Genomic DNA, 72089 nt, shown 5'->3' on the forward strand with positions numbered 1-72089 from the left:
TTTTTTGATCTTTATAAACTTAATTTATAACATTGATTTTCTGCGAAAAAATTAATTGAAATTAAAACGATTGTAAAATTTTTTAATGTCAGCCATACCATTGAAATTAATCAAAAACGTATTGTTGGTCGCATATATTCAGAAATCTCGTTGGCGAAAATCATCGTCCGCGACAACGATTACATTTGTACCGAGCAACCTGTCAGTTTTCGCGTTGGTTGAAAAGTTTTGGCCGAGCGCGTTCTGCGAAATCAAGCGAGACAGTAATTTGTGTGCCAAATGTTCGCGACTAACATTAGTCTTACCTCACCGGATGTGAACGCGTTAAAGCACCAATTGGGATTTCTACTTTGTCGTAAGAAGAATCGCTCGTCTACTACAAATAGGTCCGTATTAATAACTCATACTCTGCGCTAAATGTAGTCGCTTGATACAGCTCGAGATAATATTGTATACAATCTTTATGTGAGAAAATTCGAATGGACATATTTAGCAATAAATATGAGGTGTGTGTATATATATCATACTTTAACGAAACAAAAGAAAATATTAAACTTGTATTAAAGTTTATATTTTAATAAAGTACACTTTTCTTCGAAATCTATGCAACACATACTATTGAATTATTAAAATGATAAATAATACGTATCAACGTATCGATATATAATATAAACATAATAATAAATATAATGATACAATAATACATTAGATATAATATTTTCTTTAAATAATAACATCTTTAAATAGAGTGTAAGAGAATTACATTTTTCCGCTACACAGAATTCGACTTTCAATTTTCATTACAAAATTTGTAATTGAATTTGCTTGAAACCCTCCGAAGACACATTCCGTATACATATTTTTTACAACGTAAAAGAGTAATAAATATTCAATACCATTGTGTTTAAATATTTCGTAGCTTCAGTATTTAAAAATATTTTAATGCTATTCCGATAAGAGTTAAATATATTAAACACGTTCGATTTGGATAAGATCTAGAAGTATGATTTTGCTACGAATTGCGTTAAATGGGTGATGAATGAGGAAAAGGAAGATGACTATATTTTTCATCACGGCGTATCGAGAGCATTTTATGCGAACGGCGATGAAAAATGCAGCAAAGAGCAGCGCGGGATGAGTAATCGATGACAACATTGGTCGGTACAGCAACGGCTGCATGGACGAAAATAGAAACGTTCATGTGCGCGATCGATCGGTGTGTTTTTCACAGGCTACGCTTTCATCGTGAATTCAAATTTTTACGAGCAAACGTCTATCTAGTGACAACTCCTAATGTCACGAACAATTCCAACGAGAATAATTTTAGCAAATATACATATATCATTTACACGACTCACATAATAGCACCATGGGATAGCTGCAAAATGTAATGGTGGACGGTTACTATTAAGTTGAAAGAAAAGTAATATCGTTTTCTCACCAGATGGCTTTAGTTTTATTAGAAAGAAACTTTAATTTAAACGACATAAATACATGCTTTTGTGAACTGTAATCTCTAAGCATCTTTTAATGTGTAAAATATAGAAACATTTGGATTCACTTAAGAGCAATTAAGAGCAAAACAGAGTAAAACAAGTTCTTTTTTGCTGTTTGATGTTATTTTATTTCCGAAAAGGGAAAAATGCGACACAACAAAAAAAAAATGTATGCCATGTATGGACAGGATGTCATAATTGAACACATGTGCCAAGATGCTTTGCAAAATTTCATGCCGGTGATGATACTTAAAGTTGCGGATCACTCGACCGGCTGTCGCTGATGAAAATCAAATCAAATCTTTTATTGCAAATAATCAACAATACATGACATGTGGGAGATTGCAGAGATCTATACATATTACATACAAGCATCATCAAGAATTTGCATAAATTAGAATATGTGAATTGTCTTAATGTCTAAATGCCACATGATTTGTCTTACAAAAGTTAATTAATCGCATTTCCGTCTGTGATTTATTACTTGAACGCAACCCCTTTTTTTAACATGAATTGTTTACAACAACACAGTATGCAAATAATCTAATGAAAAATATTCAGAAAAGCTATGATTGACCATTCCAAAGTCTAGAGTTTATTCGGAGAAAATCATGTTATACATTTGATGGAACTGGAAGGGTATCGTCTGTGTATTATGAGTTCCTTCTAAAAAATATGCTGTTTAATTAGGACAAGAAGTGTGCCTAATTGGACAAATTGGAGAAAGTCATAAAAAAATGCTTATAACTAGTAAACAAGACATATATATGATTAATATATATAATTGATTAATATATATAATATATAATTGATTAAAGTTTTTAAATAAATATTTCGTGAATAAATTTGCTTCAATTTAAATATGAATAAATTTGTACCTATAAGCTAAAAATACAATATTACTTTCCATCCAATCCAATATTATTTACAATACTTTTTTTTGATCAGCTTTTGCTTATTATCGTTGTCAATCGGCATACCTTGCAATAAATTTTAAGACATTCTATAGAACTGCGGTACAAAAATATTTTTTTCTGCTAGTCTCTCGTGAAATATCAATTTACCTTGACCTTAACTCAATACTCTTACGAAGAAAATTCTTCCGTGAAAACAGTATATGAAAAATTCTCATGCGGTAAATAAGGAACACATTTCGATATACGCAAGACTTCCGCGCGCTATTAATGTCTGTGAAATTTTTGTTCATCAGCCAATTTATTGGAAAAATATCAAACTCGTATAGCATGTGCGTGGCTACGGATCATGTAAAAGGATCGATACTGCCGCCGAAGGATGCTGCGCAACTTTCTCGCGCGTATTTCCTTGGCAACGAGAACGAAAACGAACGGATGTATGGACGGAGGGAATCGGCGTGCAGCACCTAACGGGCGAGCACCACTACCACCACCCACACACGAGCGCAGCACGTAGTCCGTAACAAAATTAGCGCGGGCACAATGCGAACCCGCCTTCGCTCGAGAAAATAGAATTGGCAGGCTACCAAAGCCAAGTCTTGAATAGATTTGAACTATATAGATCCTCCTTCACCCTCTGTTCTCCCTCGCTTATTCGCTCGTTTGAGCATCGTCTCCTCTCTCACCCATCCCTCGTATACGCGGCTTTTGTGATGTAACGTGTCCTCATCGTGTTGCATTCGTTATGCACGCTGAATTAATATCAAAATCGAGAGAAGAGATATCCTAAACTGATATACGAAGGTAAGGTATGTCAACGGAGTACAAAGCGAGAAGCTAATTGTGTTGCATGATAGGAACTTATAGCACCGAGTAAAAAAATTCTGGGATATTAATACTCTTGTAACACTATATGGAATACATTTAACGATATATAAGAAAATTTATAATTAAAATTATAAGAAAGTGAGTACAGATCCGCTCAATTTTCAAATAATAACATATGTAAAAGCAAGACCAAATGTATTAATTATTTCAGTCTGTTATTTCTTTTTTATACAATCTATGCCTTTCCCGAATAAATTGTAATGATAAACGGACGTATTCGATGTCCGATTTAATTTAAACGGCCAATTGTTAACAATTGAAAATTTAACCGATTGTGAAACGAGTCAGTGTGAAACGCGAGAATTCAACGGAGCGGCATTTGCTGGCCGGGAACATCGGGAACATTGGTAGAGAGAACAACGATAGCTCGTGCTGCGAAACGCGAGAGAGCAAAAATAAATAGAGCCGACGAAAATAAACGTGCGATTGCTATTTTGTGTGCATCTCGACGGCCGCGTCGGTATTAATGCCAATGTGTACGGTAGATTGTGTGCATGCGCGCGTGGAATGCGGCAAATTCGCTAAACCCACCCCAAGTTTATACACCGAGAGCAAGCACGCTGCTCGTGTAATCCTGCCAATGCTCCGAATACTCGAGGCCACGCTGACGATTCCGTTGAATATCATTGATCCATATCGATGTCTTCTGTCATGTAACATCACTCATACATGAATTAATTTTATTAACTAGAATGTCTCAATGATTCTGTACTCATTACCAAACATTAGCACCAAAAATGTTAATTTATCTGCTTTGCATACCGAAAAATTCTTATTTAATATTTTATATATGTTACTAACACATATACTTATATGTGAATTATTTACAAAAAACGTAATATATGTTATATGTGATATCTGCAGAATTGAACTGTTAGAGGATTATGAATCAATCAAATGCGTGCGTCTATAAAAATATTTAATGCGTTTCAGCAAAATGATATATAATGATATATAATCATACAAAATAATATATAAAAAGAAAGAAAAGTTTTGTGATTAAAACGCGCGATACGACGCGACATGATTCTCGATCGCTCAATAATTTTCTAAATGAATTTACAAATACAAAATTCTCGAAACCGCGCACCGCATATACTTGTCGGACTTAAAATGTAGCTTTTAAGAAAGCCCAGAAATGTAATATCTGGGAAAATTATGTTTGTAAATTCACTTAGAAAATTGTTAAACGCTAAGATTTAACTGCTTTCGATTGGTCTAACCATTCTTATTATTTAAAAATGTATGATAAAATTTCAAAGGTAACAAAATAACTTTAATATTTTGTTAAGATGTTTATTAATTCTGTTCCTTTATATAAAATTTCAAGTCATTTTACTGTATCGTTTTCGAGAAAATTATTATAAAATATATATCTCTGTAACAGGTACCCTTATAACAAATAGTGCACATATTGATTGTTTATGTTTTACAATAATTTTTATAGAGAAAAGAAGATGGTTGTGAAATACCATTTTCTTTTTTTAATAATAACTCAGTAAACATTAACACATTGTTCTATCTAACGCCAATTTATTAGCCATAAAGTTCTATCAATCACTCTATTTAGAAGTTCGTCGCATATAAATATATGTGTGTGTATATGTGTGTGTGTGTGTGTGTGCGTGCGTGCGTGTGCGTGTGCGTGCGTGCGTGCGTGCGTGCGTGCGTGCGTGCGTGCGTGTGTGTGTGTGTGTGTGTGTGTGTGTACACAAACGTAATTTATAATTTATTGAAGAAAAAAAGAATGCGTTTTTGGAATATTAACAACTGATGTTATAAAAAGCACTTTATTTATAAAAAAAAAATTAAAGAGCTTTCGTAAATTTTACATAACACAAATACAAAACATAGATTTAACAGTACAAGCATATTCTAAAAATATTTCAAGAATATCATTACAATAGATTACTAATATTCCGTGTTGCGCTTAGATAACTTAAAATTTATCTAGATAAAGGTATAATTAATTATATGTAAATGTATCTTAGATAAGATACATATAATTTAATTTTAATTTTTCTAAATATAAAATATAAATATATATAGTTTTATTTAGATAATTTTCAGATAATATTATTATTGAGCAGAACAAAATATGAAATAAGTTTATATTTTTATTTCTAAATTTTGTTTTAAAAATGAAAGTTCTTTAAATAATTTAATCTAATAAAAATATTTCTTGTTGAATTTAAATCAATAAGCAAAAAAAATTAAAGTTAAAAATAAAAGAAAAATACAAACATAGTTCACATTATACATATAACGACTAACAAAATTTTTTGTAAGTTTTTCAATTTTATAGTTTTGGGACAATATTTATATTCCACTTTTGTTGATCTAAATTGTGTCCCGATATACCGTGTGAGATACCGTTCAGAACAACCTATGTGTCCCTCTAAAGACGTGTTCTTGGTAAATTTTGAGACGATTTTTCCTATATGAAAATTTTGTCCGACACTTGTTGAATTATAAAAGGATAAATTTAGCGAATCACGGACCGTGTAGACATGGTAGACAGGCGGCGCAACTCACTGTCCGACGCGGGCGCTTACGCGGGGCACCCTTGCGATCAACTGTCTGATAATGAGAGTTATTCTGTCGCACATACACACGCGCACGCACACACACGCACGCGCGCGCTTGCAAGCACGCACGCACGCACGCACGCACGCACACGCACACAACACGCACACGCGCATGCGCACGCACGCACCTCACTGTCTATCACTTATTTTATACAGATTTGACGTTTTTACTGTTGCGACTTTGATGAATTTCACGATTGTGGAGAAGTAGCATTGAGACCCTTCACGTTCCTGTGTGACGAATTAACATGAAGAAATACAAATCCGTGAAAGTATTACAAATTTTGTGATACAATTTTTAAGGAAAAAACAGACTTGGTGTATTTCTTGACGTTAATTCGTCACACAGGAACGTGCGAGGTCTTTGTGCTACTTGTTCACGATCGTGAAATTTATCCAAACTGCAACAGTAAAAATGTCAAATCTGTACAAGGTAAACGACAGACAGACAGAAAGAGAGAGAAAAAGAGAGAGAGAGAGAGACTGACTGACTGATTGACTGACTGACTAAGCTTTATTAAAAATTCTAGGAGCATGCCCTCTAAGAATTTGTACAGTCGAGATACAATGAGATGTGTAAGATAGACAGAAAAACTTTAATAAAATAAAAATATAAAACAAAATGTATAAAGTGAAAGAAAAGAAAAATAGTGCAAACTTATAACAATAATGTTAGATGAACAGAAAAACTTAAATAAGATATAAACCAAATCGTATAAAGTAAAAAAAAAAAATAGAAAAGAAAAATAATGCAAACTTATAATTATAACAAAATTAAAAGTTTAACTAAAATTAAAGATAAAACAATATTTGTAAAACAAAATTATTTGTGTAGTAGTAGACGCGTAAAGAAAAAAGAAATGGAAATATAGAAGTATAGCGCAGAATAATAACTGTACCGAACATTGAAACGGAAACAAAACAGTATATAAGTTCAAAGCGTAGTGACATTAGGAAAAGAGTGTAAATGGCGAATGCTTTACAGTCCTTGTGCGCTTGCGCTTAAATGCGTTGTGATTAAGGTTGAGGTTAGACTGCCCCTCTTCTCTGTAGATGACCGAAGAGAAGTTGCCTGAATTACTTTAGCGAATTCGTATCCTTTATGCGAGATGGAAGGAAATTCCACCACGTGCAGCTGGTGTAGATAAAAGACTGTTAAAACGTGGAAGTTTGGCAGGGTGGGATAACAAGATCAGAGAGAGAGAGGAGGTGGAGCGAAGGTAGGAAAAAGAACGGAAGGAAGGCTGAAAGTTACAGGCAAGGAAAGGAGGAGAGCCTGAGTGGATGATGAAGACTGCAGGTCAAAAATTCTCTCCAGTCATCGGCGGTCAGCCATCCGAGTTGTTCGTAGAACGGGAATATATGCTTGTCCTATCAAAAATAAAACGGATACATGCATTCATAAAGCGCTTAAGTTTAAATTTCTATTGCTCGGTTTAAGATCTGTTAGCACGGCTGCGTAATAATCAAAAATGGAGAAAACTAGTGATGTAATGAGCTTTTTAAGAGGCCGTGAGAGACAGTTCTTGTGATATTTAAGGCGCCAGAGGACCCCTGTTTGCAGTACCACGAATTTGTTCGGCCCAGTTAAAGTTGTTAATTAGGTACAGCCCTAAGTTGCGCACGCGTATCAATGAATTCAATTCTCGAGTTGTTCAGATATAATTCAATATCCGCGACTGGAATATTGTAAATATATTTAACGCTGCCAAGGAGCACTTAGTTTTCGTGGCATTTAGCGTAAGATGGTTGGCTGTTGCCCAGTGTTCTATCGCTGCGATGTTTTCCCTGACAAGTGAAATTGTGTTCCCGATGTCATAAAGGGGAAAATGAATGTATATTTGTAAATCATCGGCGTAAAGCAGATGGCTACAGTGCCAAAGTGAGCGCTTCAGATCATTGATGAAAAGTGAGAACAATAATGGGCCGAGAAACGGAAAGCATCCCTTTGGACACAGTACAATTAGACACAGCCAATCACACCGGCTGGTGCCTAGTAATTTTCTTCTGTTTAAGCGCTGTGGTTTGTGTCCAATTGTACTGTGTCCAAATGAATGCTTCTCCTCGTTGATATCTCTCTGACAAGTAAGAACTGAACCAGGCCATAGCTGATGGCGAGATATGGAAATCGCGCATTTTGTGTAGCAAGAGAGGGATCCCGATAGCACACAGGACCGATAGCCCACTTCCACTCACAATGGCTGATGCCTAGAGTTTTTTTGTTGGTTGGGTTAGATAAGTCAAGATGATTGGTAGGTGGGCTATCGCACCGTGCGCTATCGGATCCTGTCCAGCAGGAAAAGATGCGAAACCGAGTCGAAAACCTTTGTAAGGTCAAACATCACGAGAGACTGACTGACAGACTAACTAAGCTTTATTAAAATTTTAGGGACATACCTTCTAAGAATTTGTACAGTGAAGATACAGTGAGACGTAAGATAAACAAAAAAAAAACTTAAATATAAAGCGAAAAGTATAAGATAAGAAAAACGAAAATAAAAATAATGCATACTCATAACAATAAAGTAAGATGAATAGAGAAACTTGAATAAGATATAAACTAAATCGTATAAAGTAAAAGAAAAGAAAAGAAAAATAGTGCGAACTTATAACAATAACAAAATTAAGAAACTTAACAAAAAGAAACGCAAACATCCAAAAGGAATATAAGTATAGCGTAAAAATAATGATCGTACCGATAATTAGAACAAGAAACGAAACAGTATATGAAGCTCGTAGCGATGTTGATAAAAAGAGAGTAAATGCAAATGGCGAGTGCTTTGCAGCATTCGTGCGCTCGCCTTTAGGTGCGTTGTGATTGAGGTTGAAGTTGGACCGTCCCCCTTTTCCCTCCTCCGCAGATGACCAAAGAGAAGTCCCCTGAATTGTTTAACTGAGTTCGTTTCCTTAAGACGGGGAGGGAGGAAATTCCATCACGTGCAGCTGGTACAAATAAAAGAGAGTTGAAATCTGGAAAGTTGGCAGGATGGAATTACAAGGTCTGCTGAAGAGAAAGTAGAACAAAGGTGAGAAAGAGAACAAAAAGAAGACTGGAAATAACAAGCTAGAAAAGGTAAGGAGCCGGTGTGGATAATGGTGTAGATTAGACTGCAGGTCAGAAATTCTCTACGGTCATCGGCGGTCAGGCATCTGAGTCGCTCATAGAACGAGGAGATGTGTTCATCGCGACGGAGATAAAAAATAAATTGAATAAATGCAATCATAAGGTGTTTGAGTTTCAGTTTTTGTTGCTCGGTGAGGTCTGTTAGCATAGCTGCGCAGTAATCGAAAAGGGGAAAGACGAGCGATGTAATGAGCCAAACTTTTAGAAGCCATGAAAGACTGTTCTTATGATATTTTAAGCGCCAGAGGACCCTGTTAATCCTGTTCGAGGTACCGCATATTTGCTCGGCCCAGTTGAAGCTGCTAGTTAAGTGCAGCCCTAAATTGTAAATTGTCTCGGTGAATTTAATTTCGAATTGTTCAGATATAACTCAATATCCGCGATCCGAATAGTGTGAATCTTGCCCTGTCGAGGAACATAGCTTTAGTTTTCGTGGTGTTAAGTATGAGATGATTGGACTTTGCCCAGCGTTCTATTGCCGTAATATCTTCCCTGACTAGTTTAAGTGTTCTTTCGATGTCGTGAAAAGGGGAGTAAATGTAGATTTGTAGATCATCGGCATAAAGCAGATGGCTACAGTGCCGAAGTGAATGCCTCAGATCATCAATAAATATTGAGAACAATAAAGGACCAAGAATTGATCTCCGAGGTACTCCAGCTTGGATTCTCAAACAAGAAAAGAAGGTCCCGTCGGGCCTACTTACTCATTGAAGTCTCCCTGACAGGTAGGACCTAAACCAGGCTAAAGCTGATGGCGAAATGTGGAAGTCACGCATTTTGCGAAGCAGAAGAGGGTATGACACCGAGTCAAAAGCCTTTGTGAGGTCGAACATCATGAGAAGAGTGATCATGCGTCTGTGAACTCCCAGTTGTATATCGTCAACGATAGTTTGTTTAAGGCTCCCGGAGGTTGAAACACCTATCGTGGGCGTGTCTCCAGTTGGCGGATAGGGGAATGCCCAGAGGAGCCTGAGGTCCAAATTACAGGGATTCTGTAGTGAGAGGCAAAGAAAAAAAGTTGGAGAGAATTCTGCGAGTCGATGGAGGGCATGTCGGGCGGGAAAAACAAGCTATTTATCCGCTAAAGACTTCAGACCAATAAGTCTAACTTTGTTTCTCCTGAAGACTCTGGAGAAATTGGTTGATGCGTATGTGAGGGACGTTATTCTTTAACGGCATTCCTTGCATCAAGCGCAACATGCATATTGCATGGGCTATTCCAACGGCTCTTCATGCGACAGTATCGTTTATTCAGGGGCAGTTAAAGAGGGGCGATTATGCGGTAAGCACTTTTTTAGATATAGAGGGTGCTTTTAACAACACTCCGTACAAGGTGGTGTGTGAAGAAGCGTTGCGTAGAAGTGTGCCGGAAAAACTTGTTGAGTGAATCCGGGGCATGCTTGGGCGATAGGTCGTAACTTCGCTGAAAACAGGTTTGTGGATAAGTAGAGAGGAGTTGCCCCCAGGGCGGGATACTCTCTCCACTATTATGGTGCCTCGTGGTGGATGGGCTACGCGGGAGGCTGAGTGAGAGGGGCTTCGTTGTGCAGGACTACTCTGACAATATGGCTCTGCTAGTGCAAAGACCATTTCTTGGGCCGCTTTTGGAGCTCATGTAGAGTGCACTGAGAACGGTAGAACAGTGGTGCAGGGGGACCGGTTTGTCAGTGAATCCGCTGAAAACAGGGCTCGTTGTCTTCACACGCAGATACAAAGTCGGCACTATAGAGGGGCCTATTTTTGAAGGAACGAGACTAGTTTTAGCTGAGTCAATGAAGTATCTAGGAATGATCTTGGATAAAAAGCTGTCTTGGAGGGAATACCTTCTTGACATTCGCTGTAAAAGCCTGTGCTCTTACTTCTGGACGTGCAGGAGGATCTTTGGCCAAACGTGGGATTTGAAGCACAGGCTAGTCTATTGGATCTACACTGCAATACTTCGATCCAGGCTTACACACGCAGCAGTTGTGTGATGGCTTAGGGCGCGGAAAGGGACGGTCGTGGTGGCGCTGGAGTATTTCAGGGCTTTGATTTTAAGAAGGGTTTTGGGTGCAATGTGAACCACGCACGTAGTAGCCATGGGCATTTTGCTCGGGAGTGAACCGCTTCACCAGGTGGTGGTGGGGGCGGCGGCGACCGCTGCACATCGACTAACCGGTGAATTGAAGTGGAAGGAGGGGACCACACACACTAAGTTCTCCAGTGGCATTCTAACTGACTCTATCTTCAGAATAAGGCAGGACAGGATGCAAGCAGTTCGGGCCTTGGTGGCGCTGGAGTATGTATAGGCGCTTTAAAGTGCATATCATAGGCGCTTTAAAGTGCATATCATAGGGCTCGAGGACTGGAATGAGTTCGAGGTACTGGATCGGGCCTGGGACGAGGACATCTGGTTTACAGTCCAAAACGGACACGAGCTCCACGAGTGCGGGTATCGATTGTCGTTAGGGAAGTGGCGGAAAGCCTACCTCTGGATGGGTACGCCACAGTATTCCAAATGGAGATCGTGGCGAGATTCTAAGATGTGCCCAACTGGCCTTGGAGGGGAGAGGGACAAGAAGGCGCGTTAGTATATGTTTGGATAGTCAAGTTGCTATTAAGGCACTTGAGGCTCCGGTTTGTACATCACGGCTGGTCTGGGACTGTAGAGATGCATTGTAGAGGCTGGCGGAGGATAAAGAAGTTATCTTGAGTTCCTGGTCATTCGGGAATCAAGGGCAACGAAGAGGCTGATTGGCTCGTCAGGGTTGCATTGAAGATAGAGGTGGACCGGTACCGGTGCTGGGGGGAAGGTCTCCTACTGTCTACGCAGAAGGAAGATTCGGGCTTGGTTACAGGGCGTGCACCTCCAGTTTTGGAGAAATGAGCTGAGGACCAAATATCGGCAGGCTGGAGCTTCCCGGGAAAAACACCTAATGAGCCCTAGCCTAGCCAAAGATTCTTGAATAGAAGGGATGCCAAGCTAGCAGTGCAAATACTGACTGGTCATGGGGTCCTCAATTACCACATGCACAAGCTGGGTCGATCTGGTACGGCTGAGTGTAGGGCATGTGGGGAGAAGGAGGAGACAAGTCTCCATATTCTTTGCGACTGCCCGGCCTATGCTGGGCTAAGACTAAAGCTGCTAAGCTCGGCATTTCCCGAGTCACGGCAGATAATCGGATTACCGATGAGAGACCTGAGTTTCTTTTGGAGAGAATCAGAGCTCCCGTAGGTGGTGGACAACTCAAGGGAGACACAATGGACTGTAGTCTACGTGCCATAGGCGGATCTTTGGCTGTGAGGACCGCAGTTTCATTATTATTATTATTATTATTGATTAAGGCTGTTTGTGCACTGTGGTTTTTTTGAAAATCCGTTTAGAAGGGGTCGAGGAAATTATACCGGGATAAATGGTTGGATAAATGTTTGAAAACGATTCGCTCGAGGACTTTAGACAAAACGCAGAGTAAGGAAATGGGACGGAAATTAGGAGAAGTAGCGGGGTTATTTGTTGTAGAAAAGAGAAAGACATGAGACATTTTCCAGAGAGAGGAAAAGGTGGAGGAGCTGAAGGAAACGTTGAACGAATCAAGAATTATCGGAAAGATGACAGGTAGACACAAGTTAATAAGACGACGGTTTAATTTATCTGGACCGGTAAAGTTTGAGGAACTTGATTTTAGTGCTCTCAGCAGTATATCCGGCAAGGTGTACGGAAGATAAAACGGTTTGGAGGCAAGCATTGCTTCCGCGGAGCTTAGCGGGAGAGAGAGAAGGGAAGTTGTGGAGGGATCGGGGAGAGGTACTGGAAAAGCCGTGGGACTGGAAGGAGAAGAGGAGAGATAAAAAAGGCGTTTGGGTCGTCTAGGGGGATGTTAATGTGTAGATCGGAGGATCTGAGTTTGACTAGTCCAAGTAAAAACAGACCAGAGCCTTGTAGGATTAATCGCGGCACCCACTCGGTTTTGAAGATAAACATTCCTGCTGTTTTCAATAAGCGACTTTGCTTCATTTCTGAGTGAGCAAAACGCTTTTCTGCGTTCGGGAGTACGGTGTCAAAGAAACGCTCTTTTTGCAGCGTCTCTCCGACGCAGCAAGGCCTTTAATGGTGGATTAAGCTAGGGGGCAGGTGGCTTGTTGGCGACAAAGACCTTGAATAATAAATGAGACTTCATAGAATAGTTTATAAAAAGATAAAATTGCTCAACCTTCTAGTCGAGATCAACAATATGGCTCAAAGCAGGCCAGTCGTGGGAGAGTAAAGAGGAATAAAAAGCATCATGATCAAAACCAGTGAAGTCTCTGATTCGAATAGTGCGAGGAGGAATTTTATTGACAAGAAGATCAAGAGTTATTTCTATCAGATCATGATTCGAAAAAAAGGGACTGTCTGCTGATGCTAGTGTTTGACAAGGTTGGAGTCGCTAACCAAACAATGGTCGATCTTGAAATGTGACAAAAGGGTGTGAAATGTTTCAGAGAATGGCACTATATAGAGGCGGTTAGAAATGCTGAAATCTAGTGAAAAAACGGTATCGTGCGTGGAGCGATTGATGTCAATGTTGAAGTCATCTAATATGACTGTAGCCGATAAAGAAGGGTGCAACCTCTCAAATTCGGTTTTGAAGATTAAGAGGTGTCCAAGTTTGGGAGGTCGATAAACGACCGCAAAAAGAAAAGGCCTGCTTCTAGTTGGGAAGATCTTCAACAACATAAACTCTAGTTAAGCGCAATAAATTGCCGGCGACAATGCAAAGATTACGGCACCGATTCCGTGTCTCACAAACACGCAAACGCGCCCTCTCCTTCCATTTCCTGTCTCTTCTGATGAAACAGTATCAAGAAAGCTGCACCATGACATCAGGTATGTGAGGCTTAAGTCAGGTTTCGGATAAAGTGATGATATCATAGATGTTGCGTCCGAAGAAATTGACAAATTTGGAGATCTGAGAAAGGAGGGACTGGCAGTTGACGTGTTTCACGCGTAAGAAACCGAAGGCTTCGGAGGGGGCGGCGATCAAACCTCATTTGTGTTGCTTCGAAGAAACCTTGAAAATAGCCCCGCGGTTCGTCAAGCGGTTTTCAGTTGAACCTGCTGAAAAAGTTCTGCCTTCGGCAGCTCAATCCCCTCCCGCCGACGAGACGTCTGTGATGAGTTTTAAAACGTTATGCGCGTAATTGGATGCTTGCGCGAGTGGAAGTGACCCCTCGGGAGGGGGGGAGCCGTGAGAGCAAATAGATGCTTGCTTCCGCGCAGACGGACAGGTAAGGTGTCCGGGTGCCTTCTAACAAAGACATGACCGCCTCGAATCCAAGCCCGACTCAAGCGACCCTCTCTTACCGCTCCTCTTGCCGCAGCAAAAACTCTGTGAGTGGAGGACAGAAGACAATTGCTAATATCAATGGTTTCCGGTTGAAGGCCCGACAAATCATCCAGCACTCCCAGCGCACGCTTATCCTCCAGCAGGCGATTTCGAAATTCAACTGAGGAGAATTTAACGACCAAAGGGCGAGGACGGTCTCCCATGGCTGGTATGTGGAAGCATGCAACTATATGTTTATGTCCGACCTTGACGCCCAGGATGAGCGCTATTTTCATTATGATTTCTTTCAAGTTTTCAGAGGGACTCTCCCTTATCCCGAACAGTATAAATTCGGAGCTGCGCTTTTCTCGTTCCAAGGCCTTGAGGCGGGACGTAAACTTACTCAACTTGTCCTGTGCCGTTCCTACTCCAGGCCTCGTCTCAAGGGCTGTGACGTGCTTGTCGAGAGCGACGTGTTGCCCTTTTAACTCGGTCAATGATAAGGTGAGTGCTTCTGAGGTAGCTGTTAACTTGGAATTCAGTGCAGCTAGGTGCGGAACAATCAACGAGAGATCGTGAAGTTGCAGCTTGATTGTGGGAATATCTCGCAACTGTGTCTCACTGGAGGACATCTTTCCGAGAAGACTGGCCGCCATTTCTTTGATGGACTCCGTCCCCGTTGTCGCGAGAAGCGTCGCGTTTTTCGGGGAGACCGAACCACGTGATAAGAGCGCAAAACTAGATAAGCCCTTCAGAAGAGTGGTCTCCTTGCATGGCGTGCAATGAAAGGTTCCAGACGACGCATCTCTGGCAAAGCCCAGGAGACCGACTATACATTTCTTGTGAAAATAATGTTTATTGAACTTTTCGAACTGTAGCGCATCGGTCGCAAAAATAAATTTCTTACAAATCTCGCAGAAGTGCGTCATGGCCACACAGAGAACGGTGTGAATCGGAATGACCAATCAGGTGAGAGTCGGTCGCCAGTGCGTTCAAGAAGTGCGAGCCGCCGCGACAAATTAGCTGCCTAGCGGTAGTTACTAGGATCTACAAACACTCTCACTACTTCGATACGCGACACATGCGCCTGAGGGACGGAATCCGATGGCGCACGATGCGGACGGGATCCGATAGCCCACGGTGCGATAGCCCACCAACCAATCATCTTGACTTATCTAACCTAACCAACGGAAAAACTCTAGACATCGGCCGCTGTGAGTGGTGGCGTGCTATCGGTCCCGTGTGCTATCGGGATCCGTCCGTGTCCGAAATGGCAATTATCGAGCGATCCAGAGGTCAAAATCGTATTTGAATACTAAAATAGCGCACAGTACCTCGAAGGATCGATGAAGGCCTTTGCCAAAACAACGCTACGTCAAGTGACAAAGCCCTTGACAAGTATTTTAGAAAAAGACAGCCTCGAAAGGCAGTGAACGGCAGTAAATGCAGTCGAGAAACGGAGCAATAACAGAGTACGCCAACAAATACTCACGTGATCCCTGAGAGGAAGAGATCACGGAAGAGAGAGATTGATTGATTGATTAAGCGTTTATTAAAATTCTAAGACCATAGCCCTCTAAGAATTTAAGACGACAAGAATACTTCAGTGACAAAAATCAGATAATATAAATATACAGAAATCAAGAAACAGAGTTAACAAACGGTGATACTGACAATGATAGTAATAAGAATACAGATATTGATAGAGTAGAGGTAATAGTAATTACAATAAGAAAAAAATAGACCAAATGAAAATACAAAATAAAAATAAAAATAAAAACGCTAGATAGAAATTTTATAAACTACATTGGGAAAACAGACAAATAACAGAATTATAAGTAAGTAGCAAACATAATGATAGTAATAATGCTGAAACGATAGACTCTATATGGGGGATCAAGATTGAAAATAAATCTATCTGAGTTGTGCGTGTAACGCACGAGATAATGGGGGGTTAGTTGCAGGGCAGAGACAGAAAACCAGCACCACGCCCACGGCGTTTTAGGTGGTCAAAAAGCATGCGTTTGAACCCACTGATCGAGGTGGCTCCCCTGATGACAGGAGGGAGGGCGTTCCACAAGGTGCAAGCAACAGAGCGGAAGGAATTTTGGTATGTGGAAGTCTTGCAGAAGGGGATTGCAAGGTCGAAAGAGGCTGAAGTGAGGAACGTAGATGTGACAAAGGGCGGTGGAGGGGACAGAGATTTTCGAGAAGGTACGACGGGGAAGAAGTGGAGATGATATTGAAAAGAAGACAATAAATAAGGTACTCCCTCCTGTCATCAGCATTCAACCACCCCAGTTCAATATAGTAATCTAAAATGTGCTTATTTCTACGAAGGCCGTAAATGAACCTGATGCAGGAATTCATTAGACGCCTGATTTTTAGTCGTTGCCCGGAGAGATCAGTGAAGAAGGCCGCACAATAGTTAAAGACAGGAAAAAGAGCGCGGACACAAGCCGCGCGCGGAGACGCAAGGTGAGGCCATTATTGAAAAATTTTAATCGCCACAGAATGCCGTTTACGCGGCTCGAGGTGCCTCATACCTGCTCAGCCCAGTTAAGGGTGTTATTAAGGGAAATCCCGAGATTGGTAGCCTTGGTTGTGACCTCAATCAGGACTCCATAAAGATGCAGTTAAATGCAGGATGGAGGGAGGCTGTTGACGAACCTCGCGCTCCCTAAGAGCATTGATTTTGTTTTGCTGCTGTTGAATGTTAAGAGGTTGTTAGTGACCTAAGACTCTATCTCAGCAATACAATCTCTGACTAGCCTTAAGGCAGCATCGAGGTCAGAAGGTGGGAAATGGATATAGATTTGGAAGTCGTCGGCATAGAGGATGTGTTTACAGTACTTGAGCGAGTGTCTGAGGTCATCAATAAAGAGGGAGAATAAGAGAGGTCCAAGCACCGATCCCTAAGAAATTCCTACGCTGACTGGTACCCATGACGAGAAAGAGCTATCAGGGCCTTTCACTCTCTGATGGCGACCCGTGAAGTAGGATTCTACCCATTGACGGGCAGAGAAGGACAGGCGGAAGGACTCCAGCTTTTGCAGTAGGAGACGGTGGGAGACAGAGTTGAAGGCCTTTGTAAAGTCAAATAAGACCAGCAATGTGACCTTTCGCTGATCGACGGCCAGTCTAACGTCGTCTATCAGCTTGAGTAAAGCGATCTGTGTACTGCTGCCACTCCAAAAGCCGGTTTGAAGAGAATCGAGAAGATCAGAACGCTGCCGATGGGAAGAGAGTTGCTCAAATGCCACGCGATCGAGCACTTTTGATAGGAAGCAGAGCAGGGAAATTGGGCCAAATGGGAAGGTTGTTCGGAAGGATGTTTGGTTTTGGGAAGCAGGATTATGTGGGAGAGTTTCCAAGGAGAAGAAAAGGTGGAGGTAGTAAAGGAAAAGTTGTATATGTCAAGGATAGTAGAGAAAGTGACAGAAAGGCTGTGAAAGATGAGGCGTCAGCTGAGTCCGTCGGGTTCGGTAGAGTTGGAGGAGCTGTTGCGTAAAGCGCGTGACAGGGCGTCCGGTGTGATGTGGAGAAAGTAGAAGGTAGAGGGATCGGATAGAGACAAGAAAGGAGGAAGAGAGGGAGAATAAGGATTAAGCGGGTTTAGGGCAGGGAGAGAGGAATTGTGCGTGGGGCCGAAAGAGGCGCGAGACATGAGATGAGCGGAAGAAAAGAAAGTGTTGAGGTCGTCCAGAGGAAAATCGTGCTGCAGCTGTTGTGCCTTGGATTTAGCAAGACCCAGAGCGCGCAATTCGGACCAGAGGCGCGCGGTGCTTTTCACCCAGCAGAGCCGTTGTTTAAGATATCTGTTCTTAGCCGCAAGTAGCTCAGATTTAGCTGTGTTCCGCAGTGACCGAAAAACCTCTCGCCGCGCGGAAGACGGAGCGCGAAAGTAAGCTATCCTGGCAGCATCTCGCTTTTGCAGGAGTAGGCGAATAGAATTGTTGATCCAAGGGGCGATGGCCTCATCGCAGTAAATGTCTTAAACGGGTGTCACGGTAGTGATGAATAGGTGCAGCAAGAAGATCATATCATCTATGTGAGGTAGGTAGAGGATAGCGCGCCAGTCAAAAGATAGTAAGAGATTACAGAAATTTTGGGGATCAAAACCAGAGTAGTCGCGGACGCTGACGATGCGAGGTGGAAAACAATGGATGAGGAAATCGAGTGAAATTTGAATGAAGTCGTGATTGGAGAGAAAAGGGACGGGAAACTGATTGTAGGATGTGACGAGAGAAAAGTCGTTGATGATGCAATGATCAATTCGGGTGTGAGAAGATGAGGTGTGGTGAGGGTTGTCGAAAGGAATTACAAAGAGATGATTGCTGGTACAGAAATCCAGCAAGAAATCCGAGTCGTGGGAAGAACGGTTTAGATCGATATTAAAGTCGCCGATTACGACGGCTTTCTGGAAGGATGGCAGGAGTCCCTCAAAGTCGGCCCAAAACAAGAAGAGGTGGCTAAGTTTGGGAGGACGATATACGACGGCGAGAAGAAAATGTCGGCAGTTTTGCGGAGAGATACGAAGCAGAAGATACTTAGGCTGTCCGCAATAGAACCCAGGTGAAGACGCTAGGATTGTGGCACCGATACCATTGCGCACGTAGAGGCTACCCCCCCCCCCACTTCTCCCACCGCGGTTAAGTCTAACAAGTTGATAGTCGGGGAGGTGAACAAAGCTGTCGGGGACATAAGGTTTTAACCATGTCTCCGACATGGCAATTATGTCAAACGAACCGCGGTAGAAGAAGTCGGAAAATTTGAAAAGTGGGGGAAGAGCGATTGACAGTTCACGTGGCAGAAAAACAGACCCCCGGGTGGCAGGTAAGTCGTCTGACGACCACGGCGTCACTTATTACCGGGCTGAGGAACGCAAGTTGAGAAAACTTGATTTGCAACGGATTGAGCACGCAGAATAGGGAGAGGAAGCGCAGGAGCCGCAGGAGTACCTTGGCTCCCTTTGGCTCTTTTTCTCTGATTCATCGGTTGCGGGCATCACAAGTGGCCAATTTGACGATGACGAGACGAGGCCAGCTGCCAGTGGCAGGTATACGGAAACAGGAGGTAATTTGTCCGGAAACGTCCTTCACTCCGATCGCAGCAGCGATACTTGAGACCGTCTCACGCAGATTCTCCGAAAACGGCTCGCGCGCTGATGATGATCCCCGAAGATGATCAGTTCCGAGCACAGCTTAGCGCGCTCGAGAGTTTCCAGCTTATCTTTCCTATCTCCAGAGATTTATTATATACATATGCTATTTTATCACCAGTTACCTCTACTACTAATTTCATTATTTCTACATTTATCCTTTCCTCTGTGCCTGACTTATTGGTCAGCTTTCGTACAACACTTTTTAAGTTTTCTACCTCCATTTTATTAAATATTTTAAATGTATTATTTGTATATGACTGTGTGCTTAAACTTTTCTTTACTGTCTCCTCCTTTCTTAATTGCTTGACACTATCAACAAAATACTTATTAAATTTCTCTGCCATTTCCTCTGATTACTTATAATTTTATTACTATTGTTTAACTCCTTATATTTTGCATTACATTGACTTCTTCTTAACATCTTTTTTAATACTTTACACATTTGCTTCAGTTCCTTCTTATTGTTATCTAATCTCTCTATTAAATATTCTTTTTTAGTTTTTCTACAAACATTAACATATTTCGCATTTGCCGATATCGTTTCTAGTTCTCCTACAATTTATTAGTTCGAGCAGTTCTATATACCATATTTCTCTGCTTCATTAACGTATATATTTCCTCTGTAAATTATTGTTTCTCCTGCTACTTATTTTTTATTACCATCTTTATTCGGCGCAACTAAATCAAGACAGTTCACAATCGAACAACACACCTAACTATTTCATTGATATTATCCTCCTTCACTACCAAATTATCCTCAATTGCACTCAAAAAATTTGTTCTTTTCATTTATTCTCTTATAATTTCTCCTGATAATTATTCTGTCAGTTTCTTCAACCATTTTTTCTTTCCAGTATAATACTAATATGGAGTGATCTGTAATTTTCGGTTCATGCCAAACTTTCACTTTGACTTCAACATTTGAAAAAACCAGGTCTATTATTATTTCAGATGTTTTTACAATTGGGTTGTTGAAAAAAAATTATATATATATATTTTTTTATATAACGTGTATTAATAACACCAAAGCACAAAAATATAAAAAAAAATTTTTTGTGTAAACCTGTAAATTATTATTAATAATTTTATCGACGTAAAAATTCAAGTTTTGTCACGTGATTATGAAACGCTACGCGATTGGCGTACGGGCTCGTGACGTCACGATGTTACATGGTCACGCCGCGAAGACTGGATACGATGTGTATAAAATAAGCTCTCCGAAACGACTTATAATAAATTTGATCATTTAGCCGAATTTCAACGGAGAATGTGTGAACAAGGCTTCGTGAAAGCAAATAGCAATAATTTGCCGCAAATTAACATGTTTGCGGTGTTAGAATTTCTCAAAGATGATGATCGTTTCAATGCTCCAGAAATACGTTGTGCCAAAGCTTCATTGTAAGTATACGTTTTTAATAATTACGTTTCAATGTGTAACTGCTCATTCCAAATAACATTACTACGAGATTTTTATCGTAAATTATTTAAAGGAACTGTCGTGAGAGCTATGGAGATGCAGCTGTAGGTTATGTCCAAGTAAAACGTGAAGGAGACCTCTGCATTGTGAAATGTCGAGTATGTCCTGAACATAGGGTTCGGAGCAAAGCATATTCAACAACATTAATCATTAATGAAGCAACAGAGAAAATCATAGACGTTCAGTGTCATGATTGCGCAGCAGCAACAGGTATCTATGAATATATGCAATAAAAAGTGATGCGTTTTTACCTGTTCTCATTGCCATGCGTTCCTTAAAATTTGTCTTACATTACAGGTGGATGTAAACATGCTTTAGCAGTTGTCATGTGGGTACATCGAAGGAGCGAAGACCCTGCGCCTACAGAAATAGCATGCTATTGGAAAAAATCTCGTTTGTCAGGTGTAGGAACGACACTCAAATATGTCGAAGTCAAAGATTTAGGCATTCAGAAAGTACATAAACTAAAACGAACATCCATTCCCGATAATAGCACTTTCTTACACGACGTTCTAGAACTGGCAGAAAGTAAACAAATTGACTGTCAAATTTCACGACTACAGGTTGACTTGAAATGTCTGAAAACAAATAATTTATCGTTGCACAGACTCCTTTTAAAATTTCACTTAAATGGAGGTCTGATATCAGGAAATTTTCTTACTTTTGCCAGTTCTGAGATGACTCAAGTCTTATGCGATGAAGCTGAAAAATTGATACGAAACCAGAGTGATTGCCCACTGTGGTACGAACTCCGATACGGGAGAATTACAGCTTCTAAGCTGTACGAAGCAGCACATTGTACAACAGATAGTGGGTCGTTTGTTAAACAGGTAACAGGGGCGAGTAAGGTGCATGAAACAAGTGCAATGTTACGAGGAAAGGACTTGGAAAAACTGGTGCTGATAGAAGTAGAGCGCGAACTAGATACACGAATTAAGAGTGCTGGACTGTATCTATCACCAAATTATCCAGCTCTTGGTGCATCACCTGATGGTATGACCAACGAATACATTGTAGAAATAAAATGTCCTTCGAATGAAAAAGCGTTGGAAAGATTCTTGTCGAAAGATAAAATTATCAATCCTAAGTGCGTAGCACAAATGCAATTACAAATGTTAGCTACAGGAAAGAAAAAAGGATTATTTTGTGTGGCTGATTCGGCCTTTGAAAATACAAAAAAGTGCACATGCAGTGGCTTGCATACGATGTAGAAGTAGCACAGGATTTAGTCAAAAAGGCAATGCTGTTTTGGGAAAGAAATATATTTCCATTGTTATTATCTTCTGTACAGAAGTAAGGTATTAATGTATAAAACTGTATATGTAACAAAATATATAATATATTCAGAATTATTACTCACTTGTCATACTATTTTTTTATTATTGGTGAATGTAAATTTATTAACGCCGAGGCAATCACGATAATGTCATCAGTGTAAGATAACATACTATGGTTTATAACAGCATGTGGCTTTAGAAAATCGAATTCACGCAATCTCCCAATGACACGTTCTACGTGGATCCGTAAGCTAGCAATGCGCTTGGTTTCCAAAACCTCAGATTTCGTAGGTTTATGTGTAGACGATACGCTTGGTGGTTTTATTAACTTGCAATGTTTTTCTGCTAATAAAGATTTAATATTTTTAAAACCTCGATCCGCCATAACAGCACATTTTTCAGGAAGCTGATCTAGTATACCACACTTCTCAAACAATAATACATCTGATATTCTACCTCCATATCCAGTAGAAATGAAATTGATAAAGCCATCCTGTCCACAAGATATCAAATACTTTATCGTGTTACATTTTTTATATTCAGACCAAGTCAAGGCTTGATTTACGGGATCACTCGGTTTTTCGATTTGTATTTCCAGAGCATCTACTATGGACTGGACATGATTGTACGAGCTCCGAAAAGGAATAGGCAAAGTTTTTTTAACTAAGTCAGGATTTGGGAAGAAAATCAAAGTTTTTAGTAAGTGACTGAGTATTGGAACAGTTTTGTTGAAAACTATACTTGCATTACTAGGACTCATACAGAATTGTTCAGCCAGTCGTTCTAACGTATCTTGTCTTCTGATCTTCATTAAACATAACTGTATATTTTGGATACTTACATTACCTTTCGTGCTCAAAAGATGCAACAGTGATTTCCATTCGTTTGGAATCCCTAGGTACGCTTTCATGTTGGTACTTATGAAATAGTTTGTTACATTTAATATGTCACGTTTATATTTATTTGGGCTACTAGGATTATCGAGACTCGTTTGGTCGCTAAACATATAATAATCATGAGAACTACTTATATCTATCGATGTAGTTGTAGTGCTTGTCGATATGGTGTCATTTGCATAGGACATCTTAGAAATAATAGGTTTTGTCGGAGAAGTTGCAACATTCGTACAAATGGGTAATTTAATCGGAGAACAACATTCATTGACAGTCGATACTGGAATGTTGCACATTGTATAAACGCTACGATAATGTGGTCGAATCTTGACCTGTACGCCAACACTGTGCTGCATCATGGAAGTCTGTATTCCGACGTCTCTTCTTGTATCCGCTACTTCTTGTATTTCACACACAGTGAAAGTTTGTTCAGCTCGAGATTTGAGACCGAGTTCATTTATCGCAGGCTTATTTAGGGCAGCAGTTATATTGAAATCCCTTATATTCTGTTCCGATGCATCTGCAGCATTTGTCGAAGAAGACTCGAATGTTTCTGTAAAGATCTCGTTTATTTCCGCTCGTCTTTGTCGTTTTTCTGCTACTATACGTGGAGTTGAGCATGTTCTACGTTTACGGTCGGGCTGGCATTCGAATTTATGTGGAATAACGTTTTTTCTAATTTTTACTGGACCTCCCATCATCATGTGATACTGATAATTTTTCATATCCTCTCGCAGCTATAAATATAAAACATTTTTGATGCAGTTACGAAATTAGGTTAAATTATTAATAGATGAAATCCTATCAAAAAAATAATAATTTAAAAATTTAACATATACTTAGGCTGCAAAAACTTACATTGAAATGGTCTTCACAGCAAAAGAAGTTCGATTTGCTGTTTTTTAGGTTATCTCTCCGAACGGCATTAAACCATTTTTTACGAAGGTTCACGTCTTGTGGTACTGTCGCGAACACTTTATTTGGTGTACTTTTTGTTGTACTACCACAGAGAGGGACGAAACACGTTCTATACGTTTTAATTGTTGCCATTTCTATTAAAAACTCAAAATCTCAACAGATATCGTATACGGTATGTAACATTGTGACGTCACAGACGGCTCGGGTAACTTCGGGCGTGATCGGCGCGTCATCGGCTATGAGTTTAAAGTAATATTTTATAAAATCTACATCTCCGTTAATATTACGAAAAAAAAGCACTTTTTTTCTATAAAACATATGCATATAAACTTTCTAAATATTAAAAAAAAAAATTACGTTCAAAAACCCAATTCTGGTCGGCTCCTTGACCAATTGCTTCAATCCCACAGAATGCATACTTCGTATCAATTTTCCCTGCGTATAGTTACCTAGCTTTAAATCAATATTAAGAGAGCTAGAGTGAGAGAGAGAGAGAGAGAGAGGGGGGAGAAGAGGGTACGTGTTTGTGTGTATATGTGTGTATGTGTGTGCGCACATATGTGTATGTGCACATATGTTTATGCTTTTATACAATAGAATAATTCTCATTGTCAGTTGATCGCAAAAGTGCCCTGCGTAAGCGCCCGCGTCGGACGGTGAATTGCGCCGCCTGTCTACCATGTCTACACGGCCAGTGATTCACTAAATTTATTCTCTTATAATTCAACAAGTAAGCTTTGGACAAAATTTTCGTATAGGAAAAATCGTCTTAGAATTTACCCAAGAACACGTCTTTACAGGGACATATGGGTCGTTCTAAATCATCCTGTAAAACTGCCAGTACTGAAAATCTATAGTTTACATTACGTATCTATAGATTTTTACTGACTATGAATTTCAGAAAGCAATTCCTGAAAAGATCTGTTAAGATGAATGGTAATTTGGAGGCTGAGACTAAGACAGTGTAAAGACAATATATTTTATATTGTTGTTACTTGCATTATCTTAGATAATTTGAAAAAGACAATATTTTGTTGTCTAAGGTAAAGATGAAAATAATATACATTATAATAATTTTGATGAAGAAAAAATAAAGCTATTTCTTTAATTAAATGATTATCTAGGTACTTTTATAGAGATAACGGCAAACAAAGCTAATATTTTTAGAATGATATACGTATTATGATATGTTTCGCATAAATTATCGATACCTTACAATGATTCGAAGTATATGCTAAGAACGGACGGGATCCGATAGCGCACGGTGCAATTGCCCACGTCCCGATAGCACACGTCAAATTTAAAATAATTCCCGATAACTCACGTCTCTTTAGCACACATTCCGATAACTCACGAAGTAAAACGCGTATCTGCCCAATAACGCACAAAGTAAAATGCGCACGTGCTCGATAACTTACGTCTCGATAGCGCCTCTTTAACACATGTCTCGATAGTCCACGTCTCTTTAGCGCACGTCTCGATAACCAACCTCTCTTTAGCGTATGTCTCAACAGCCCACGTTTCTTTAGCACACATTTTAATAGCCCACTTTTTAGCACATGTCTTGATAGCTTATGTCTCTTTCGCGCACGTCTCGATAGCGCACGTCTTTTTAGCGCACGTCTCGATAGCCCACGTTTTTTTAGTACACGTCCCGATAACTCACGAAGTAAAATGCGCACCTGCCCGATAACGCACGTCCCAAAACAAGTTTAATTAGGCGCATTCGGCTTAATTAGCTTTATTTCATGACTATATTCATGTACACTTTAATCATAATAGTTGGAATATTTGATGCGTTGTATTCATATGTGTATAATGTATGACATTTCACTTTCAGCATTTACAAAACACGTGCGTTATTAAAGTAACTAATTATAAAACATGAAGCAAATGTTCCAGTAACTCTCACATTCATTTTACAGGGTTTCAATATTATTTTCATTAATTCAACCAAAAGACATAACCTGATAACCTCACATCTGTCAAACTACATGAGAATGAGCGAGCATAAAATATACATTTACATTAAATGAATGCAATATAAATATGCTGTGATTAACAGACAACTTATTTATACTGTTTATTTATATTGCTGCATCTAATATTTTACGCTCAATCATTCTCATGTAGTCTGACAGGTGTAAAATTATGTCCTTTAATTTTATTAATGAAATAAGTGTTAAAACTATAAAATTAATGTGAGAATTACCAGAACGTTTGCTTCATGTTTACTAATTGATTACTTTAATGATCCACGTGTATTGTGTATGTAAATGCTGAAAATGAGATATCATACATTACACACATATGAATGCTACACTTCAAATTTTCCAATTGTTCTTGAAGTGTACATGAATATGGTCATAAAATAAAGTTAATTAGGCCGAATGCGCGTGATTAAACCTGTTCATATCTTTCTTTCTTTCTCGAGTGCGTATGTCGATCACTTTTCTCATCTTATATGTATTTATGTATGTACACTTCAATCACAACAAAATTTGAAGCGCAGCATTCATATATGAGTAAAGTATGACATGTTATTTTTAGCATTTAAAATAGACGTGGATCACGAAAGCATTAAATTAGTAAACATGAAACAAACGTTCTAGTAACTGTCACATTTCTTTTATATAGTTTTTTATTTATTAACATTTATTTCATTAATTAAACCAAGGGACATCCCATACAGCACAGAGAGATTGCAGGAACATTGCAGAATGATTTTATTGAAACATTATAATATTACATATTAATTGCGAAACATTGCGGCAACGTTGCTGGAAGATTGCAGCAACATTAAGATCTCCACTTTTTGAAATATTGCATTGAAACATCTCAGCAACATTGCAATGTTATGCATTTTTCCAAAACATTTACATAAATATTATTGCACCACACAATTCCAATGAACAAAACAATATTTTTGTAACATTAAAAAAATTTTTGCAAAAAAAATCTCGGCAATTTTTTTTCGGAAATTTTCATGCGGTCACTCATCCAAGTCGCGACTCCAGTGAACGTTGCTTGATCTCCGTGACCGCTGCGAACTGATCCTTCATGATGACCTGTAAACACTTATATAACTGGTAGATCGGGTCAATATACGTTATCAAAAAAATGAAATATGTATAATTAAACCTGTTTAAACTTCCCGCGTGTGCCGCGTGTCGCGCGTGCAGTTGCACGTTGGTATGCCAATATGGGTGCGCTAGGCGCATGACGGGTGGAGGTTGGCAACACTAACTTCTTCGCCCGTTGTCGGACGAGAGGAGCGTGCATGTGCTAGCCTTACTGCGCCTTTGTACGATGATTGTTTGATTTCGAGTCATTTTTGTGTATTGGAAGTGTTCGTTTGATTTGAGGAGATCATTCGATTTGCTCTACGCATTGTATTTGGTTTTCTTGCCATTAAGGCGCAGGTTGCCGTTCGGGCGGAGAGAGAGAGAGAGAGAGAGAGAGAGAGAGAGAGAGAGAGAGAGAGAGAGAGAGAGAGAGAGAGAGAGAGAGAGTGAGAGAACGCAAGGTTCTATTCACAGATTAGAGAACACACGGTTCTCTTCGCAGATTTTACATATGCGTTCTTTTCTGGCCATTCGGGCGTAGTCTGCAGTTTAGGCAGAGAGAGAAGAGAATGCAAAACTCTCTTATCCTAGGTGCAAGCCTAACATACCGTTTGTTTTCTGTTCCTGAACTCTCTAAATAAGTGTACACTTAAAATGAAATAGATAGATGTTTCAAAGTTAGCGAAAACAAGAAGGAACGTTCCAGTGCAGTCTAGTGCAGAAACAGAAAACAAGCCTATACAGCCGCTCGGGCGTCGATTGCCTCACAACGCAATAAAAAGAGATAAGGTCTTTCTTTTCTATAGATCATTCTACTACATGTAGAGAGAGAGAGAGAGAGAGAGAGAGAGAGAGAGAGAGAGAGAGAGAGAGAGAGAGAGAGAGAGAGAGAGAGAGAGAGAGAGAGAGAGAGAGCAACATTCACCTTAGTACGTGTTATAGAGGGAACGAGATAGAGTGCAACGCTCTCATGCCAGTACGGTTGTTATTAACTTATAGTTAATTAACGCCTCCTATTAATTAATCACTTATCTATTTTTTCAGCTTATCTTCTGATGCCTTAATATTTTTATTTTTTTTTATTCTTATCGCAATCATCATGAGTCGATTGAGTCTCATCTGGCAGAGCTATACAGATCTAATGTTTTGTCGGATTGACTGTGGAATTTGGCAAATACACGAGGCTCACATTACTATATCTATTTTCTACAACATTATTATTTTGCATAATTTTACATCACTTACTTTGTAACAGTGAAGAAAAAACAGATAAACAATATATTACATTACTAAGAATAAATTTGTGAATTATACTATCTGATAATCTATGTTTGAACGTTACTTATGTTATTGTATATTTAGTAGAGTCACTTCTTCAATTTCACTGTCACTTGTTTTAACAAAACCACAGTATTTATATAAACAAATATAAAATTATAGTTTTTTTTACTAATTTCGCAAATGCAGAATAACATCTGGAACTTTTCTGTTATTTGTTTAAATAAGAATGCAATTAGAAAATATATATATCAATATAATACAATAATTAAATTAAATATAAAAAAAATTTTTTATTAAAAAAACAATTAAAAATATTGTTTGTTCATTAGGATATACAGGGTGATTCAGAACGACCCATGTGTCTCTGCAAAGACGTGTTCTTGAGTAAATTCTAAGACGAAATTTCCTCTACAAAAATTTTGTCCGAAGCTTACTTTTTGAATTGCAAGAGGATAAAGTTAGCAAATCATGGGCCGCGTACACATGGTAGACAGAGGCGGCGTAACTCACCGTCCGACGCGGGTGCTTACGCGGGGCACCCTTGCGATCACTGTTTGACAATTATTCTACCGCACGAAAACATAAAACACATAAGCATACGCGCGCATACAAATACACACACACACACACACACACACACACACACACACACACACACTTCTATCTCTGTCTTTCACTTACCTTGTAAAGATTTGACGTTTTTACTGTTGCTACTTGAATGAATTTCACGATCGTGGAGAAGTAACATAAAGACCCCTCACGTTCTTGTGTGACAAATTAACGTCGAGAAATACACCAAGTTTGTTACTCTTGTAAAAATTGAATCGCAAAACTTGTTACAATTTCACGGATTTACTCACACACTTGATGGATAGCACAAGAACAGCACAAGAAGTTTGCAAACGATTCTATTATTTTATTATTATTAATCAGTATTAATAGTTAATTTTAAGTCGAATAATTACTCGACTTGAAATCACTTGAAATAAGAACGCGCAAAATACACAACCCAACCTGACCTGACGCGAAGACTGGCGCCTGCATACCGCGGGAACGCTTGTCGCGCGGCAAAAATAACGCGGGGTCGCGGGGACGCGGAAACGTTTGCGCGGCTCTGTCTACCATGTGTACGCGGCCCATGATTTGCTAACTTTATCCTCTTGCAATTCAAAAAGTAAGCTTCGGACAAAATTTTCGTAGAGGAAAATTCGTCTCAGAATTTACTCAAGAACACGTCTTTGCAGGGACACATGGGTCGTTCTGAATCACCCTGTAGATTTCTTCATATATGGACTTATTTCATCTATTGATATCAATATTTATGTTTCTCAACAATACTATGATGCACACAGCACTACGGGACTGCATGCTTTTTCTAGACGTCTTAGAATCAACATTAGAAGGATGTCTGCAGACGTCTATGCAAAGTCGATTTGCAGTCAACTCTGAAAGTCTGACTTGGATGAGTCGACTTACAGTCAACATATGAACAGTTGTCCTGTTAGGGAATGTGTAGAGATTCAGCGGAAAATTTAATAACATCGCCCGACCTTAGTTACTAAATGTGGATGAATAATTATGGATAAGTTAAATTAATATGTTATTATACGCGAATATTCTGCTTTGGCTCTTTATTGCCATTACTTTATTAAAAAATTATGATATTGCAATGTTTCCGGAATATTACTGGCATATGCCATGAGATGTTACAGGCATATTGTTAATTTATGTTTCTGCAATGTTGCTGCGATTTTCTGTGCTGTGTGGGGTATTTCACACTCGCTCATTCTTATGCAGTTTGAAAGATGGGAGATTATGAGGTTATGTCTCTTGGTTGTGTGACGATGCATCCCGAAAAACAGCGAACACCTTCGGGAAAAGTCGCCGGGCTATAACCGGGGACACCGCGGGTATTCATTTTTAAACATACATACTAGAAATACCGCCTGGCGGCAACCACCAGGGAAGACGCGCCGAGCCGGCGCGCACGCGCACTCGGAAGACACGCGGTCTTCCCTACTCCGACGACTCCGCCGTCAAGCGCCAAAAAATAACGGGGGTGAGCGGAGTCGATAGGTATAAGTAGGGCCGTTTCTCGAAGAAACGAAGACTCCGTCACCAGCCAGCATCTCAATTTGATCCGCTGCGCCAATAACATTTCGCTCTAAAAATTGGAATAACAATCAAAGCGTGCTTGGCCGCAGCGAGTACTCCGCCTCCGACGACTATTCTCTCTAGCATACAGCCATCTGGAAAACAAAAACCCGTGAGTAGTCAAGAGTCTTGGCCGGCGACCGGAATCCCCGATTCCCGGAAGCTAACATCCTCGTAAACCTTACGACACTTACAACACCGAGATTGCCGTGTTCGGGGTCCTGGGTTAAGGTTCTTGACAGGGTGTCGCACTTCCAGACCTACCGATCCCGTTGCTTCCGCCATTGCACGCTGGAGATTGTCCTGCCTGTGAGACGTACGGAATTGGGCTAGCCTTCGGACCGCACTGTGGGCCACGCCCACCGTATCGTGCACACGAAAACTTTGCGTGCAATAGACCGCGTTCGCGACCTACCTCCGCGATCCACGTTTGTAAATACGTACTTGTAAATATTCTGTAAATATGGTTACTGTCCGTCCATGCTACTCCGTAAATCTACCGCACTTGTAAACGTCACTGGTTCCACTGTACCTACTGAATCCGTTTAAAATACATGTTTAAATATTAGATACACGCGTTCTCAGTATTTCATTGCTACTTCCCGTCTTTCCTTCTCTCGCTACGAACCATTTCCGCGGCCTTAAGCCGAGAAAACCGACGAGCAAATCCGCGCGCGAAAAATCGGTAAATTACATAGCGCCCGAACAGAGACCAGACCGGAAGAAGGGAAAGGCCACCGGCTTAAAAAGCTGAATTTACGATCTATTCAAAAATGTTCTACTTAAAGAGATGGAGACGTTAGAACTAGACATGGAGGGTAACCTCGATACCTCCCCCCCTCCCTCCCACCGGTAGCATATAAGTCAATACGTAGACGAGAACCTAGACTTGTTCCGCGCAACAGCACTTTCCCCCGCGACTAAATCGCCGACGACTAAACCGATGACTACAACTACGCGACGACCGCGACGACCGCACTCACCGTACTGCTTCTTTGACCGCCACTACTGACTCAACAACACGCGACTCCCACAGTACTTCCAGACAGATTTACCCCCGTCAAGATTATGAACTAAATGCGGAAATGGGAGGTACATTTCGATGAGAAGGTCCCGTGGGCTTTTTGGAGCGAGTCAAGGAGCTACCGATTACGATTTTACAGACCGCCAAATCCTGCTAAGGTTGCCGGAACTATTAAAAGAAAACGCGCTATTGTAGTATAGAAATTCGCGGGACGCCTGGGACGATTGGCATGATTTTGTCAGTGACTTTAAGGCCACTTATCTACTGCCACGCTACCATAGCTATCTGCTTCGAGAGATACGCAACCGCGTGCAAAAAGAGACGGTGAACCGTACTTCAAATATGCGACGGCCATTTTCTCGCTGATTCAAAGAGCGGAAAATTTCTCCACCAAAAAAAAGTCGACCAGTTGTACGACAATATACGCCCTGAATTCCAATTGCACGTACGACGGGCCGACGTTCACACTTCCGCCGAGCTGTCTACTTTGTGGAGATTGAGCGAATACAGGAACACTGTCGAATGCTCCTCTTTGGCCAAGCCCGAGAACGCAAAGCCCCGTCGCCGCCGCGACGTATAACCGGAACAAGTGCTGTTGGGCTGTAAACAGCGAGGCCATACGTGTTTTGAATGTTGCCGGCTACCGTAAAAATTCTGCTCGCAATGCGGCAAAGATGGTATGCTGATCCGCGACTGCCACCCGCCCGCGGGAAACGATGTCAGGACTGGCGACACTCCGGCCGCTCCCCGGTCCTCCGAATAAAGTTTTTGCTTGGCCGCATCTAACCGTGCGCCTACGCGACCAAACTATCACGGTGCTTCTCGGGATCGGAAGTATCGTTTGTTAACCTCGTCATCGCTCGCCACGCCAAAACACTTGGTTTTAAGATACAGCGCAAAAATAATGCCGTACAGCTGGCTGACGGACAGTCGGTGAACCTGTCCGGCCATATACACCTGACCGTGACAATCGGACGTTGACGTATTCAACACCAGTTCCACATAATGTCAAGCATGGAAACCGCCATGCTTCTCGGTATAGACGCGTGGGCTAAGATAGGCGCGCCTATACTTGCCCCACCCGCTGGATAGCAAGGTCGCAAAAAAAGCAACGCGGTAACCGATGAATCTGCGCCGCTCACGCCCACCGAATCAGTCGAGCTGAGCAGCTTACTCGCAACCAAATTACCGCTGTTGGAGGGTGTGGCCGACCCTATATCAATAACGCAGCACGTCATCCGGTTAAAATCCACAAGCCTATTAAATAACGATACCGGTCTCGAAATCCCACTATGCAAGTTTGATGCCAAAGTTACGACGATATTATCGAGCGTTTGTGTAACCCGTGGAGCTCCCCTATTGTGATAGTAAGAAAAAAAGACGGGAAATTTTAGTTCTGCATCGACTTCCGCCACGTCAACAATGCTACCGAGCCGGACACGTATCCCCCCCCCCCAGATTACTGCCACGCTCAACAAACTACGCAGCGCCCAATTTCTATCCATCCTAGATTTAAAAAAACGGTTACTGGCAAGTACCGTTATCCTCGGCAAGCCGACCAATAACTGCATTCACGGTACCCTGTAAAAGACTGTTCCAGTTCAAATAATGCCGTCCGCCTGCACTCCGCGCCCGCCACCTTTCAACGTCTGCTCGATTCCGTGCTAGGAACCGATCTCAAGCCCTGCGTACTGGTCTACCTCGACATCATTGTCGTCAGTGCCACATTCGAGGAACACCTACAGACGCTGCACGAAGTCTTTCGACGGCTCTGCAAAGCCAAGTTACGGATCAACCCGGAGAAATGCCGATTTTGCGTAGGACGGCTTAAGTACCTTAGACACATTGTCGACCGGGACAGTATCCGCACCGTTCCCAAAAAAGTCAAAGCTGTTACCGACTGGCCGCCGCCCGCCACCGTCAAGCAAGTTTGACAGTTCATCGGCGTTGCCTCGTGGTTCTGCCGATTCATACAAGTCTTTGCCATCGTAGCCGCGCCGCTAACTGCGCTGACAAGAAAGCACGCGAGATGGGAATAGGGCGTCGAGGAGGAAACAGCGTTTCAGGCGCTAAAGAACATCCTCACCTCCGCCCCGGTACTAACGTGTCACGATTTCTCCAGACAATTTTTCTTACAGACTGACGCTAGTAACACCGGTCTCGGAGTCGTATTAACACAATTTTTTCCGGAGGAAGAATGTGTGATAGCGTGCGCGAGCCAGATACTAAATTAGGCTAAACAGAATTACAGTGCCATCAAACGCGAGTGCTTGACCATAATCTGGGGGATACGCCGGATGCGCGAATATCTTGAAGGGTACCCGTTTACCGTCGTCACAGACTACCAATAGTTACGGTGGTTACAAAAATTAGACGCGCTCATTGGACGAATAGGACGGTGGGCGTTTGAACTACAGCAATATGACATCGAAATTAAATATCAAAAAGGCGCTTTGAACCGCGTCGCGGACGCCTTATTACGGCAACCAAGAAACGCCGCGGCAAATCTCGACCTGACAGATCGCTGGTACCGGGGTGTGCTACACGCCACACAAGAAAATCTCGCCACGCAACCCAATTTCATGACGCGAAGGAAAATTGTATCGTCATGTCCTGCATAGCTTGGACTAAAGAATCGCCGGTTGAAGATCAGTGGAAACGCTGCGTTCCACGCGCCGAACGACCGGAAATCCTCCGCAGAAACAACGACGACGCGATCGCGGGCCACCTTGGCGTAGCTAAGACAATCACACAAATCGCCCGGGCATACTATTGGCCGGGGATGTTCAGAAAAATTGCCACGTACGTAAAAAAATGTGAAAACTGCCTACAAAATAGAATAACGTAGACCTGCCGGTAACATGCACACAACAAACGTTACTTGACTTTGGCAACAGGTTACAGTAGATTTCGTAGGTCCCCTCCCCTCTTCTAGGCAAAGCCACACGTGGCTATTAGTCATGCAGGATAGATTTTCAAAATGGACGTAACTACGACTTCTCTGACAATCGACAACACCCGTTGTAACCCGCGGTATCGCGGATCAAGTCTTATTACGCCACAAATGTCCGGAGAGTATTATTTCCAACAACTGGACTCAACTAAAATCGAAACAATTAAGAGAACTGTTACGCGCCTGTGCACCGAATCCGACATGTGTGCACGTCAACACACGCGCCGCATTGTAACCCAGTAGAACGGACAAACTGCGTTATCAAGACAATGATCGTACAGTACGTAGATCGCAACCACTGTAACTGGGACGAGAGAAACCCCAAACTGCAACTGGCTTACAGTACGGCGCCTCACAAGGCAACCGGTTATACACCAGCCTTTCTAAATCTCGAATGAGAAATAATCACCCCCGCTCTCATCAACAAAGCAACGCCCTCTCCCACCTCGCCGCCTGACACAACACGCCGCTACCTCGAGGAGGTCTTTGAATTAGTACGCATACATCTCGCGCGCGCGTTTCAAATTGTTTAGTTACACATACTTTCTCATTGTTTTTACACTTGAGCCTATTACTACACAAATGTATGCATATACACTCGAGTGTTTTTTCGTAATTTAACTTTTTATTTAGTTGTACAGTGTGTTGCATTGATGCCTGGGGTACCAATTTTAAGAACCACGTTTCTTTCTTAGTTATTTTTACGTTCATGACCAAATGCTGTTGTCAACGATCACCGCAGCATTCAGTTATGAACATAAAAATAATCAAGAAAGAAACGTGGTCCCTAAAATCGGTACTCCAGGCATCAATGCAACGCACTGTACGCTCTTCGAGTTATGCAAAGTTAAACAATAATATGGAATTTTGTTTAATATGGTTTTATAACATTAGAACTACGACCGCGGTCAAAATGATCGTTTCAGTTTTTCTATTAACTTTATAATTAATCTATTGCTTGTAGAGTCTTGTAATTTTGTGAATGTGCATGAATTTTGCTTTTATAAAAGTTGAAAAAAAGAACTAATTAATTTATGTAACTAAATAATTTTTCTACGTGGATATATCTATAACGACGGTTGAGGTCAAATTGATCAATACTAAAAATTGAGCATTTGTCAGCCAATAGGAATTGAGTCGTTAGAGAGTGTAGTTACACCTCTTCTTTCACGATTTTCCCTCATTTGGCACATATATGCACTGGGCAGTACTCGCAATGAAATACACATTTCGAGCCAATTTCTGAGACAACGCCTATCTTCTATTGTTCGAGACTCGACGGCCGAGCCGCCAATCGCCCTTGAGTATACAAGGTGATTATTAATGAATGTTCCCACTGTTTACCATTGAAACACGCATTTGTAATTTCTAATATAATAATATGTTAGAAATACGTATCCGTCGGTAAATCATGCTCCAATGGTAAAAAGTGGGAACATTCATTAATAATCACCCTGTATAGCGTTCCACGTTTTGTAGTTACATAAACGATTAAATAAAGACAATTTATTTATTTAAATGTCCGCTTAATACCTGGGTATGTACCTGATAATTATTGTTAAAATTATAATAATTTAAACGCTAAATTTTAATGAGCGGTTAAATTGACCTTTGCCGTGGTTTTAGGTAGAGAAATTTTACCGTAGTTCTATTGTTAAGCAAGTTTTTCATATCAAAATATTTCTTCAATAAATCAATTGTTACTCTGAAAGACTGTGTTTAGAAATATTACAGATATTACTTTATGTTTGTTGTTTAAATGGGAATAAAATAATATTTTTAATGATATCCCTAAAGTTTTTGAACTCGGGAAAATTTTAAATCAAGAACACTCTATTCGATGGAAAATTAAAAATATATAATTTTGTAACAAAATGTTGTGTTGATTTTTAAAAAGTTATTTTTGGCCTAGCTATATTATCACCACTTTTTCTTCCACTGATTATGTAGTGCGTCACATTTTTACAAATCACGTCCTAAGTAAAGAATATTTTATTATTTTGAGTCTAGACTCTGTTAAACAACACTTTGACGAATATAGTCATTCAAGTTTTAATATAAAATATTGATTATAAACAAAATTAAACAATAAAATATAAATAGGTGTTATATTACCTTCTTTTCTACTGCAATTAATTCATGCACGTGACAAGAATGCTAGAAAAGAAAGTAGATTATTTTCCAATAATTAATGATAAAGCTATTTTCCTAATCAGAAATTGCTGTTTGCGCGTGCTTGGAAGTAAGTACAATTGGAAAATACATATTCGCGCGATGTGCATGTACATCATGCACTAAGGTCTCGACAGTCTCTAAATCGCGTGCGACGCGTGAACACGTTAATCCATCATCGAGGAACCTTGACCTTCCTACGCCGCCATAAGGCGTCTTTTCGTGATCTAATCGTAGCGCAAACCTAAACACGCTCACGTAAGAAATTCCATCTCACTCGCATTTCCATTTGGTCGGATAAACTTAGAACCATATTTACACGGAAGCTAATAAAATCCTAGTTGTAATTTTGTAATCGCAAAAAAAGTTATAAGGATAATTCTATTCAAAAATAATTCATTAAATAATTTAAAAAAAATAAGAGAATAAAGTTTTGTTTGATATTTGATATTTGAGGCAAAAATCTTCCCAAAAGTTTCTATTCGTTTTTAAGTCATAAGTAAAAAAATGTTGATACCTCGATTTTCCATTATTTTTTTCAAGTTACAACAAATTGCACTTTATCACTTCATGAGAATTCTGACTAAAAATAAAAATAAAATTTATTAATTAAAAAGAATCAGAATAACGCACAAATTAATTTTTTATAACATTAAATTGTTTTTTACTCTCGACTGTATCTAAAATTTTTTTAAACAATTTCTAAAATTTCTTGTATTGTTTAATAACGTTAAAAATAAAAATATATATACATAATATATTTGAAATATGTGATTGAATGTACTAAGAATGTAATAACAAAATTAATTATTTATTTATAGAAGTCGTACATATAGACTAAAAATAGACAAGTTATGCTATCGAACGAAGGTCAAACGATATATCTTGTATCCTGGAATACCCGAATAAAATCGTTCCCTTCTTTACGACGTCCAGCTATATTTGGCGAGGAACTTATCGTTTATTAAAAAATAGTACAAAGACAGTTGCATGTGTTCGCATGTTTTATTAATAGTATTCGACCAGACTTTGTCGATAATCAAGAGTTTATCCGTGGTAAAAAGGTTACCGTCGTTACGCGACTTAAAATAACTGGAGGTGTATGTCGAGTTGTAACCGATAAGTTTGCTTTTATTTTCGCTTTTATTTACATACGAGCGTAGTTACATACTTGTCATAGTTAATATGAATGACGGTTACCCTTCAGTCAACTTGAAGTTGAAATACACATGCACACACTCACGCAAGCAGATATATTATTTAAAAATATAATACGTGTTAATTATGCATGATTGTAAACTTCATCTAAATCTTCCATATTTTTTGCTTGTATTGAAAGTTTGTTGAATCTGCGATACAATAAAAGCGAGATTCTCGTAACAGTACATTTCTTCTCTGAAACACGTATTCTTAGCATTTAGACTATCGAGCCGTACTTAGCTCATTGAGTTCATTCATTATCACATCTTGCGCAAAAAATTCGACAAAACGTACTTGCTACGTTAGCGAGAATCCAAAAATAGTTCTTGATAGCTCTCTTCTGCACCTTCCCTGCCCCTCCATCCTTCTTGAGCGACTTTTCGTGTAGCTAGGTCAAATCGATGGAAATCGACAAGTGCATCACCAGTTACGCTCGAATCTAGGTAAGTCGATTTCATCGCGAATAATCCGCGCGTGGCTTTTCGCGCGTGTGTGTAAACGATATACACGCACACGTACATGTGTATATGTACCTCCATGCGGAACATGTGCAAGGGAAGGAGCGGATGGAGGAGTAGATGGAAGCGCAAAGACGATACGCGCGGGGGTGCGGTAAAGGAACGAGAGTGTTATATAAATAGAAGCGGTCAATGCTGCTATGGGAACACTACACACGGTCACGCGGTGGGGTAGATGGGTTGCGCAGGGTGAGTGAAATACCTCACTCGCAATTCATTAGTCCGCATTTAGCATGTGCTTGAGCACTCAAGATTTTGATATGTTGCGCAAATTATAACTTGAGACTGCGAATCAATTGTTGACAAAGGGACAAGGATAGATACAGAACAGGGATATATTGAATAGAAGCAAATTTTATAAATGTTATTTTGTCAGAATTATTGCTCATAAACTCAGCCTTAAGTTTCTTAAAAAATGAACTGAATACAACTATATATATTTATCTTTAGAACATAAATACTACAATTTCCATGGCTGACACTGATCCCAGTATATCTGTCCTTGTCCATTTGATGAGAGCGATGCGCATGTATCGATTATAATAGTCTAGAAATCCTTAAAAATTGAAAATTTGAAATATTGTAAAGATATGTTGTTAGGCAAATATACGCGATTATCATCTCACAAGAGCGCGTAGACATACTTCAAGTAGACAAACAGTGCCGTAAATAGGATGTTGCCGTCGATGTTCCCGCACCGGGTGCAATTGTCAGGGGAGCGCTGTCGCAATAAAAAATAATTTTTTTAAAATAAAAAATATGAAAAAGTTATTCGAAAAAATTTGGTGAAAGATATATTTGTCAACGTATTCATATCTGTTCAAAATTTTGACACCCACCAATAGAGTAAATCCAAGTTTACAATTAAAAGATGTCGCGGTAAATAGGAGAAAGGAGTAAAAATGATACAGAGATTGACCAAACAGATTTAAAACACCAGAGATGAAAATTTACAGAAAATGTTTGATAGATATAGGATTAGAGGGTGATTTTGTGAAGACAAAAGACGAAAGCAGGGTATACATGTATGATATGTAACAACCAAAAAATATTTTTGAATTAAAATTTTTGAAGTAACAGACACCTTATTATCTCATCCCCAATGGAGGTTCAAAAAGCTATATAATATTACTGTACATTTTAATTTTTTATTTATTCATAATGTGTGTTTAAAGAACATTACCGCCGAAAACCTCAAAAAACAAGCAGTAGAATTAGCACTTAAATACAAAGATGACATCAAATCAGCAGAATTTTCAAGTGAATTAGAAACTTTGATTTCAAGCTTATACATTTTTTGCTGACTCCAAATCCATATATTCTTTAAATTTTTTCAAAGCATTTCATCAATTTTCATTAGCAGAGATTTGTTCAAATGTCGATATATATAGCTTTAAGAATATTTTTAACGCTACCATAGCTTATTTAGTTTGATAAATATGTTTATAATAATCAATAAATATATTTATAACAATGAATAAATATATTTATAATATAGTAACTAAAAGATAATAATTAAAACAATATCTTTTCAAAATTTAAAAAAAAAAACTATATACGAAAAAAAAACAAAAATCAAGAAGGAGTGTAGTATAGACCGCCTCCACGTGGTACATTCTGGATAACGTATTTATTACGATAAAATAATCTACATATATATACATACATATATATATATATATATATATATATATATATATAATATTTGAAAAGATAGGGGGGGAGTGGCGCAAAATGTTGAATTCGCACCGGATGTAAAAATGATTAGTTACGACACTGTAAAAAAGGATTAAATGTTAATTACATTTTGGAATATAGAAATTGTCTTTGTGGCACTTCCATTATACAACACACAGTGTCCTTTATTTCTGCTTTTCATCACAGTGCGCCGTTTTTAGACTTTTTGTCTGTTGTTTAAATAAAATTAATCATTGGCTGCATTCAGCAGAAAAGCAGCTGTTGTAAAATTCTTAGATGCGATTGGTTCCTGCTGGATCTAAATGCACAAACCAATCATATTAAAAAATTTTACTACAGTTGCAAAGCTGCTTTTTTTGCTGAACGCGGTCATTTTCTATGTATTTTTGTGTGTTGAATACGAATCCGGCAAGCAAATTGCTTCGTCACGTCAGGTTTTTGAGAAAAGTGAAGTTAAACATGTCGAAAACAATGTTTTTTGACATATTCGTGATTTTTTTGTTAGCAAAGTGAATTTTTTTATACTTCTGCTTACACCATCTTAATAATCAACTTTTACCTTTAAAATGGATTTTTTTTTAAGTCACAGAGAAGAAGAGGCTATTGTGGCTATTACCGACAATATGGTTACCCCTATTATCTCCGTTAGGTGACGTATTTTAACAATTGCTTATGGAGTTATTCATTTAATAGCCCACCGTTTTTTAGTGATGCTAACATGACAATACATAATAAATGACAATTATTATAAGGCATTTTTACGTTTGAGCACTTTTAAACTTTTTCAAGGTACACCTTTAACCTTTAATTACTCATACTTTCTCATTATTCTTAAACTTAAGTGTATTATCACACGCATGTATATACACTTGAGTGTTTCTTTGTTATTTATCTTTTATTCGGCTATACACATTTCGAGTTATACAAAGTTAAAACAATAACATGGAATTTCATTAATATGGTTGTTTAAGCGAAATTTTTATGTCGAAATATTTCTTCGATAAATCGATTGTCATTCTAGAGAGCGGTGTCTAGAAATATTAAAGAAACATTTTATGCTTGTTGTTTCATGTTAAACAGAGATAAAATGATATTTCTAACAAAATTTCTAATAGTATTTCTAACGTTTCTGAACGCAAGAAAATTCTAAATCAGGAAAATTCTGAACAATGGAAAATTAAAACTATATAATTTTATAATAAGACGCTGTGTTTTTTTTAAACTAATTTTTTAAAATTATTTTTATAAATAGACTTATTACAACCACTTTTTTTCTGCCACCGATTATGCAGTGCATTAAATTTTTATAAATTACATTCTAAATAATAAATATCTCGTTACTTTGAGCCTAGAATCTGTTAAACAACACTTTGACAAATGTAATCGTTCAAGTTTCAATAGAAAATATTAATTACAAACAAAATTATTCAATAAAATAAAAATGGGTGCTATATTATCTTCTTCTTCTCTACGTTTATTTTATCAACTTAATCTCTGTACTTGTAATTGCGCTACGTCCAACATTTCACTAACGGATGTGGTTTCCGTTGTTTGAATAAAAGTTACCATTTTCCATGTATTTTTGCGCGTTGAACACAAATCTAGTAAAAAAATTGCTCTATCACGTCAGATTTTTGAGAAAAGTGAGGTTAAAGTAGTGAGGTAAAAATAATAATTTTTGACACTTTTAACACTTTTGACACCTCACTTCAGTCGCAACGATTCTTGGTGCCAATTTAATTTTTAAGTTTTACAATTTCCAACTCAAACCTTGGTTGAGGTGTTATCTTTTGTATGCTTCTTGAAGCTTTAATATTATTGTTCTGGCTTCATGACTGTGTTTCAAGTCTGATAAAATGCGACGCGCAGATTAAGTTGAAAATTGCAAAAATTAAAAATTATTAATTGGCACCAAGAACTGCTGCGATGGATATAGCTCTCCTATTTTTGCGTAAAAATTTTTATCGTTTAGAAAATTTTATTGATATTGAAAATAACTATAATCATATCGTACCTTTAAGTATTTGGGAGATTATAACTTTGACTATCTATGGACAGCTAGCAGTAACTTTACGAGTAGCTAACACATGCAACAGATAGAGAGGGACATGTATCCACATTTTCAATATTTAAGCCCCGCCCCATCAACCAAAGACCGCCAAATTCAAATATAGTTTTACCTATTATAGTTTTTTTTAGTTCTATCTATTATAAGTCTCCAGTTTTATCAATTATGAGAAACGTATATTTTAGATTAAACGTGTAATATGAGTTTCATTTTTACTAAATTTGTAATGTTTATTGTATACTTTTATTAAATACATTTACATAAATAAAATATTATATGAATAAATATTGAAACATTTTAAAAGACAAAGATATAAGAAAAAGTATATAAAGAAAATAACTTATTCTTATTTTAAATATATAATCAAGTGATAAAATGTGATTTGTAAAAAGATTAATAATATAATAATATAAACTTAAAAAAAGTTTGTAAATAAAATAATAAATTAACAGAAGAAAAATTTATTAAATTTAACATTTAATATTTCGAAAAAATAAATACATGAAATATTTATGCATAAAATATAACATAAAATAATATGACTTTTACATAATATTCTTACATTTTTAATATTTTTATTATCCTTAAAAAATAATATTTTTGGTAAATTAATGCCTAATGAATGTGTTATGTCAAAGTAACTTGTTTACCATAATAATATAATTTTATTTAAAAAAATAACATAATAATTAATTTAATTACCATAAATGTATAGTCTTTTTTTACACCAAATGTCTGTGAAACCTCACGACTATGCAAATCAAAACTATTAAATAACATAGTTATGTGTATATTCCTTAATGTATTCGAAGTCATTATATTAAATGCATTTAAACTAATTAATTTATTATTTATTCAAAAGAAATTAAAAATTTTTTTTGCAGCACTTATAACAGTTAATGTATCTTTTCGAGGATATCTTAAAAACCTACAATTCTTTTTTATCAATAAACTTTGATATTACTCCCTTACATTCGTTCAATAGTTGATAAGATATTTGATATTTAATAGAATTTAAAATCTTTTTCTCAACGTAGCTTGCTATGTACGAGGTGTGATCAAAAAGTAAGGTGACTTTTTGAATTTCGCGCGCTCTGTACACTCTAATTTCAAAATTTTTTTTTTTTTGTGTTGGTACACTCGTCACGATCATATGTTCACAGTTTTGACTATATAGCATGTGTTGTTTTATGTGAGAGGCATAAAGGTTAGACTCGTGTTTGCGTGCTTGGCGATTTTTTGCTGTTGAAAATAATGGAGCAGAGAGTTTGTATTAATTTTTGTGTAAAAAATGGTATTAAGTGTTCAAAAACTCTTGAAATGTTGACAGTGGCGTACGGTGAGTCTTGAGCAAAAAAAATGTTTATAAATGATATAAGTTATTCCAAGAGGGCCGAGAAAATGTTAACGATGAACCTCGCTCTAGACGCCCCAGCACGTCAAAAACCGACGAAAATGTTCAGGAAGTGAAAGAAATTGTGTTGAAAAATCGTCGAATCACGATTAGAGAAATAGCTAATGATGTTAACATATCGTTTGGCTCATGCCAATCAATTTTAACGGATGTTTTGGGTATGACACGTGTGTCAGCGAAATTCGTCGTTACTAGTGAGTACTTTTTTGGCCAAAAATAATACTATCATCATGCCTCAGCCACCGTATTCACCAGACTTGGCTCCCTGTGACTTTTTCCTCTTCCCAAAATTGAAAAGGCCTATGAAAGGACGAAGATTTGCGACGATTGAGGAGATTAAGGCTGCATCGCTGGAGGAGCTCAAGGCAATATCCAAAAATGCATTTCAGAAATGTTTTGACGACTGGAAAAAGCGCTGACACAAATGCATTGTATCAGAGGGGGATTATTTTGAAGGGGATAACATAATTTTGGATGAATAAATGAATATTTTTTTATAAAAATGAAAAGTCACCTTACTTTTTGATCACACCTCGTAGTTCATGCATTTCTCAATTAGTCGATGATGCCGCGATATCTGTTTGACATCCAGTCCGAAGTTGCTACTAGCTGTCCATATTAGATAGTCAAAAGACTATTATTATCACAAAATTTTTAATTTATATTGCAAAATCGCGAAAAGTTGAAACATTTTTCATGAATTTCAGATTATTTTATACCGTTTACAATCTTTAATGAAAAGAGCATTCTTTTTAAAACTCAGGAGTTAAACTTATAATTAGTTTAAAGACTTAGGGGCTTCAGATTACCTCTTGATCGTATTCCAGAGTTAGACCGGACAAATGGTTTTATTATTGTTACTAACAATAAGATCTGTATCTGTTCTTGACATTAATTGTTTAGCTATCGTTTTATCACACATTTCGAAAGTTCGAGAAGTTTCTGGGATTGCTAGTTCAAAAGGATGCAATCTTTTTAAAAAATAATAAAAATTCTGAATTTATCTATATACACATAGAGGGGGGGAGGGGGGAGGGTGTAGAATATCATTCGTTTTTTTATAATAACTCAATAAATTAACACGACACAATTTGAACCAAGTTTGTTATGACGCCAGTTTGTTATCCATAGAATTCTATTAATTACTCTAAAGGTAGAAGTTTGTGGGGTATATAGAACAAGCGTAAATTACAATTTACTGAAAAAAGGATGCGTTTGTGGAATAGCAGGGGGAGCGTAAAATAACCACTAGTGTCACATGAAAAGCATTTTTATTTATAAAAAAAACATAAATTAATGATCTTTTATAGATTTTATACACAAATAAGTGCCATAAAACAAAGTTGTACGAATATTTCATAAAATATATTTTATCAAAATTTTTTAAATACTTTTTTCGAATTATAAATTTTTCAAAATAAAACTTACAACTTTTTAAAATAACTTCTTCGCTTCTAATAAACATTATACAACGATTACAACAAGACTGTGAAATCGCAAAAGATGTATATGTCGGACAACCACATATTTTTTTATGTGCATGACTTTATCAGTCATGCACATATTACAGCATACATTGAATTCAATAATATTATTTGTAATTGATATTCAAGACCTTCAAGTTAGACTAAAGTTAAAAAATTAATATATAACGTATTTTTTAAAATTACGTAAAGAGTACACACCTGTAATTTTTGCTACATATAAAACTGAAATTCAGCTTTCATAAATATTTAGCGAACCTTAATGACCAGTAACCATTCTACAATGTCTAAATAGATTGTGACAAAGTAATTTTAATCGTTGCTCTTAGAATTTAACGCAAATTATAAAAGATATCATGATATTTCACCACTAGATATATTTCACGATCACTGTCCTTCTTCTACATTTATAATATTTTACGTAAGCCACAAATTCTTCCACACTCACGATAAGTTAGTATTTTAAATGCAAATAAAATACACTTTTATTTTTATCCATTGCATAATATATAGAGTAATTACTCTTCGTTCTTTAAACAGTCTATGTTTTTCAAACAGTCAATTGTGTCACAATTTATTTTTGTTGCTTTATCAATTTTCCAACGAACGAATCATTTAATGATTTAAATATTTTTACAAAATTTTCTTTGGGTTGTTTTTTTGTCATTTCTTTATCTCACTGCGATTTCAGAGCAACACTAAACACATATTGATCAAATTGATTCATTGCGACAATTTCTTTTTTCTCCACCATTCTTTCGAGAAACTAATCAGAAATAACATGTCGCGATATGAAATGTCGTTTTACATCTATTTTTCTTTCCTTTTCCTTTGCTCTCGTTGATGCGGCCCACAACCTCGAAGGGGTTTGCACGTAACGGTGCAATGTGTATATCGCCAATATGTAAACGAATATCGAGAGAGCACATTTGTTTTTTGCATTGGCTATCTGTACACGCGTTGCACCTTGTTTACACGCACTTTCGTAGTTGACTTTGTCCCGTGCCTGCATAACCGTCGATTGTTATAGCCGCGCTAAATATACGAGCCGCTAATGTGAGCAAGAAATTTTATTAGGAGCTAATAAATTGTACTTCTAATGAGTAAGTAACGTTATAGAATTGAAAGTGACATCACGGCAAGTAGTACAAAACGGAAAAATAGTATTTTATTCACATACCCGGAAAAATATTTTTTGTATATAGGATCTTTCAAAAGTGCGGAAACCCTCTAATATTTCCGAATTTAAGTATTGTTGGAAAAAATTGTTTCAGATAAAAGTTGTAGGGTTTACAATGATTTATTTACAGATTCTATCATTTTGATTTTGGTTGGAATCAAAGTCACATCAAGGTCACATCGATTTTTTTTTTAATAAAACGCTCTATTTTTTATTTCAGAATCTAACAGTTGATATCAAGAGCTTTTTAAAACACTATAAAGTTATTTTCCATTTAGTACTTTCCGAGTTATGAGGCTTGAAAATTATAATATATTCAAAAAGTATTTAATGAAAAATAATTTATTATAGTGTTTTGAACAGTTTTCGAAATCAATTATAAGAAAATATAATAAAATTAGGAGATTCAATTTAAAAATTTGAAGATTAAGAGGCGTGGTCGCGTCTTGCGCCAAGTGAATGCGCTAGCGAAAAGACCGCGCAGCAAAGAGACCGCGTCTCTTTACACGAGTCAGTGATTTTCAAGTATACGAGATTATTAGATCTCAGTAACGGCTTAACCAATCGATTTTGAGTAGTCTCAAACGATAGCTTGAGAAAAATTATATAATGCGACTTTTACATGACCATAGCGTCAATCAGAGTCACACAGATATTTTTGTCTATTGCATCACTTCAAATCCTATAATTTTTGTATGAAAAATTTCTGTCGGAAATGCTTGTTTTCGGCAATATTAATGGGTATCGATACTGTTTTAATACCTTATATTTATGTTTAGAGATACTAGAGATATTATTTTGTATTGATTATTTAATGTTAAATAGGATTAAAATGATATTTCTAATAATTTCCCTAAAGTCTTTGAACGCCGAATAATTTTGAATCAGGAAAATTTTAAACAATAAAAAATTAATACTGTATACTTTTGTAAAAAAAATATTGTGCGTTTTTATAAATTAAATTAAAACATTATTTTTGGATTACCCATATTATCACCATTTTTTTCTTTCACTGATTATGCGGTGCGTCATATTTTTATAAATCACGTTCTAAATAATAAATGTTTCATTATCTTGAGGCTAGAATTTGTTAAACAACTTACTTTGACTAGTATAATCTTTTAAGTTTCAATATAAAATGTTGACTATAAATAAAGTTATACAATATAATGAAAATGAGAGAGAGAGAGAGAGAGAGAGAGAGAGAGAGAGAGAGAACGCTATATTATTCTCTTCTTCTCTACATAAAGTGTAAGTAAAGTTACAAGTTAATATTTTTCAATGAGTAGAGGAGAAGAGAATAATATGGCACCCACTTTCATTTTATTGAATAACTTTGTTTCTAATTAATATTTTCTATTGAAACTTGAACGATTACATTCGTCAGAGTGTTGTCCGACAGATTCTAGACTCAAAGTAATGAAATATTTATTTAAGACGTGATTTATAAAAATCTAATGCACTGCATAATTGGTGGAAGAAAAAAAGTGTAATATGGCTGTTACATCCAGCGCCCAAAAATTTTCTTTAATTTTCCGCGTCATCCGCATACATTTATTAATATAATTCTCAATACAGTTAAATTTCTTATAATATGACAGAAACGAATCCCAGACAGCACAGAACATACATTGGTCCAGTTTTGGTTTTTAGTTTAATCCAAACGTTTATGGATTTAATACGAACGTTTTAAAAACGTACGTTATACAACATACAAGTATGGTTACATTTGGACATTTTAAAAATGACCATTTTATTCAAAAATTTTTCTAAGTTTGTTCGCAATGTTTTGCTTTCGTTTTTTAATAATTTTTTAAAAATCACACAAGGTATTTTACTTTTATTACGAAGTATTTCGTATGACATGTGCTCTCAATCGGGTTTTAAATCTTAGTTTAGACTGCACGCAACAAACGGCAAGCGTTGAGCCTAGATTACACACGGACGTCCAATGGATGTCCATCGGACGTGTATTTTTGGACACTGGACTTTATTTAGTACAAGAGATCCGTCGAACGTTTATGACACAAGTTCGGACAGGGATAGTTTCCCAAACCTTTACAAAAAAAATATTTATTTTATAATTCTAAGAAACCGTTTTCTTAACAATAAATAAAATAAAAATGTTTTTTGAAGTTAAAAAAATGAAGAATCTTTTCCAAAAATTTTTTCTGGAAATTTTTAAGCGGTCACCCATCCAAGTTATTTATATAAATAATATGCTTTAATAACACAGGTCTACAAAATTAGAGAGAAGAGAGGGTGGGGTCTTTTGCTTTGAACTTTGAATGACGTTTCTATAGGATTTTGATGCGTTGAAAAGGACTACGTTGTCCGTTTTTTTCCATCACCCTCCATTTTTTAAATAATCGCTTTAAAAAACAGCTTTTTTTAAACTTGACTTTTTTATGAATTTTTTCTAGTTAAAAAAAAATGATAGCAAGGTCAGCTTTACGGTATTTTATGTAGAAATATTCCAATACAGAAAATATTTTTTCGCATCTTATAAACATGTTTTATGCAAATCGTAAACAAAAAACTTTGAAAAAATTGTAAAAAATCGTAAAAAAATAATAAATTTCAAAATATAAAACCAAATAATTAAAAAACAAAAAATCTTATAAAATATTGCACATAGTGTAAATATGTTTCTGATGTAAGGGGCCATGTCCTGTAATAAGATGATACCTTCACATGATACAGGATGGGTAACGCAAAATTACCTTTATGTACATTTCCTATTGTCATAAAAAGTAAGTAAAGATTTTGAAATAGCAAAAAAATTACACTAAAGTCATTAAAGGAAGCATAATATACTTTTCTTTGTTTTGTTATACAATATAAATAATAAAATTTTAAATTATTGCGATGAATTTTTGAAACTAATTTGTCGCCATATTAGATCCGCCATTTTCAATTGAACAATTGTAATTATACAGCAATAATCAAAGACTTACAAAACTATCAGATATCGATGTTCATGCTATTTATATGCATTTTTTAAATTCCTGTCTTTCATATTAAATCCGCCATTTTGATTTGCTTATTTTTGAAATTAGTGACCAAAAAAACTATACACAACATCACTTCATATAATTTTATAATTTCTTAAACTTTATTCGATGGCAGTCCGTCAGACGCGAGAGGATGTCGCGCACCGTAGGTAACGTTCGCGGGATACATTTATGGTTTAAATTCAATAACTTTTTAACAAATAGTCAAAAATTAATTTTTCCAAAAAAAAGAATTAAACTTGAAACGTAGAGCTAATTTGCCTAAAAAGTCAAACATTTTGTAAGATTTTTTGTTTTTTAATTATTTGGTTTTCTATTTTGAAATTTATCATTTTTTTACAATTTTTTACGATTTTTTCAAAGTTTTTTGTTTACGGTTTGCATAAAACATTTTTATAAGATGCGAAAAAATATTTTCTGTATTGTGGAAATATTTCTGCGTAAAATGCCGTAAAGCTGACCTCGCTATCATTTTTTCTTTAACCAGAAAAGATTCATAAAGAAGTCAAGTTTAAAAAAAGCTGTTTTTGCGATTATTTAAAAAATGAAGGGTGATGGAAAAAAACGAACAACGTAGTCGTTTTCAGCGTATCATAATTCTATAGAAACGTCATTCAAAGTTCAAAGCAAAAGACCTTCCCCCCCCCCTCCTAATTTTGTAGACCTGCGTTATATGTTTCATCTTTTCAATAACATATATTGACTTAATATACATATAGTAGGTTAACACAAAATGTTTACAGACCACCAGGCATCAGTTCGCAGCGGTTTTACGGGTTACAAGCAACATTGGGCGAGGTTACAACTTGGATGGGTGACCGCTTGAAAAATTCCGAAAAAAAAATACGTGAGAAATATTCCCAATTCTTTTTTACTTTAAGTAACATTTTTATTTTAATTGACATTAAGAAAACGGTTTTTTTACAATATTAAAATAAATATTTATAAATAAATTTTTTTCATAAGAAAAAATATTCTGTAGAATGTGACAAGATAAAGCAATTTTATTTACTGAATTATTTTCAGTGACAAAAAATATATTGTATAAAAATCATTTTGTCTAGATTGTAGTCTAAAATTTGTTTAATGTATTAATTTAGTCTATTTTTAATCCATTGCGTCCTAAAGTGGACGTTTTTAGGAAGTCCATAATGGTAACACTGGATGTTTTTAAAATGTTTTTAAGATATCCGTGTATCTAAACTGGATGTTTTTAATATGTCCAAAACGTCCAATATGTACGTTTTAAGTATGTTTTTAAAATGTCACTGTGCTGTCTGGAATTATAACAAGAGATTTGACATATAAAAATAATATAACATAAGCAAGTACTTCAAATCAGAATTTATAATAGCTACGCATAACCATTCAATTTTTGTGTAATACTTTTCATTATATTTAAAAATATAAATAATAGTAAAATATTAGATTTGTAATTGCATAATGATTGCGTGTACCAAGTGCTATTGCGCCGTACACGTAAACCTGAGATCACTATTTAAAATATAAATTATATTAAATCAGAAATAATATGCGGAATTTAAGGAATGCGACTCACATCGCTCGCACGCACCTTCCCCATGTCTCGCGGCCCTCGCCAGCACCATGAAACGCTTGCGCGCTAGCGCTTCGCAAATTCTTGTACGCTTAATTCGTCCATCTTTACGACACAATTAAAAATAGTAGTAACAACAAAATTACGAGTTTTGATCCGGTAGCTTTTTAATGGTGCACTAGGCTATCAGGCCGTGCTTGCCGTATAAAAATTAGAGCCGCTAAAGTCGTCTAAAGATTCAGGACCAATAAAAAAATAGTTTACATTGAAAAATTCTAACTTTTTGACTATGTAGCGATTCAGAAAAATTAATACTACAACTCCACATACTTAGAATTAAAATCCCTTAAAAATTGTATTTTATATTAAATTTCAAAGTATCAAAATGTAACTTTAAGATCGCACGCGTCTCACCGCGTCTTGCGATCCCGATGCTTACTAGCTTCCGCGACCGCGAATCAGGGCGTGAGCCGCGCGGTGCGTTATTTAAAGGGCCTAAACTTAAACCATATAGAAAAACTGACAAGAAGTGGGAAACCGTTCTACCTCTCCCCGGTACACCTCATCTTCAATCTGAGGGTATAAATACGGGGCAAATTCGGATTTCCGCGTCATTATAGATCTGGCTACTAATCAGTAAGGCGCGTACCCAGAGCGACTTCCAAATGCAAGATCATCTTGCTAGATTACGGGTAGGCTATCTATCTTGAAGATAATGGAGCTTCCGCGAGACCAATCAGACCTAGACAGATTATATTCTGTCTTGAAATTTATTTTTTGCTGACTTTATTTTTTCTCTAAATTTATCACTATAAATTATTTTCTCTCTAAAACTTATAAAATCTTATTCGATCAAGATTTAGTTTTCCGAGATAATTAAAATCTCTACTCCTCTCCTCCTTCCAAAGGTAAGGTCAGAACAAGCGTTTCCTTGCTATCACTAGGTAGCGAAACCCTGATCTACTTTCCGTCTAATCATGCACCTCTCCCATAATCAGGACAAGCGCCTTCTAGCTACCACTAGGTGGCGAAGCCCTGATCATCCTTCTTCCAAATTTAGAATTTCTGGAGGATGAAATCTCGTTTAAAATAAAAGTAAATTACAAACAAACATCGCGCTTTATTTCACTGGTCTCGGAGGAAATCCATCAGAATCATACTTATATATTTAATCTTCACATTAACTTCTGTACTTTCAAAAATTCATAACTAATCAGCTTGCCTATATTAGAAATTTTTTTTTTGTTCCTCTCTCAGCAACTCTATCTTTCTCTATCACTAAAAACTTATTACTATTGTCTCCTGCATCTCATTTTGGGCATTAGGTTCTCTATTGAAAACCGGTAAGCACAAAAATTAGACTACTGTTTTAATATTCTTGTGGCAAGCCTACTAATCACTACTTTTTTAAAATAGATTACACAGAGCACGACCAAAGAAAAGAGGAAACGCGGAAGCTCACACAGACACCTCCCGCATAACTAACAATCAAACACAACATAATGGTGCATTTTAAAATCGTAAAAACGCCTGCCGGGCACTTTGTAATTTCATAATATATATATAAAAGCTCTCACTCATCTGTTTTTGATTTCTAGGGTGTCCCAAAATTTGCGCATTTGAGTATAAGACGTGATATTTTACGATAAAAGAAACAACTTTTTCCTTTAGCAAAATTGCATGCGACAAGTAGTTTTTGCAGAAGAGCACGTTAAAGTTAACGAATAAACGTTCTTGACTCTGCGGCGCTCAGAGCTGGCGCGTGCGCTTTTCACTCACTTGTACCTAGTCGTTGGCTAGTGATTGTAAATAATGTCTTAAGATGTTGATACAATTCTGTTATAATTAGTTACAACATTTTAAGAATGTAGATTCAATGAATATCGGCCGTTAATCTCTTCCGTATTGCTTAAAATATAAAAAGTTAATAAATTAAATATTGATTTCATTTCTTACGTAAGAAATGAATAAAAAGTTATCTAATTCCGTAAGTTTATCTAAAAATAAAGATTAAAAAATAACAAAGAACTTGTTAAAAATTAATAATTTTTTAATATCATAATTATTACATAATTACATAAAATTAGTAATAGTAACAGAATCGTATCAGCATCTTAAGATATTACTTACAATCACTAGCCAACGACTAAGTACAAGTGAGTAAGAAGCGCGCGCGACGGCCCTGAACGCCGTACAGCCAAGAACGCTTATTCGTTAACTTTAACGTGCTCTTCTGCAAAAACTACTTGTCTCACACAATTTTGCTAAAGGAAAAAGATGTTCCTTTTATCGTAAAGTATCGCGTCTTGTACTCCAAATGCGCAAATTTCGGGACATCCTATATATTAATAAATTAAAGACATTAAAAACGAGCACTTTTATTACACACGCACGCACACACACTCCACGCTCTCATCCACGTATCCTTCCATACGAATATAAATAAAAGACAAAAGGATAACTTCCTCATATTAAGCATTCAGTCAAAACACTTAAAATTAATTCCAGTTCACACTTCTCTTAAAATTTGTTAATTAAATGACGGAGATCCTCTATTTAAGTGACAACTAGTGACAGCGGCCGAGAAATAAAAATAAATCAATTACACCACCAGTTTCTAAACCGGCGGACGTAACAATGGCTGTCCATAAAAACAATTTTAAAAAATTAGTTTAGTTTAAAAGAAACACAGTACCTTGTTATAAAATTATATATTTTTAATTTTTTATTATTTAGAGTTTTCCTGGTTTAGAATTTTCCTGCGTTTAGAAGCTTTAGAAGTACCATTAGAAATTTCATTAAAAATATCATTTTATCTCTGTTTAACATTAAACAAAAAGCATAAAATGATGTCTCTAATGTTTCTAAACGCCGCTCTCTAGAATGACAATTGATTTATCGAAGAAATATTTCAATATAAAAATTTTGCTTAAAAAACCAAATTAATAAAATTCCTTGTTATTGTTTTAACTTAGTATAACTTAAAATGTATACGACTGAATAAAAAATTAAATAACAAAAAAACACTCGAGTGTATGTTCCTTCGTGTGATAATATCCCTAGTAGCACAGTACATTGGCTTTACATTGGTTAACATTGGCGAAACATTGGTTATGTTGGGAGTACATTGGCCAATATTTCCCAATAAAGAGCCAATATTGGTCATAGAATCAATTGCACATGTACTTGTAATATTGCTCGCCAATTAATAAACAATATTGCATTTACATTGGAGATGCATTGGCCAAGATTTGCCAATGTAAAGCGAATATTGTTTATTAAAGAAATGACAATGTTTTGCCAATATTACGAGTCAACAATTTTATAATATTGCTCTTACATTGGAGGTGCATTGGCCAAGATTTGCCAATGTAAAGCGAATATTGTTTATTAAAGAAATAGTAATGTACTGCCAATATTACAAGTCAACAATTTTATAATATTGCTCTTACATTGGAGGTGCATTGGTCAAGATTTGCCAATATAAAGCGAATATTGTTTATTGAAGAAACGGTAATGTACTGCCAATATTACGAGTCAACAATTGTATAATATTGCACTTACATTGGAGGTGCATTGGCCAAGATTTGCCAATGTAAAGCGAATATTGTTTATTGAAGAAACGGTAATGTACTGCCAATATTACGAGTCAACAATTGTACAATATTGCACTTACATTAGAAGTGCATTGGCCAATATTTGCCAATCAAAAGCGAATATTGTTTTTTAAAGAAACGGTAATGTGCTGCCAATGTTACGAGTTAACAATGGTACAATATTGCACTTATATTGGAAGCGCATTATTGGTCAAGATTTCCAAATCTAAAGCGAATATTGGTTATAAAAGAAATATTAATGTGCTGCCAATGTTACGAGTCAATAATTGTATTGTAAATATTATCAATAAACGAAATAGGTCCATAAATGAAGAAACCTCAATCTACATTCCAATAAGCAAACAATATTTTTCAATTGTTTAAAAAATTTTTTTTTTATAAAAATTTTTTATATTTAATTTGTATTATATTGACATATATTTTCTAATTGCATTCTTACTCAAACAAATAACAGAAAAGTTATTCCAGATACTATTCCGCATTTGTGAAATTAGTAAAAAAACTATAATTTTATATTTGTTTATGTAAATAATGTGCTTTAATTATACATATTCCATTTTTTTGATAACATATATTGACCTGATCTACCAGTTATATACAAGTATCAGCACAAAGCTTTCACAGGTCATCACGAAGGATCAGTTCGCAGCGATCACACAGGTCAAACAACATTCACCGAAGTCGCGACTTGGATGGGTGACCGCTTGGGTTAAAAAAAAATTGGACTAATATTGGTTAAAGTGTCAACCTTCTAATATTGGACCAATGTTGAAAACCCAATGCACAACCAATATATAATCGTATTTATTTTTTTTTTAATATTGGTTAAATAAGGGTCGATATCATACTTTGCAATATTGGACCAATATTGAAAATCAATTCACATCCAATAGATAATATTGGGTTGACATGATTTTTCAATATTGGACCAATATTGCAACTTCAAGATTGGTTAAATAAGAGTCGATATCATACTCTGCAATATTGGACCAATACTGAAAATCAATTCACACCCAATATAGAATATTGGGTTTACATTATTTCCCAATATTGAACCAATATTTTGTGCTACTAGGGATGGTACACTCAAGTTTAAGAATAATGAGAAAATGTATGTAATTAAAAGTTAAAAGTGTACCTTGGAAAAGTTTAGAAGTGCTTGAAAGTAAAAATGCCTTATAACAATTATCAATCATTATGTATTGGCATATCAGCATCACTAAAAAACAGCGGACTACTAAACGAATAACTCCATAAGCAATTGTAAGAATACGTCACCTAATAATGAAAATAATAGGGGTAGCCATATTGTCGACAGAAGCCATAATACCCCTTTCTCCTCTAATGCATAATAATAACAAGTTAATTGTCAAAAATAATTTCCAATCTTGGCCTTACAATTAATAGAAAATTATAAACTTATTAACATATTAAGAAAAAGTATGAAAAAGTAACGAATTACTTATTGTAACTCGTTACTTTCCATTCCTGATTTTTACCCCTTAAGGGGCCTCTTTTACCAATCTCGGTTAAAGCTAACCGAGAGGTTAGTTTATTGGAATTGACCAATTGCATTTGTTATTTCACACAACAGGCAATGCGATTGGTCAATTCTAACGGACTAACTGATCGATTAGATAAGTGAAAAGGCCTTAAACCCTATGGCCAGACCAGCAAAGATAGCTAAAAAATAACAATTAAAAATAGGACTGAAACATAAAAAAACATTATGATACGGATTTTAAAAACACTTTTCAAAAATCAATTTTGGCAACTAATTGTTATAAACAAATAATTAAAAATTGACTATGAAGGAAAACTGATTACGCTAATTGATTTTCCAAGAAAGATGACTAAAGAAGCATGTATAACTTTTTTATAAACCAGTCATATTTTATGCAAAAGGAAATATACATGAATAATTAAAACCCTTTCTTATCCATGGCCAGACCAGTATAAAGATAGTCAAAAAATAAGAATTGGAAATAGGATCGGATCATGAAAGAACATTATTAACGTGAGAAGCACGTTGCAAAAATCAATTTTGCAACTAATTATTATAAACAAATTATTAAAAAATGATTGTAGAGGAAAACTGATCGCGCTAATCGATTGTACGGGAATAATTACTAAAGAAACATATGAGTTTTTCTTTATAACAATTAATTGCACAATTGATTTTTGCCACGTGCAGTATACATCAATAATGTTCTTTCATGCTCCGGTCGTATTTCCAATTCTTATTTTTTAACTCTCTTTATTGGTCCAGCCACGGGCAGAAATAGCTTTTAATTATTTATACTGCTTATTATTTTTTTGCGTTAAATATGAATGATTTAACCCTTAAACATGTAAGTGGGTTTGAGAGACCCCATATGAAGTTTCGAACGCTTGCTGTGTGAAAACGGAATGAGATAGGAGGTTCGGATCAAGACGTAAAAAAAGTTTGAAATCTCCTCTTTCGATTGATATGGTTGATCAACTTTTTTTGGTCAACTAAAATTTAAACGGTACGGCAGCAAAGTTTTGTTACGGTTAATGGGACTCATATAGTGTGTGAGTGAAACTTTTTTGTGAGTAATCTTAATGTAAAAAAAACTGGACAGAACACGTTCAACAGATCCGTATGCGTATGTTATTCTGTCTAAAGTTAAAATACTATAATGTAGTAAAAAAGAGGATATCTGCATAGGGTCCAAAATATGTTATCAAATACATCATTTTTCAATTTTAGACACCTTGAGTTTATCAAAAATACCTTATATTCGCTTTGTTACATAAGTATATTTTTTAATAGAAATGGCAATGACATAATTTTTTTTTTTTGAAAGTATGATTTTTTAGCTTTAAAATGCCGTATTGTAAAGTTCTTAAAAGTTTTTTGTTGCAAAGATGTGATTTTAAAAAGAAGTGGATTTTTAGACACCCAAAAATACGTCATATTCTCATTGTTATATAATTATACTTTTTAAAAGAAATGACAATTTTTTTTGAAAGTATGACTCTAGCTTTAAAACGCCGTATTTGAAAGTCCTTAAAAGTTTTTTGTTGCGAAAATATTTTTAAAGGAAAAGTGAATTTTTGAACAATTTCTTATTTTTGCTTAATGGTTTTTCTTTTATAATTTCGCAATAAATCATTTTTTGACAATGCCGATTATGCAGTCACATTTCTGAGATTCTGAACTTTTATGTGAAAAAAAATGATTGTTGAAAAATGTTGATTGGAACCAAAGTTATAGCTTCTCAAAGTAGAAAAAGTCTCTCAGATCCGAAAATATATTTACATATTTTACTACGGGATCAGTGTGTTTAAAGGTTAAAAAAGCGTCATATAAATATTTTTAGTAATTTTTACCGTAGAATCGATTGGCGAAATCAGTTTTCTTCTACAGTCAATTTTTAATAATTTGTTTATAACAATTAGTTAACAAAATTGATTTTTAAAAAGTGCTTTTTATATCAGTATCATAATGTTTCTTTAGGCTCCAGTCCCATTTCTAATTGTTATTTTTTAACTATCTTTGTGCTAGTTTGGCCATGAACTTTAATGAGTTAATATTATAGCGGAGACAATTCGGTAAACTTTTTTTTCTTTTGCGTTTTTTGAATCCTATATTCATTAAAAAAAAAATATTCGGGAACTTTCTCTTCGAAATTCCCGAGCGGTTACCTCATTCAAGATCGCGCTCGACGCTGCTTGACTTCCAAGATCGCTGCAAACTGGATTCCTCGTGATGACCTGTGAACACTTTATGCTAATATGTGTATATAACTAATAAATTAGGTGAATATATATTATCAAACAGATAAACCGTGTATAATTAAACCATATTATTTATATAAATATATATAAAATTATAGTTTTTTCTACTGATTTTCATAAATGCGGAATAATATTTAGAATAACTTTTTTGTTATTTGTTTAAATAAGAATGCAACCAGAAAATATTAATATAATACAATAATCAAATTAAATATAGAAAATTTTTATGAAAAAAACAGTTAAAAAACTTTTAAAAAATATTGTCTGCTTATTGAGATGTAGGTCGAGGTTTTTTCAATCATAGATCTATTTCGTCTATCGATAATATTTAGGTTTCTCAACAGTACTGTGTTCAAGAAAAAAAATCTTGGACTTTAAAATCAAAATGAAGAAATTACGTGAATTCTATGTTGCTATCGCCTATTTTCATCTCCTTTGTGATTTTCATCTCCCCAAATTGAATCAATAATTCTAAGTAAATTGTACAGGATAAGTCGATGTGAATTTATTTTCATGAAATCCACATTGTTCTATCATCATCTATCTTAATCTCTGTCAAATTTCATCAGTAATTCTACGTGGATGAAATGTATTAAAATCTGCGTGGAAGTGTCCACGTAGAATTTGTGTGGATATCAAGTCCTATTCGCGAATTTTACATAATACACGTGGATAGAACGTGGAATCCACGTACCTATTCTCATCGGAAATAAAGAATTTTAGCGTTTTCGGAACAAGTCAGGGACTATTCGTATTTCGTGTAATTACATCTGTTGAGTATTAAATTGTGTTTTTGGTACATAGAACGCAAATATGAAAGAAAAAGATTGTCCGAATGACGATTTGACGATTAGTGTTTCAAATAACCCAGATATTAACTGTGCGCATTATTGCGTATGATCGAGAAAAAATAAATATCACACAGCAAAAAGTAAACACAAAATATTTCAAATACATTCAACTGGACACGATACATTCAAAGTTTTCAAAAAGAATCTTATTTATTTTACTTAAATTTCGAAGAAATGCTGATCTATCAGAAATTACTTCGACTGTCGCAAAACAAATTTTTTACTACTACGACCTCAATATGACGCCATTAGTAACAAAACTTTGTTAGCAGTATTGTTATATTAAGACGCGTTTACAGTATTTAAAGTAAATTTTTAATATGTACTCATAAAAAGATATTTTCCTTTTTCGAATTGCCTCGTCTCTCGTATATATGAACATATATATAGGGACAGATATTACATATATGGACATATATTATGTATAAACATATATAATTATATATAAATATACATGAAAATTATATGATAATTATATGTAAAAAATTTTTTTTGTGTAAAAATATAGCAAACTTAAATATCTGTTTTATTTCGAAGAAATACATTGACATCTGTTTTTTAACAGATATAATAATTTATCTATAATTTATGTATAATAAAAAATGGCAAATAAATATAATCAAATAATTTTAATGTACCTAAAGGTATCTCTATTAATTCATACTTTATAACAAATTAATCTTTTAAAAATTATTTTGTTTGACGATATACAATGACCACACTTCTATTTTTCTCGTGGTATTACAATTATAATATGTTTTGATGTTGACTTGATTTATTGAAAAATTTTTGATACACACATCATAAGAATAAAATAATCATCTAAATTATTAAAAAATTTAATCAAATTAAATTATCAAAATCTTTGAATAAATTAAATTTAATGGAAAATACAAATAATCATATGCAATATCAAATCAATATTAAACATGTAATGATTTGATTTTCTAATCGCATTTTTGAATTCACTCATTGCGCAGAAAAAGAGAGAGAAGTTTGCTCAAGTACAAAGTGCAACGATGATTTTGTGCGTGGTCAATCTTTCTGATTTGTTTCCTCGGCATTGCTTCGTAGAAGAATGATATAAATAGCATTATCGTCAATGTTCACACCGCAACCGATAACGGCGGATGATGTTGCCGTCCATCGATAGACGCGCGGCGATTTCTCGCGGGACAACCGCCGACAGCTCGCCCTGCTATTTTTAACGTCGCGTTTATTAAAAATAATCTAACCACGAATAAAACGATGTAAGTGGAACAGGTTCGATAAGGCCGTCCGATAAAGATGCCGTATGATACGAGTTTTCCTCGAGGACAAATTGATCCGTTTTTATCGCTGTAATGTTATTTCGGAATTATAATTTATTCGCATAGATGAAATCAAAAGAGGGTGAGAAAAAATTATTTTCTTCGGAATGATCGTCAAAATTATTATTGACGAAAAAGTGTGCTATACAGGAAGTACGTGAAAAGTGACATTTACTAATAAACAGGCATTTATTTATTTCGTGTTTATTAAAATCAGAATAATAAATCTTTTCGATCTGCATTTGTAGAAATTTATAATTTTATTCTTTTTATCAAAATTTTTTTATTTGATAAAGTGAAGCGTGTATAAATCGAGTTTGCAAAGTCATTGTAGAAGATTATGTACTATTTATGGGAATATTTGTGATATTCAGAGTAGAAAATATTTTTTACTCTACAAATATTTTTCAAATAAATACAATTTTTTAAATACAGTTAAATAGTGATATGGCTGAACTATGTCAAACAAATGATATAATAGTTTTATAAATTGTAAGTAATCTTCGTTTTTGTGCAAACTATCTAAAAACTTTTTTGAAATTTAATAATCGAGTAAGTACCACAATAGGCAGATGGTCTAGTATCGCGGCAACGTCGCGAGGGCAATCAAGACAATTTGAGATCGGGATAGGATGCTTTTTCGAGGAAAGAGAATCCCGATAATCGCCGTCTGTAAGGAAATAATTAATCGCGTCTGCAAAATCGCGAGTTGCGCACGTCGGACGCGAATAGCCGAGATTACGCGATGAGGGTGGATGGGACGAGAAGGAGGAACACGGCACGATATCGTCTTTGGTTGCATAGTGTCGATCGATACTATTCTATCTATTATTAGACGAGTAACGGCACACGGATTGTTATTATTATTATGTGAAATGTATTTGTAGCCGATTCACGAAGACAATGATAACGACGATGACGACGACGACAAGCAGTTCTATTCCAGCTGCGAAAATTATGGCATGTCTGTTAAGCAAGGTTGAAATACATCAGACGTTCTCTTAAGATAAGACAAAGAAGATGTCGTCTAAAAAGGGAGATGTTGAGAGAAAAAGAGAAAGCAGTAAAACTCGATCGGCAAACCAATGGTTGAACTCCAATGAATGGAATTAAATTTCTTACTAAAACAAAATTGCTTAACCGCACCACTTTAACGCACATATATTAATAATGAATCGCGTTCAGTACCAAGGTACAATAATTTCGCAGGTTTCCTTTCTTTTTTCCTCTTGTCTGCGATAGGAAACACTTTTAATGTGCTCAACGAGTGCGCATTATCTGGAATTATTCGCGACGCGCTGAATTAATTAATCACTATATTTACTAGTAACTATAATTTTTATACTTTTTTATTTTTTTTTTTTTTGTACGATTTCATGATTTTCTTCCTTAGTCTAAACGAATAAAAATGTCTCGCGAGAAAATAAATGGAGAACGCGATCATCTAAATTATTCAACAGTCTATTGACCGCCGCGCCGTGAGACCACAGCGCTATATTACCTATCTATATCTCAAGAATAAATAATGCAGACGTGTGTCTTTCTTTCCCCTTCAGTGTGCTTAAATTTTAAAAATAAACGATCTCGCCAGAACGCTCACGGCAAAGATTTGGCTTGTATCGATTTTCAATCAACCGCAATCTTTGTCGAGCCACTCCTGAAAAGAAATGTGCGAAATTAATTATACACCAGGCTGCCTAATTTCGGCTCGACAGTTATTCATCATCGCCGAGTGACTGCGCGATGACGAATCAGATGGAAATTGAGTCCGACAGAATTGCTACGTTAAATTTAATCTTGAGACTTAGTGCTACTCTTGTAACGCGCCGTACTTACATTGACTTCTTAAACTTTTGACAGAAATTCTATCATCATAAACTTTTAAGGATAATTTTAACGAATGTAAATGTCATGAAAATTAAGTGAAAATAAGGCAAGTTGCAAATTAATGACACGTAAATAAATAAAATGTTATTAAATATTATTAAATCAGGAGATGAATGATCAAGTAGCGAGCAACAATAAGATGTATATTTGTATAAATTCTTTTACTGTCAATTTAAATTAAAACAAACCTTTCGGCTTAAACTTAGTCCTCTTGAGTATTTATAATAAGTAATTAAAATATAATTTTGTGAACGTTTTGCAAAAATCGAGTGTAATGTATGTTATTATATACAAGATTGTTATTATGTACAAATAAACATTCGATAAAATTTCATGAGAAAGGGAGCGATTATTTAATTAAGGCAAATATTCCAGTGACCGAACATGTCTCAGTGTTCGATCGCATATTAAAGAAACAATTATTAGAGGAAAAAAGAGGGTTGTGGAATACCTTTTTGTTTTTAAAAATAACTCGATAAATATTAACGTGACGCAATTCTAACCAACGCCCGTTTATTAACCATAAAGTGCTACCAATCACCTTGGAGGTAAAAGTTTATCAAATATGTAGAACAAATGTAATTTACAATTTATTGAAGAGTAAAGTGGACGCGTTTGTGGAATAGCAGAAGAATCGTGGAATACTAATAACTAATATCATGAAAGACTTTTTTACTTATAAAAAATATAAATTAATGATCTTTCGTAAAATTTACATACAAATAAATGCCACAAAACAAAGTTTCACAAACATTTTACAAAATATATTTTATTAAAAAAAATTTTTTTACTAAAAAATTGTTTCAATAAAATGTACAATTTTTTAAAATGATTTTTTTGCTTTTAATAAACATACAATGTTCACAAGATGAGATTATAAAATTGTAAGAGAGATGCACGTGATGGACGACCATATTCCACAATTATAGCTCACATATAACATCACTTACCGAATAAATACGCATGTTACAATACACTGAAAATTTAATAATATTGTTTGAAATTCGCATTTTAAGCTTTCAAATATGACTGAAGTTAAAAAAATTAATATGTAACGTACTTCTCAACCCAGATAGCCAAATGCAGTGAATTTGTTATCACGTTGCCAACAATGTTGCAGCAACTAACTTTGATAAACTTGGAACAAGGTAAGACAGTATTATGTCTGTCGGATTGCACTCACAAGGGGAGACTTAACTCTTAACATCACAGATTTTGTCAAACTTCAAATATGTGTAGTATATCTCTCACACTACTACACAGTATATAATATTTATAGATCCACTAGGCGTATTTTGTTGTGGGGTTGTAAGCTGAAGGGTAGGAGGAAGATAATGTCTTCATGTGTGTGAAGCTAACATATCATATTTTAACATTGCATAAAACAAGGACAGTTTTGTTCGCATCCACTATAATTCTACAGTTCTGGATAGTTTTTAGCAATAGTTTTATCAAATTACGCCAAAAAAATATTTCAAAAAATTACACCTTCCAGCATCTCATCGAATTTCAAATGTATGAACCATAAACTACGAATATTCAAAGAGTTCTACCGTTTCTATCCATCATAACAATAGTTCTGGCCATAAGAAAACTAAAAAAAACTTTTTATCATTATTTTTTAAACGCATTTCACACGCTAGAATGTAATATGCTAGCGTCACTATCGATAGTTATCAGTCCCTAATATTGCGTATGTACATTACAGTTCTATCAAAAAACAATAACTAAACTATTTATTTATAATTATTATACACATCCAGAGTGATTAAATGTGATATGCTAATCTCACTATCGTTAATTCTGGCTTTGTACGAGAATAAAATCATAGTTCTCAGTTTCTAACATCACTTACATTACAGTTCTATCAAAAAGCAATAACTAAACCATTTATTTGTAATTATTATACACCTCCAAAGTGATTAAATATGATATGCTAGCTTCACTATCGATAGTTTTGGCTTTGTACAAGCATGAAATAGTTCTCAGTCCCTAATATCACATACATACTTATTGTATACTTTCGATTGTTTGACTTTCTTCATTGGCGGTTAGGTAGGATGTTCGAGCGAAGATTTAGTCAGTATACATTATTGCATGAGACAGTGAGCAGGCGGCATTGTAGAACGTTTGAATGTATACTGTGACAGGCGAATTTCGCTTCCAATGGACAAATTTATCCAAGACTTCACTAGTCTTCATCAGTTTTAATGGGTAAGTCACGTAAATCAATTACAATAATAGTCAGCTGTCTAAAAATGCGATGGTTTTTAGAAAAGTGTCAATTTCTTCGACACTGCAACGGGTAATGTTTTTACGGCGAATTTGGCAAACCGTTGGTGACTCGATTATCTCCCGCAGATTGACTGATGACAACTAGAATCATTTTTTACTCGTAACTTACACTGAAGAGGGCTTCAAAGAGAGCCGAAACGTTCGTTGTTTAATTGATTCATGATAAATAAATAATTATTTGAACATTAATGGTTTATTACGCTCTAAAACCCTCGCAGACTCTCACTAGCCTGTTTATTAATTGTGTGTTTAAATCTTGAGAGTCCTTAAATACATTGGTTAAATCTGTTAGTTTAATTTTACAAAAATATATGCATTGCCAAAAATGTCAACCACGTGACAATATATTGAATCAATTACGTACATTTATATTATGTACATATATTACATATGAAATTATGTATATTTTAAGAAAGTGCTAGTGTAGTCATTTAGTCGAGTACGACTGATGAACAATGTGAGCATCATTTAGAATAATAACATAATAAAAAATTTTTTTGAATTTGGACTTGTTGGAACCCTATAACTCTAAAATGAAGAATTGGTGTAAAATAAAATTTATATATTTGTCTTCAATTCAATGAGATCTTTCATTTGATACCATAATTTTAAATCTTTATTTCACTTGGATTGGAAAAACATGGTGGTCGTAGATTTATTCTTGATATTTCTTGTTGTACACGTACTGGCAAAAATGGTGTCCCTCCGCGCTGATGCTAGGCTGCTGCACACACGCGAAACCGCGCACATACGTGTTTTGTGGCAGCGCGGCGAAGGTCGAAGTAGTTTTCTGCGGGCAGAAAGTAGTGGGGGGCGTTTTGATAGCGCATCTTCCTCACTCGACGCTGGGTCGAGAGAGAAGACACGAATCGACGTGCTCAAGAAACTCGGCAGAAATGGTGTCTCTTGCGCCTATACGGACGGTATACGGGATACCACAATTGGTCGCGCGCTGTTTTAATTTTTAATTGCATAAAGAAATTTACTCGGATACGATGATTTGTTTAAAAAATAATGTAAATAGAATTACAATTTTTAATAATAAATTAAAATTATGTCATCATGGGAATACCGCTTCAATTTTTGGGACTGTTACTTTATGTAGAGACATAATTTTAATTAATTATTAAAAATCGTAATTCTATTTACATTATTTTTCAAACGAATCATTGTATCCAAGTAAATTTCTTTATGCAATTAAAAAATAAAACCACCAACCGTGGTATCCCGTATACCGCCCGTATAAGCGCAAGAAACCATTTCTGCCGAGTATCTCGAGCACGTTGATTCGTGTCTTCTCTCTTGACCCAGCGTCGATGCGCTATCAAAACATTCCTCACTACTTTCTGCTCGCACCCCGACCTCCGCCGCGCTGTCACAAAACACGTACGTGCGCGGCTTCGCGTGTGTGCGGCAGCCGAACGTCAGCGCAGAGGGACACCATTTTTGCCGGTGCGTGTACATGCAGTACTTATTATTAGGTGTCCCGTTATATTGGGCCGCAATATGCATTATCTTCTTTTGTATCGCGTCACGGCTCAACGTATATGTTACGCACGGCCGTGATGTTACTCTGACTTGTTCGAATTATTTTCCGCCATTTTCCGATTCGGAAGTCCTTTTTATCCTCCAATATTGTTGATGCTGAATTGCAGGTCGGCTGCACGATGAATCGGCGGCGATACAACATCCGACGAAAGAATATCTGTGTCTTTCGTCGTTGTCGTGTTTTCTGCACGTTTTTCGAAAGGAAGTTTCGAAAGACAATCCGCGCCTTCCGTTGCTCTTGCGTTTTGATTGATTCCAAAGCGCGAGTATTTGCTTAAAATTAATATGCATAGCAACGAAATAGCTTTTGGTTACTATGCACTGGTGTTAGCTCAGATTACAACATAATAACCAAGGAATCCATAAAGGAGATATTTGAAATCTGTATTACTGCCAATGTTTGCAATTTCTGAGTGGTTGTGAGTGCGAGCAAGGTTACAAGTTTTTTCGAGACTAACTCCAGTAAAAAATTGTCGTGGAGATATAGAGAGACCAAGCGGGTAATTACCGAGGCCGTACCCCAGATAAAATTATAGCGTAGACGCTGCGAGTTTAGTGCCGCATTCTCCTGAAAAATCTCTTTACTAGCGGGTGAGAGCCAATTTCGTTCACCGAAAGCAAGGAAATGGCTGAGCGAACCGTATTTACGCTTGAGTAGGACCAACTGTCAACAGCTGACATTGATAAGAACTAAGGCTGCTGAAAGCGATGGGCTGATATAGTTAATCTAGTTAATCAGTCACCGATGTCGGTGTGAATTGACTATGAAGGCCTGACGGATAACCTCGCAACTGCTAGGGTAATCCTGTCCCATGCTGAGTAAATCTCCCTGAAAGGAGATGACAACATACTAATGTCCGGTCCAAGGTAGACAGATTGATCGATAGGAAGACGGATAAATAATGGGAACCAAGGCTGTACGGGCCACCAGGAAACCACTACGACTCCCTCCGCTCTGTAAAAATTTTTTGTAGAACTTGCAGAATTAAAAAAAAGGAGGAAATGCAAAGAAGCGGAATTCACTCCAACTTATTGAGAATGCATCTACTGTAAAAGCTAGTGGATCTGGAAACCAGAACACGAATCGTAGGCATTTCGCGTTTATTGATGAAGCAACTTGATATCGAAAAAACTTAGAAAGGATTCTATTCTGTCAAAAGAATCTTGACTCAAGGACCATTCCGTCTTTTCTGAGACAATGCGTGATTCCACATCCGCCTCAAAATTCTGGGCTGATGGAATATTTGAGGCGTAAATAAATAAATCACGCTTTGCGCACATTCCTAAATTTTGCAAGCTTCAATAAATGGAAAAATTTAATTGACCTCATCTGATTAATGTACGAAAGAGTGGTGGAGTTATCTAGCCTTGCTAGAAGGTTATAATTTCTTAGATGAGTTGCAAAACGTCATTAAAGCGTAAAAGATGGCAAGGAGTTCTAATAAATTGATGTAGACCGTCATTAAAGCGTAAAAGATGGCAAGGAGTTCTAATAAATTGATGATTTTGACCGTCCTCTGCTGACCAAAACCCATGGGTGCGAGATTCACCCGAAACGGCTAGGGAGGCGTCTGTAAAGATTTCCAAGCTGAAACAATCCAAGCGAATGAAGTTACACTGGAAAAGGTCTTTGAAGACCGCTCGACACCACGATAGATCCTCTCTGATTGATTCCGGTAGGATCATACGGGTCTCAAAATCTTCTTTTACAGTCGCGACAGTCAGAAATTTTGCTCTCTCTAATCTCTTGGTGTGTAGAATTCCATAATGACCGCTGGGCAAATTGAAATCAGGAGTCCGATGTAGCTAGCAAAATGTCAAATCCTGCAAGAGTTCTAAAAAGTAAAGAGATGATTGTAGCAAGTTATTTCTTTTGTCCAACGGTATAGAAATTGAGTTGTTCTGAATTAAATATGAGGTCTAAAATACGACAGAATTTCGATGAAGAAAGAATACTTTTCTATTAGTTAATTAAAAATCCAAGAGAAACCAAAAGATTTACAGTTGCAGAAATGTTTTGCACACAGGTCACGTAAGACGGTGCAAAAAAAAAAAAGAAAGTCGTCCAGATAAACGACTGACAGAAAGCCCCCCTCTCTCTCAAGAATGATACTACTGGTTTCAAAATTTTTGTGAAAATATACGGAGCCGAAGTAAGGCCAAAAGGAAGGGCTTTCAGTTTGAAAAGCTGATTCCGAAATCTAAATCGGAGAAATTTCTGTTGACCGTCATCCAATTTTCCATTTTGAAATGCAAGGCGATAATAAATTTATTGAGATCTTATAAATTAAGAATGAATCTTCAACCCCCGGAAGATTTTTTGATTACAAAAAAAGATGATAGAAATTGGTCCTCACAATTTGACATCAGCTTAATCGCTCCCTTGCCGCACAGCTTGGTGACTTTCTAATAGTATAGTCTTCTGCCCCTAAAAGGTGGACTGACGGCTCGGATGTCTAGAAAGTAAAATGGTGCCTAAAAGGCAGCTTGTATTCGCAAACTGTTTGCAAAATTACTGGATCGGTAGTAATTCTCTTTCATCTAGATATAAAAGTGCTTAGCTTGCCAGTAATATTTACCTGGCTGCCAACCAACGCCTCCTTGACCTCAAACTGTGGTAATCTGACAATCGTCGACTGCTGCTCGACGTTTCTGGTTTTTTTATCGCCAACGGTTTTGTTTCTGAAACAGAAGCTCGGGAGTTGTTCGATCTGGATATAACCGTCTGCGCCGGTAAATGGTTGTTGCACTCTCTTAGAAATTGTCAAGGATGTATTAACAATTTCTTTGCCCAATTTCTTCATTGTTGTTTCTTTCTTCATTTCCTCACCAAAGGAAGAGCTAAATAGAAAGCTGTCCGCTAGAATAGCGTCCGCAATAAACTTGGCCGACGTGTTAAAGGCCGGTTTAATTAGAGCTTTCCTTGATAAAAAAAGGCGAAAGAAAAGGTCCGCTAAGAACTAAGCACCATCGGTAATCTTGCTAATTGCCATTCAAACATCCGAATTAAGTGACTGTTGCATTTCCGGTCTGAGAAGATCGAAAATTGCCTTTAGTAAGGCGGACAAAACGGTACATGCTTGATCCTAGTTTAGGCAGTTGTACTCGTCCCTTTTAACCACGGCATTGTTTTTCAATGTTGATTTACACTCAGGGTCTGGAAGCCTTGAGGAAAGCAAACTCTTCGAGAGGAGAATACTTCCACTTGTGACGGAGAAGGAGAGGGATGGACTCCCCTCCATAGACTTCGCTTCGGGGGGATGCGGGCGCACTTTTCGCCACTTGGTGATGATTGTGCGCCGTGCCCCTGCTGGCACATTCAGGGCAGTGCGGTCTATTCGCATATTGGGAGCTTCCCTCGTCATAGATTGGGGCTTGTGAAGATTATCCTCTTCCTCGTAAAACAAAAAAAACTCTTATAGCTATATATTAGGGGTCTGGGAGACCTTCTATGATATTTCGAACGCTTATTGAGTAAAAACAGAATGAGATAGGAGGTTTAAACCATGTGGTAAAAGAAATTTAAAATCTCTTCTTTTGATTGATATGTTTGATCAACTTAATTGGTCAACTAAAATTCAAAGGACATGGTAATAAAGTTTTGTTGGGGTCTGTGAAACTAACATTATGTGTGAGTGTAACATTTTTGTGAGGAAGGTAAATGTATCGAAATACGCCATTTAAAAAAGGACTAATCTTTGATAAGTTATTTAACAAAAATAATAAGTAGTGTTAGGTAAGACAATAAATTTTATTTAAAATTAATATTATAAATTAGCGAAAATGTATATAAAAATTGAAAACGTACAAAAATATTTTTATGTATAAAAGAATTAAGTATGGTCAGCAAATGTCTTGAACTACGCTAAGTTGTTCCGATTTACGCCACTAATGTATACTAAATAACGGCAATCTATCTGTATGTTGCAAACCCTATTATATTTTACAAAAACTATATAATTATATGATTCTTTTATAGTTTTAAAAGCTGGGCAAAAATCCATTTCTTTTACAATTTTTGCGTGGGTTTTTTTTGTTTTTTTCTCAATGGATAGAAAAATTTATTGGATAATTTCAAAAATGTTGTACTGTGTTGATACCACATCAGTATCAAAGTTACCTGTTTTACAATTTGATTTGTTAGCTATAATTCGCCACACTTATTTTCGCTATATTCTAATCCGTGAAACAGCTAGATTTCTCGTCTTGTCACTTTCATTCTTATTATTATTTTAAAGTAGTAGAGAGAGATATTTGACCGTTGCTGTATCAAATTGAACAAGAACATTGAACATTGCCTTCTACGATCGCAGCTAGGTTTTTGTGCTTGTATTGTTTGTATGATTTCATATACTTTTTTCAAGTTCAATGAACTGCGCGCCGAATTAATTTTCAGTCATAACACAACTTTAAATTGAACAAGATTAAGTAATATCACGTATTATTAAATATTAACCCTTTTCTCCTCTTTTCATAGCCTCAGTGGTCGAATTAGCTAAGACACCTGTACCGAAGATTCGGAAGGGCCCAGGTTCGAACCCTGGCTGAGGTGATATTTTTTGCAATAATTTCTTTACAGTTTTTTTCATGGGGGAAAAGGGTTAATATTTAATAATACGTCATATTACTTAATCCTGTTCAATTTAAAATTGTGTTATAACCAAAAATTAATTCGGCGCGCAGTTCATTGTACTTGAGGAAAGTACATAAAATCACACAAACAATACAAGCACGAAAACTTAGCTGCGACCGTAGAAAGCTTTTTGTTTAATTAATAATTTAAAGTTTGTATTGTAATTACAAAATATATAGTCTAAACACTATGCTCATAAAATAATAGCAGGTTGAAATAATAATTTAAAATAACAATTGTTCTAATTAGGAGCCAAAAATTATAATGATGCCATCTAACAGCAACACATGATACTCATACAACACACACGCACCATTTACACGTATATACTCACTGACTATCAGACAAGTTCTTTGTTCACAATGACTCTCAATCTGTTTTACTACACAACAAAGTATTTACATCTTAACCCTTTGTGTCACTTTTTTCCTAGTGAATATAATTTTGTGACATTTGATATCCGAGGGTTTTTGAGGTCGCTGATTACGAATCCGACGTCAAAAATGCAAAGTAGCAGATTCAATATGGCGGACGGAATTTTTTAAATCAACCAAATTTGCTTAAAACTTTAAAAATTACATTAGTCACAGTGGTCTGCAATATTATATCTGGCATTTCAAATTTTGTATTTTAGATATTGAATTTTTAATCAGAAACTTCGAAAACACTTGAATAACAAGTTCATGCAAATTCGATCGCTTTTGATAATTTTGTCAGTCATATGGTATCAGCCATTTTGAAATAAAAATTTTTAACATCAGATTTGTAATCAGCGACCTCGCTGAAAACCCGTGAATAACAAATTTCAATCAAATCCAGTTAATTTTGATAATTTTGTCCGCCATATCATATTCGTCATTTTGAGTTTAAATTTGAAATTTTTGACATTGGATTCGTAATCAGCGACCTCGAAAATTTATGAATAGTAAATTTCAAGCGAATCCAGTTGATTTTGATAATTTTGTTCGCCATATTGGATTTGCCATTTTAAATTTTAAATTTTTAACATCAAATTCGTAATTAAAAACCCCTTGATAGAGATTTTGAAGTATAAATTATAAGGCAATATTTTATACAAATAAATTTAATCTGCAAAAACGACAATTTTTTGGTATATATTGATTAACAACAAATTATTTATTTAAAATATCATTCTAAAACTTATTTTATTACTTAGAGGAAACCTTTAGCAATACCAAACATGCTAAAGGAATATGTGAAACAATTGATTTATTGATAAAATAACCTTGGATGGTAGACTTCCAGGGCTACATTGTGACGCAAAGAGTTAAATTCAATCTTAGTGTACGGTTACTTCTCGTCCTGAAATCTCTACCAACAACAATATACAGAAAAAAGCAAACTATAAAACGAGATTA

The 72089-nt window shown here is 36.2% G+C and overlaps 2 protein-coding genes across 2 annotated transcripts; one reads left to right on the forward strand and one right to left on the reverse strand.

The window, feature by feature from the left end:
• Positions 1 to 20465: 20465 nt before the first annotated feature.
• Positions 20466 to 22147, forward strand: LOC105203324. Its single transcript, XM_039446611.1, has 3 exons — positions 20466 to 20857; positions 20950 to 21146; positions 21234 to 22147. The coding sequence occupies exons 1-3, from the start codon at positions 20727 to 20729 to the stop codon at positions 22145 to 22147; spliced, it is 1242 nt and encodes a 413-aa protein (XP_039302545.1). The 5' UTR covers positions 20466 to 20726.
• Positions 22148 to 22182: 35 nt separating this feature from the next.
• On the reverse strand, positions 22183 to 24413 carry LOC120357973. Its single transcript, XM_039450133.1, has 2 exons — positions 23965 to 24413; positions 22183 to 23843 (listed from the first exon to the last, which is right to left on the reverse strand). Exons 1-2 carry the CDS (start codon positions 24154 to 24156, stop codon positions 22305 to 22307), a joined length of 1731 nt encoding a protein of 576 aa, XP_039306067.1. The 5' UTR covers positions 24157 to 24413; the 3' UTR covers positions 22183 to 22304.
• Between the last annotated feature and the right edge of the window lie 47676 nt (positions 24414 to 72089).

This window comes from Solenopsis invicta, chromosome 1 (genome assembly GCF_016802725.1).
Source record: "Solenopsis invicta isolate M01_SB chromosome 1, UNIL_Sinv_3.0, whole genome shotgun sequence".
In the NCBI taxonomy this organism is placed as follows: domain Eukaryota; kingdom Metazoa; phylum Arthropoda; class Insecta; order Hymenoptera; family Formicidae; genus Solenopsis; species Solenopsis invicta.

What these genes read in the sequence shown, in the direction of transcription:
- LOC105203324 (XM_039446611.1), top strand. Translation starts at nt 20,727, where the DNA reads ATGTGTGAACAAGGCTTCGTGAAAGCAAATAGCAATAATTTGCCGCAA. An exon ending in CGTTGTGCCAAAGCTTCATT is followed by an intron (nt 20,858 to 20,949) that starts GTAAGTATACGT and finishes AATTATTTAAAG; the next exon opens with GAACTGTCGTGAGAGCTATG. An exon ending in TGATTGCGCAGCAGCAACAG is followed by an intron (nt 21,147 to 21,233) that starts GTATCTATGAAT and finishes CTTACATTACAG; the next exon opens with GTGGATGTAAACATGCTTTA.
- LOC120357973 (XM_039450133.1), bottom strand. Translation starts at nt 24,156, where the DNA reads ATGGCAACAATTAAAACGTATAGAACGTGTTTCGTCCCTCTCTGTGGT. An exon ending in GCTGTGAAGACCATTTCAAT is followed by an intron (nt 23,844 to 23,964) that starts GTAAGTTTTTGC and finishes TTATATTTATAG; the next exon opens with CTGCGAGAGGATATGAAAAA.